General features: G+C 39.8%; 1 protein-coding gene and 1 pseudogene across 2 annotated transcripts; both read left to right on the forward strand.

Moving 5' to 3' along the window:
* The first annotated feature begins 13,426 nt into the window (after positions 1-13,426).
* On the forward strand, positions 13,427-22,703 carry AVPR1A (arginine vasopressin receptor 1A). Its single transcript, XM_081126023.1, has 2 exons — positions 13,427-14,836; positions 17,375-22,703. The coding sequence occupies exons 1-2, from the start codon at positions 13,861-13,863 to the stop codon at positions 17,659-17,661; spliced, it is 1,263 nt and encodes a 420-aa protein (XP_080982149.1). The 5' UTR covers positions 13,427-13,860; the 3' UTR covers positions 17,662-22,703.
* A 14,882-nt stretch (positions 22,704-37,585) lies between these two features.
* Positions 37,586-38,390, forward strand: LOC308553326 (non-selective voltage-gated ion channel VDAC3 pseudogene; annotated as a pseudogene). The gene has a single exon. The product of its transcript is annotated as a non-selective voltage-gated ion channel VDAC3 pseudogene (transcript).
* The last annotated feature ends 33,699 nt before the right edge of the window (positions 38,391-72,089 follow it).

Raw genomic sequence — 72,089 nt, forward strand, 5'->3', positions numbered from 1 at the left:
CAGTGATCGAATATTCAGCATTCAATACAGATATGGGTAATTTCCAGAAATATTTATTGGCTGTTAATGAGGCAAAATATCTACAATGTAGGAATTTCTTTCATTCAATTTAATTAACTAGCATGGTAAACATCACCATGAATAATTTTGAAAAAAGAAGTGAAGTCAGGGCCTCATTCCTCTCTTTCTCTTACACAAAGGTCGGCTGGATAAAATTCAGCCTTCTATTGTAACTCTGAGATCAACAGGTAGGTTTTAATTTGTGGCTTGAACACCTGTTATATTTACCATTTTAATATTCTACCCCTCTTTTCTGGAAACAGGACTACTATTTCCTAAGAGGGATCCATTTCATGTGGTTCACATAAGGCTGTTTTCATCCATTTCCCTGCCCAAAGGGATGGTTAGGTAACTGGGCCAAGCTAATCACAGAGCCCCATTCCATGGTCTACTATGATTGGTCTAAGGATGGGCATATAATCCAGCCTGAACCGAATTCTCCCTGGGAAATTTCTATTAGGTCTAGTGAGAAATATACTGTCTTTTTAATGCGGCTGCCAAGATATCAAGATATGAATCTTGGCCTTCTAAGACTATTTTGACCGAAATGTGAAAGAGTCTAAAAAATCAAAAAGGAGATGGAGGTTGTGACATTGTATACCCTTTGAATTCATCCTTGCATGAAGCTTTGTGCTTCTGCACTTCTCTTTTTTTCACTAAAGCACGTTAATGTGGAGTTTCTGCCCCTGGATAGACAAGAACTTATTAATACAATGGGGCTGCTAAAAAAATTCCATTATTGAATTAGATGAGATTTAGACTTGGTATAAACCCTCTTTACACTTATTCATCTAAGACACAAAACCTCATTGATGATTTGTTTTTATAGGACTCCAAGCAAAAAGGACATATGTAATGTCATAGAATCATAAAATATAATAAGTGAAAAGGAACTTGGAGGTCGGTAATTACTTTCTTTTCATTTCTATTACATGGAATATCTTTTTCCATCCCTTCCCTTTCAGTCTTTGCGTGTCTTTTGATCTGAAGTGATTCTCTTGTAAGCAGCATATATGTGGGTCATTTTTTCAATCTATTCTGCCACCCTTTGTCTTTGATTGGAGCATTTAGTCCATTTAAATTAGAGTAATTACCTTCACTGTTCCTTTCTTCTTTTCATGATCTCTTTCCTTTTGATTTGTTGGTTCTTTTTAGTGTTTTTATTGCGTTCCTTTTCTTTTTTCTTTTTTTATGTATATTTTGTGTCGTTTCCATTTATGGTGACCATGGTGTTCCTATATATTCACCTATATCTATAGCAGTCTATTTTAAGCTGATAGGCATTTAAGATCAATCACATTCTAAAAGCACTACATTTTGCCCTGCCGGGCGTGGCTCAGCAGTTGAGCATCAACCTGAGATCCAGGAGATCGGGGTCCGATTCCCAGTCAGGGCACATGCCCGGGTTGTGGGCTCCATCCCCAGTCGGGGGTGTGCAGGAGGCAGCCGATCAGTGACAACTGTCTCATCATTGATGTTTCTATCTCTCTCTTCCCCTCTCCCTTCCTCTCTCTGAAAATCAATAAAAATCTATTTAAAAAATAAAAAAATGGTCCTTTTAATTAAAAAAAATAAAAGCACTACATTTTTATTCCCCCCTCCACACTTTATATTTTGATGTCATATTTTATATCTTTTTGTTTTGTGTATCTCCTGATTATTTATTGCAGTTATAGTTAATTTTGCTACTGTTGTCTTTTAACCTTTCTAATAACTTTTTAAGTGGTTGATTCACTGTGATTATTCTATATCATCAGTCTGAGTAATACCTTTTAGATACATCCCCTTGAGCAAGGGATACAAAAACAAAAATAAACAAATGAGACTTTATAAAACTAAAAAGCTTCTGCACAGTGAAAAAAACCTTTGACAAAACAATAAAGACAACCTACTAAATGGAGAACATATTTGCAAATGATGTATTCAATAAGGAGTTGATCTCTGAAATATATAAGAAACATATACAACTCAATAACCAAAAATAAACAAACAGTCAATGGTAAAATGGGCAGAGGGCACCAAAAGACACTTCTCCAAAGAAGACAAACAGACGGCAAACAGACATATGAAAAGATGCTCAACACCAGGGATCCTCAGCGAAACGCGGATCAGAACCGCACTGAGCTACCACGTCACGTGAGCCAGGTGCGCGCCTCTGCCGGCTGTCGCGCTCTCCTGCTGTAGTTGAGCCTTGATTGCTGTTGGCGGCACTGGGAGGAACTGACCCCCTAGCTGACTGGCTGCAGGGACAGGCTGTGACTATCCGGAGGAGCTGTTACGCAGGAATGGACCCTACAGAGCAGGCCTTGTTTCAGTGGGGCTTTGCCCCTTGAGTGTGTCGCTCATGGAAGCGGTAGGGTTGTAATCTGGTTTGGTCTGAACTTGTCCGCTGGGTGCACTGGCTCTGGGGCCACCTGGGAGGCACAAGGTCAGCCACCCCCTATGCCCTACCTGGGGCTACTCGACATGAGCTACAAAGTAATCTGTGGATGGCTGCTACTTGTATTGGGTTTGGAGGCGCCCAGGAGAGCCCAAGTCAAGTGCTGCCCTATTTTGATTTCCTTGTTCTCCAGCCCCTTTCCTCTGAAAGAAGCACTTGCTCTGAGTAAGCAACCTAAATATCTAGAAGGTTATCTGCACAGACGAGTGACAGCTATCCACCTTGTATCCTCTCAAGTAATTTCAAGGAAGAAAATAAAAAGCAGAGTTAGGCACTCTGGCTCAATTTTATATAATTTATAAATCAAAACATCCATAGCATCAGGACTAGAAAAATAGCAGTAAGGGGAGATCCTACTTTTGAGCTCAGAAAGGAGAACAAGGAAATACTTGACAACAGACATTAATGCTGCCCCACAATATATGTGGTTCTCCCTTCCCTTCTCTGGGCACACAGGTCACTTCCCTGACCTCTTAAGTTAAGCATGGCTAACCATGTGGCTAGCCATTGTCAATAAAATATCAGTGAAAGTTATGTGTGTCACCTCTGGGCAAAATTGTTTAAGGCCTTTTGCATGATTCTCCATGTTTCCCTCTCTCTGCTGCAGTGGCTGGTGACATTGCTGATGACAGATTCCCCATCATCTGGGTCCCTGAATAAGGAACACATGGAGTAAAGCCCCAACTAGCCATGATAAACACTAGCATGAATGAGAAGTGAATCTTCTTTTAAGCCCCTAAGGTTTGGAGTTGTTTGTTGCTTTAGAATCTTTGCTATCCTGACTGAGACACACACCAAACAATGGTGATGGGAAGAGCGATGACCCCAATTGAAAGTAGGAAATTGGAAGGACACATCTTGTATTGAAAATACTTCCTGTACTTGGTATAACACTAGGTCTTTCTAGAATTATTACAAAATGGGTATTAGCATATCTATTTTTTAAAAGGGCTTAAGTCTTATTTAAAAATCATTCTTCCAGAAACAGGATTCAAGAGATCTCTCTAAATAAAAGACCAGGTATAATTTGCTAAATGGTTGGTGATGTCAAGAGAGGAGTAACGGAAAAGTTTAAACCTTTTTAGATATCTAGTAGTTCTAAAAAGGGTAGCTTATTCAGAATGAGCTAAAATTCAATTTCTTAAAAAAAGAAGTTTTTCCACTGAGTCAAGGAGGCCTCTAGAATAGAAGATAGGCAGGCAGTCAGGGAGCAGCACAGTAAATGAAATAATTCCATATGGGAAAATTCCAAAAAGAAATGTTAAAAATAAAGTTTCAATAATTTATTCAAAATAAAATCTCCTTCCTTCATAAGAACGACGTCAAATTATTTCCCAATTTAGGACAGCACCCTAACAAGACCAATAGGTTTGAAGACATGGGGAAAGGATGAGCAGCCCTCAAAGAGGACATTGAGTCATGACACCTTTTGTTGAAATCCTGCAGCAGAAAATCAATTCACTTACTGAGTAATCATTAGAGATGAGCCAGAAGTTCCCTAGCTACAAAGGAGATGGACATTAAAAGATAAAGCTGGCCAACTATTTAAGAAAGGGAGAAGGGACAGAAAATTTTTAGAATAATAATATTACAATAAGAAATGAGACTTTCCAATGTTTGATTAATAACCAGAAGGAAGAGAGACAGACATGATATAAGAAAGTTTAGATGGAGCAAATTAACTATTGCAGTGACCTAGACAAAATATTCACAGTACAAAACTCAGGAGACTGTTATAACCAAATAAACATACTGCTAAATTCTAAAAAATGTCACTGGAAACACCAGGAGAGAGGGATATGAAAGCAGTAAGAGCTATTCCAGCAATGGCAAAACTCTGAATCATAGAGTTTTCTTTTTTGAGTGCATGCTGTGAAGGGGGTTGGAGGTGGAATTTATACCTTCGTACCTTTGTTTCATTTGATCAGAACACTGTGACTTTTTTATTTTAATTTGAACGTTCTTAAGGGAGACATGAACTTAGTCATCTAAATACAATTCTGTTCTATACCTCAAATAGATATTACCTATCTTGCCTCTGAAGGGATTTTCTGCTTTACAAAAAAATTAAAGATACGTTTTATTAAAACAGAGTCTTAAATCAGAAGTACCTTCATAAGACACTAGCTATGGGGTACAGGGGAGTATAAAAATGAGGCGAGGGGGAGAAAGGGAAACAAAATGAATAGCAATACATTAATAAGATTCTGTACTTTATGCTATCTCATGAAATGTATTAAAATATCTAAAACACTTCTAAAAGGGAACACCTGTAGTTCTTAAACACTTGGAGAGTGTAACATCATTTATAAGAGTTTACACTTTTCATTCATTTTAGTATCTTAAAATAAGATTATTTCCAAATACTATCCTCTGAGAGAGTTCAATTTATTTATTTGCAATAAGAACATTAATACTCTCGGACATCTGGATCAAAACGCAAAGAAGAATGAGGGACCAGATAGAAGGCTTAATGGTTTGTTTTCTTATCTGACACATAACTCCTCAGGTGAAGTTCAAAAAGATGATTTCTGAGATGCATTTAGAAAAACAATGAGAAAAAAGTGCATTAATACCATTTCATATCTTGAAAACTAATAAAGCATGGAGAAATACTTAAAAATATCAACTGATACTTATTTATTCTCAGTAATTTCTAGTTGTTGCAAGTTGCCCAGCAGCATTGCTCACAGTGTAGAAAGCATCATTCGCTGCGCTGTGAGTGTACGTAAAAGGCAGCAAGGGGAGGAAAAGAGGGAGGTGTAAATCTATCCTGAAATCGAACAGTCATTGTTCACCTTTGAACTTTAAAATAGAGCTACGTCCATAGCAGATAACAAGTATAAAATCCAAAGAATGTTTGATTTGCAAATGCCAGGGTCTTGAAAAATCATTTTTTTAGATAGTTTTAAACCTGGGTTTGCCTTTCCAGAGAAAATCCTGGCTGATGTAGGGAACAGTGCTCCTCACGCCTTGGGTCACAGAGTGGGGAGAATGCTGCACGGTGAGGCTGAAGAAGCTTTCCCACCTAATAAGAACCTTTCGAGAAAGCAGCAAGGAGTTTGCAGAGGGTTGGGAGAACAGATTTTTAAAAGTTAGATCTTAAGGTGGGATCTAATGACATTTTAACTTTTTTGCCCACTACAATTTAACTTTGAAACCACAGGAAGGAAGAAATAGAAACTCCTACATATATTTGGAAACCCAGAAGTAGAAAAGGGTTGTATCCCATTTCCAGCTTGGAAGTCTGCAAGGAGAAGGCTTGATAGAGTGTCACTAGTCACACCCAGGGTGAAGTCAATAGAGTATATATGATATTTCAGGTGGTTTAAGCAGAGAGAATCTGAGGTAGTCCGTCCTGTTTGACTCCATACTGACATGGAGGAGATAAAACAATGTTTTATGTGCCCCAGGGGGAAAGAAGTAACAGATGACTTATAGAGGAGGCCAGGCAGCCCGTCTCCACGAAGGGTAGGGAGCCCTATAGTCAAGCTGAAGACAGATGGTGGATCTGAGTAAGTCTAAGAGGATGAGCAGTATTGGTGAGAGAGAAGAGGGCCCAAAGCAAGGGAAAACATTGGGTGTTCCTCCCTCAGCCCTACCCTGGAGCCATCGCCCACCTTGCCTGTGACAGGAGAACAGAAGACCAGCTAGAAAAGCCATGGACCTCAGCATGGGTCGTAGTGAAGACAGAGTCATATTCCCAAGACCACACAGGCTCCTAAAGTAAAAAATGTTTGAAGAAAATCAGGAGTGTCGTGCAAATGTAAAATGAACATGTGCTAAAGTTTTATTTAACTTATTAATTAAGGAGAGAACCAGGAAGATGTTAAAATCTGTTCAGGAGTGAATTTGAAGAAGCTTAATAGACAGCCAGGAATGCTGAACTGAATTTGCTAACAGATGCAAGCTCGTTTCCTATCCTACAGGATCATAAAACACAATGAATGGCATTACCTTTACTGTAGGGCAGAAATCAACCACATTTCTATTGGACTAAATTCATTCGCATTGTCACAGACAAGAATCACTTGCATTACTATCAGTTTCCTACAACTTACCTTCTCCAAGTTGTAAAATAGGCTAGTCAATAGAAAGTCAACTTGAGGTGCACACAATGACAATGCCTACCATTCTACTGAAAAACCACCCAGGAATTCCTTCTGCCTGTTTTTAAGTCTTGGACATTTTTTCCTGGCAGTTTGTTCCACTCGGTTGAACTCAGCAAGAACCCATAGCAGATGGTCTTCTGCTGATTCCAGGAAAGTACATAATCCCCCAGGACATTAGATTACCCCACGCAGAAGAATGTGGGGCACAAGAGGGGGGAAAGAGGCATTAGGCTAGGAAACTAAATTTTAAATTAGAATCAACTGTATTTCCCGGGATTAGTTGGATTAAGTCTCTCACCTCTCAGGTAGAGCCTTTTAGAGCTACGCAATATCCAGTTATCTGGGGATAAAGATGGTCACATTCCTCTGGTTTTGTGTTTCCATCTTGTGTAAGGTGTGCATGTGGCTGTTCCCTACACTTCGGCTCTTTCTGAAGAGAAGAGGAATATAAATTACTTGCCTCACTACTGGGACTTTTCAGTTTGGGATACGCCTCTCCTCAGACGGGGTGCGCTCTGACCTGCTCTGTGCCGCGCAGAGAGCTGCCTGCTGGTGTGGAGGTGCCTGTGGCTGCACAAGTCTGTCTGGTTTAAGCCCATCTGAGCCACACCCTCTAATCTAAGACATCAGTTATGAAACGAATATTTTGTTCCCCATATATCTGACTCATCCCTGTGTACCGAAAGGTCACTGGTTCAATTCCCGATCAGGACACATGCCCAGATTGAGGGTTTGTTCCCCCTCGGGGTATGTATGAGAGGCAACCAATTGATGTTTCTCTCATATAGATGTTTCTCTCTCCCTCTCCCTTCCTCTCTCTCTAAAAATCAATTAAAACATATTATTCAAAAGTGTAATTGTTTTGGTTTTTTAATACTTTTCTGCCTCCCTTGTCTTCAGAAGTAATTGAGACATAAATATGAGTCAGACATATGGAAAACAAAATTGTGGGAGGGAAAAAGGAAATATATAAAATAAATAAATTAGGTGCATCAATACCATGGAGAACGATGAAGCCATGAAATTGATCATATAGACTATTCAGTGACATGGAGAGAAGTTCATAATAGGATGTGAATTTGAAAAATCAGATTATAATATATAATATGGTCTAATTTTGGTTTTATATAAGATACACATACATTGAAAAAGAACCAGGCCTGGCTGGTATGGCTCAGTGGTTAAGTGTTGACCTATGATCCAGGAGATCATGGTTCGATTCCCGGTCGGGGTACATGACTGGTTGAGGGTTCAATCCCCAGTAGGGGGCGTGCAGGGGGCAGCAGATTGATGACTCTATCTCATCATTGATGTTTCTCTCTCTCTTTCTCTCTCCCTTCCCCACTCTGAAATCAATAAAAACATTTAAAAAAAAACCAAAAAAACAAAACCAGAAGGCACAAGTAAAAGATAATTGTTATTATCTTGGATACTGGGAGTAGTATGAAATATTTTTAATTTTCTTCAGATTGTTCTCTGTTTTCAAATTTTTATAAAATAATGTTTTTCTAAGCAAAAAATATAGCTATTATAAATGAATGCGTATAGCTTCTCTTTTTTTCTTCTCCCTACCCATAAGCACCGTAAAAGTAATGCTGAAAATATGTTCCAGATTTCTGTTTGAGCTCCAGTCTTCTGTGGCTGAGTACACCAAGTCATCATTCCATTATGATGAAAGACAGGATTTCTTTGGGTACAGCAGCTTCCCAAAGTGCTGCAGGGCGGCGAGAGATCCTCATTGAAATAATAGCTAAACTCTTGAGAAGATGGACTGGCTTTCCAAGCACAAAGTTAAACAGAGATTCTGGAAGACTGTAAGTCTCCTGTGAACATCAGTTACAAATGAGTCCTTTGTTTTTAATATTGTATCTCATGTTAGAAAGAATAAAGAGCATCCCATGTCCATTTAACACATTGTAACGATGTGTGTTTGCAGCTCTCATCCTACTGACTTCCCATGTAATCAGATAAAAGCCTCTTTGGGAACACTGAGGTATAGCTTTAAATATGTCAAGCGTATTCTATTTTACATCCGTATCATAAAAATATTTGGTGAAACTAAACCATAGAGATTCTCACATATACATTAAAGTGGCAGTTCAATGAATTTAACTTTTTCTCAGGCAACATGTCTGCTTTATCCACCAATAAACTAATTGTAAATATATTATCACCAGGGAAAATCCTAATAGAAAATAAGGTGCAACATATTCTATATTTATCACAGGCCTCCCTGCTGATAAGAAACGAAGCAGCTTTCAGAAAACTGAAGCATCCAGCAAGTGTGCGTGAGGGGTGGGGGTGAGGTGGCCCACCGAGTGGCAGGAGGAGTGGATGAAACATAGAAATAGAATGTATTTCTTCCAAACCAACCCGTCAAACCTCAAGAAGAAGAAAAGGAGAAGCAAAAAGTATAGAAACCCCAGTTTGTGTTAAAACATTTGTTCATTGTTTCTGCAAATATGTGTTAAGGGTTGTGATGTGTATGGGAGGCAGGGGGCTCGGAGGGTAGAACCCGGGCTTTGGCTGCACATGGGCCCAGGTGGGACTCAGCTCAGCCACTTGGAGCCTAGCTGCTTTGGTTTAGTTGCCTATCCTCACTGACCTTTGTTTATTCATAACAATAAGTGTATTCCTACCTACAGTTTATTTTAGATATTATTTGAAATATTAAATGAAATAATGAATTAAAACTCTTAGCTTATGGATTAAGAGCTTAATCGATGTTGGTAAATGTTAATATTATCTATTATTATTACAACAACTGCTACTACTAGTGCTACGATTGTCCTGTACTTGGTTTCCTAGAAAGGAAACCACAGACGTGGAATAATCAGTGCAGATCCCACAGACTGTCCTAGTCCTGAAGGAGAACAGATCACGTGCAGATGAAACGTTAAATAACCAACCAAGTACCCCGCAAGGCAGGAAGATCCAGGAACACGGGGCTCACGGGTGGCAGCACAGCGGGATGGTTAAGACTGCAAACTCCGCCGGAGTCCATTGCTTCTCTGTAAATCCTGGTTCTGCACCTACTGACCAGCTGTGTTACCTGAGGCTGGTTATTAATCCTCTCTGTGCTCTGTTTCCTCAAATGTAAAATGAAATGACCCTCAGGGGGTCATCGGGAGGATTATATGAATCACTTATGACAGTGCCTGGCACAGACAAAAGGTTTAATAAATGTTAGTGATCATTACATACTTCTTTGCATTCAGCTTAAGACCCAGTAACGTGCCACAGCTAATTGTTGATTTGCCAGAAGTAGTGGTAGGACTACCAGACCATAGCCTGTAACTGCAGTGTCATTAATTTATAATTGAAGGAGAAAGAGTGATTTCGGGCTATAGAAGTAAAATGAATGCTTCTGAAGATATCAAAATTGACAGTTTAAGAAAAGGAAGTAAGACGTATTGAATAGCAGCTATGGAGCAGCACATAACGTAATATGATGAACTAAATGCAGTCCATTTATACCGAGCATCCCTGCCCCTGGGAGAGTAGGTTATACTTGACTCACACCCTCAGCTTCTTGATTTGACTGAGCCCAGTGATAGCCCCCAAGCACTCTGTTCTTTAGTGTGTTCTTCAGACTGTATCCATTGTCTTGTGATATGTTCATCACCTTTCCATGGGGAAAGTAAAAGGATGGAGGTTTTCTGTAGTCCAAAAACTTTGGGAAACACTGATAAACAAAGTTAAGCAGGTTTCTCAGAGGTTTTTTATATATAAATCTTCAGGAGAGAATGGGACGCATACACAGGACTTCCCCCAATGTATTAGACCATGGAATCCTTTTCTCATAAAAATCCTATCAATGTCTTCTATTGCACAGAAAGGAGTTGAGCATATGCTGCTTTAATTGAAAGGAAAAACCTCCTTGGCAAAATAACAGGTAATATGGAGGATATTTACATATTTTTAAAAAGGGAGAATTAATGTTTTGAATCCTACGAAATGCCAGAAACTTAAACAACCAGTTGTATAATTAATGTAGCAACTGCATTGTGTTTTATCACTAAGGTCTTACAGATGAAGAATCTGAAGCTCAAAGTTTAAAACAATGTCACAAAGCTAGTAAGTAAAGAAGGTTGCAGCTTCCACTAATTGAAATGCTTCTTAAATATCTGGAATTGCAAACTGGGAGAAACAAAAACTGGCAAATGAAAGAGAAAGACAACTGAACATGTATGCACAACTTATATGTTTTTCTTTTTGTTATTTCACCACCCACCCCCCTCCAAAAAAGCATGTTAACTGAAATCCACTGAGTGTAAGAGGGAAAAAGTAGTAAGTCAATACAAGAAGAACAGAACAAATGCAAATTGCCCTAAGAAAAAGTACAAGATGCCACAGAAAATATTATGTTTTTTTCACATTTTAGGACCACAATTTCTTTACCCCCACTAATTTTCATAGCACATCCAGTGAGGTACATGAATACTGAGTCTGTATTTCAATGGCTCTGGATTTCTTTGAATATGGAACCAGTACAATGAAGACAGACACTTTTTTTAAAAGTATATCTTTATTGATTTCAGAGAGAGGAAGAGAAAGAGAGATAGAAACATCAATGATGAGAGAGAGTCATTGATCGGCCGCCTCCTGCACACCCCCTACTGGGGATCGAGCCCACAATCCGGCCATGTGCCCTGACCGGAAATCAAACCTCGATCTCTTCTGGATCATAGGTCAATGCTCAACCGCTGAGCCATGCCGGCCGGGCAAGAGAGACACATTTTTAAAACTATTTGGATTGAAAGAGGGAGTGGGATCTGGAATCAGCATTCAACATTTTTTCCTGATGAAATTTATATATTATATATTTCCACATATGTCAGATACAACACACACACACAATGCATATGAGTAACTAGTACTATTGTTCACTGAATATCTTCCAACTGTGACCACTTATGTAAACTAACAATTATTTTTATAAATTGGATATAGTTGATTATTGGATCAGAGGGCTTGACACAGATGAATGATTTTTTGAGAGGCCACCACTACCCTCTGGAATAAGAACACCCAAAGGAACTTTAGTGACACTGTACTGCATATTCCCTCCCCTTAGGAAATCTAAATACTCTAAGGCCTACGGCCAAAAGCAATGAAATTGCCAGGTTCTGGTCAATGAACCACTTTTGCAATACCCAGGGATACTAGGGTCAGACATTATTTCTCGTAAGGAGCACTAATGTAATTTATGACTTAACAGAAGATCACCTTTCTGAGTCAGTGACTACTACCTAATTGCTTGAAGGATTCTTCCAGGCAAGTGGTCTGGAAACCTTTTACTTATTGTGATCTCTAAACTTTTAAAAATCTTTTTCCTCTTACATATCTTGGAGAATGTGAAACAACACAACACAGCTTGTAGCTTTGAGAGCATTTCCCCACACAAAACATTGTCTTACTTCTCACAATAACCTTATAGTAGGTAAAGCGGGTACTTTTGTTCCCATTTTTAAGATGCACCAACTGAGGCCACAGTGAAGCAGGACTCCAAAGGTCAAGTCCAGCATCCTTAGTGCCACAATCTCAGGACGCTGCATGGAGAACTGGGAAGCAAAGTGGAACCACCACGGAGAACTGCGCCTCCGAAAATCTTTGGTTTCTGTTCCTACATTTCACAGATATTTTTCTGAGGCAGATTTATACCACGGCTACCATACACAAACATTCTGATCGAAAAGTCACCTTCGTGTATCTACAGAGCGGGTAACTTTATAAACTGTGTTTTTTTGTTTTCTTCTTTCGTGAAATAGCCTGAAAACAGCTCCCCCTTGCTGTCTTTCAAAACATATCTTCCCCAAAATGAAAGCGCAGAGCTCACTTAAGAGAGTCTTTCTGCCTCTCTGGGGCTGCAGCTGAGCTCCAGCGGTGCAGAGTGACTGCTAGGCAGGTAGGTGGTCTTCTCTCTCTTCTTGCAGAGCGCGTCCTTCCTGCCTGGACACTGCCTCTTTCTCACCCCCACCCGCCTCATACCCCCCAGGGCGGCAGCCTGGCAGTTTTTCCGCTAGGGTGCCCAGGACAGCGCTGCCTGGGTGGCCCATCTCCGGCAGCTGCTTTCTGTCCACTCGAAGTCCCCGCGATTTAGCAATAATCAGACGATGTCCCCACGGACTACTGTGGCCCAATTCCCGTCCATCCCCCATGTGAGAATCAGCACCCCCCCCCCCCGCCCCGAGAAAACCCCAGGAATCTAGTATAGCGAAAACTCCCTAAGTGTCCCCGCACCCCCACCCCGGACCCTGGGTGGGGGTGGGGTGGGGACTGGAAAACAGGGAGACGTTCCTTTTCCTGCAGATACACGCACGGCGGTCCTGCGGGCTGCAGCGAGACGAGCGAGCGCGCCTTCCTGCCCGCAAACGGGCAGAGTAACAAAGAGCCCGCAAAGAAGTTGCTGGGGAGAGCGCGCCCTCCAAGTCACCCAGCCGTTACCCAGAAGAGGAGAGTGGGGAGCCGCGAGGCGGGGAGAGATGGGATTCTGGTAGCCAAATTGCCGTGGGAATCAAATCAGCCAGGCTCACCGCCGAGGAGGAACCTGGGCTGGAGGAGGTGGAGCCCCGCGCCTAAGCAGGCGCCGGAGCGCGCACGCCGGGCGGTGGCCTCGGCGTTCCTAGGCAAGGTGTTGAACGCGACCGTGGAAGTCACACGCGGGGTGAAGGCGGCTGCTGAGGGAGGCTGGAGGACGTGGTGGTAAGCCCAGAAAAGGCATGACCCGTCCTGTTCAACAAGATTTTTGGAAGACGAGAAACGGGAAAGCGACAGGATCCCGCCTATTACGCTGAAGAGTAGGCAAGTCTCCCGGCCCCACCCCTGCAGCCGCGATGCGCAGGGGACAAATCACCAGCGAAAGGGAGGGAACATAAACAACCCCCGGGAAGGGGGTAGGGAGGTGGGGAGAGCAGGAACCGAGCAGTCTCCAGCCACTGGGGCGACAGGGAGCGCGTACCGGGGAGACAAACCCCGCCTCAGTGAGCGAGTTTGGAGCCCGCAGCTCTCAGAGGCTCCGCGCGCACCGCCCCGGCTCGGTGCGGTTGAGAAGGCGCAGGGCAGGAAAGGCGGCCCGCGAGGGAACCGAGGGCACTCAGCTCGCGGGTGGGACCCCGCGCGGGGCGACGCCGGGGGCGGGAGGAGCCGCGAGCGGCGAGTGCGGAAGGGAGGGCGCGGGGCAGGAGCGCACGCCCGCGGGCGCGGGAAGGCAGCGAGCCTCCGGGGAGGGAGGTCCGGGGGCGCTGCATGGACAGCATGCGTTTCGACAGAGGCCCCGGTGCGGGGCCCGCGGGCAACTCCAGCCCGTGGTGGCCGACCACCGGCGGCGCCAACACCACCGCGGAGACGGAGGCGCTCGCGGAAGGCGCGGGGTCCAAGAGGGACGCGCGCAACGAGGAGCTGGCCAAGCTGGAGATCGCGGTGCTAGCTGTGACGTTCGTGGTGGCCGTGCTGGGCAACAGCAGCGTGTTGCTGGCGCTGCACCGCACGCCCCGCAAGACGTCCCGCATGCACCTGTTCATCCGCCACCTCAGCCTGGCAGACCTGGCCGTGGCTTTCTTCCAGGTGCTGCCGCAGCTGTGCTGGGACATCACCTACCGCTTCCGGGGCCCCGACGGGCTGTGCCGCGTGGTGAAGCACCTGCAGGTGTTCGTCATGTTCGTGTCGGCCTACATGCTGGTGGTCATGACCGCCGACCGCTACATCGCCGTGTGCCACCCGATGAAGACGCTGCAGCAGCCCGCGCGCCGCTCGCGCCTCATGATCGCCGCCGCCTGGGCGCTGAGCTTCGTGCTGAGCACGCCGCAGTACTTCGTCTTCTCCGTGGTCGAGGTGGACAACGTCACCAAGGCCCACGACTGCTGGGCCACCTTCATCCAGCCCTGGGGCTCCCGCGCCTACGTGACCTGGATGACCGGCGGCGTCTTCGTGGCCCCGGTGGTCATCCTGGGCACCTGCTACGGCTTCATCTGCTACCACATCTGGCGCAACGTCCGCGGAAAGACGGCGTCGCGCGAGGGCAAGGGCGCGGCGGGCGCGGGCGGCGCCTTCCACAGCGGGCTCCTGCTCGAGCCCTGCGTCAGCAGCGTGAAGACCATCTCCCGCGCCAAGATCCGGACCGTGAAGATGACTTTCGTGATCGTGACGGCGTACATCGTCTGCTGGACGCCGTTCTTCATCGTCCAGATGTGGTCGGTCTGGGATGAGAACCTCCCCTGGGTCGGTAAGTGTCGGGGCGACCGAGGAAGGTGCTGGGATGGAGCCGTGGGGGCGGGGCGGGGAGTCCTTTTCATAACAGTCCCCCTAGGGCAGTTGTTCTTTAAATGTCTGTGTGCATGAGAATCCCACCTTGGCTGAAATGATCAAAAAGGCAGATTCCTGGGGCGCCACCGCAGACACTTTGAGGCGGTGGCTCTGGGATGGGGTCCTGGGATCCTCATGGGTAGCCTGCCCGTTCCCAGGACCACAAACCCAGAAACCGCGCCCCGAGGCAAGCCACACCGCTGCAAAGCAGAATGACTTTTCTCTCTCTCAATAAACTTTAATAACTTTTCTCCATAAAGGCCTTCATTAGGGTTATTTCTAGGAGTTTTCTATTTTTTAATGCTGTGGTAAGTTCATTTTGTAAATTACACTTTCTATTCTAACTGGTCGTTGCTGATTTTAGATATATTGTTGCTATGTGTTGATTTTGAATCCAGCAACCATGCTAAACTTTTATTAGTGTTTTTTTTATTGTTGACACTATTACAGACGTCCCCCATTTTCCTCCCTTTGCCCACCTCCCGTCTTTCACCACACTGTTGTTGGTGTCCGTGGGCTATGTCTATAGGAATGACTTTTTGCCATTCACTAACCTTTGTGTTAATTTCCCTGCTTTCAGATCTATTGGATTCAAGGAAATATTTTTACTGTCACAACTGCTTTTTGCTGGTTTGTGAAAAGTATCACAATTAATATAAAGATTTTGTAGAAATGCCCCAAGGGCAAGAGTAAAACATACATTTTTTTGTTGTTGTTCTGAAGAAAGATTCTTAAGAAGTCAGTAATTCTAATTTGGCATTTAGCTAGTGTTCCATTTCTTATAATTTTTTCTAACAACCACTTTACCACTCTTTTTTTGGTATTTCAAAGCAGGATTATTAATAAACTCTAAATTTGTTAGATTGATTAGTCTTTCAGCAGTAACTTGACCACATAGTTATACACCTCTTCGCACAACCCTGGCAATAGTTTATGGAGAATGTTTTTACACCTACTACCTTGTTTGATTTTAATTCCTTCACATACTAGAAAAACTAACTTCGCAAGCATTACCCCAAAAGGAATTATTTAATATTGTATCTTGAAAAAATATTTCCTTTTAGTAAGAAGAAAAACTTTCAAAAGAATTATATTACAGGAATGTTACCAACAACTATAGTTGGGAAATGGGTATCTGGGAAGAGCTGTCTTCTTGTTATTTGGGATTCAGTAGGGAGTATATGTGAAATACTTTGGAAGTTATATGTGTAAATAAAACATTTGAGAGTGAATTTAATTCAAACAAATGGGAAGTCTTGCATGGCTATAATATTACCAATGAAAAATACAACATAAACGCTATATTTTTGCTTACCATTTCCTGTCTTGCTTGGTCTTAGCAGCCTCTTAATTATTGACAATCAAATAAAAAAAAATCAGTCTAATAATCACTTTATCTGAATTTAGGCACGATTAGTAAAATGTTCTTCACTTATGTGTAGGTATATTGATGATTTCCATTATTTTTTAATAGTCATAGACATGGATCATGACCACCTTTAAAAGTATAGCATCTTAGCAGAAAGTATGATTAAATGCCTGTAATTTATTCTGGCATAGCATGAGTGAGAAGACCCAGGCTTGTATTTTATAATCAAGGAAAAGTCGATGCTTGCTAATTATTGTTACCTTCAGAAAAGGCATATTACCTATTGTTCTACAATGAAAGGTTATAATGCCTATGTAGTTTACCAGTGCAAACTAACATAAAATATTTCAAGAGCCTGCTAGAATTTCCTAATTTAGCTGCTCATAATAATAATATAATTTAATTTTTTAAACCACAATCAAAGATGGTTTTCTTTGAAAATTAGAAGAATTTTCTAATTAACCAAAGAAAAGCAACTAAATATTGCATCCTTCAGGGACCTATTTCAACTGTCCCCTTCTGTATCGTTTCATTATTACAATAATACACTTTAATATTAAAAAATTTAAAACCACTATTTCAACTATCCCCTTCTGTATAGTTTCATTATTACAAGAATATGCTCTAATATTAAAAAATTTTAAACCACTAAACATGGTCCATGATGTCAGACTTTTGCCTGAGTTACTGGGATGAATGCAGTTTGCTATATGTGGTTATAGACTTGAAATTTCATAAATGCTGTATCATTGAGCACATGCTGGTGCTGGTATAAGGACACAAAATTTTTAAAAATGGATTACTAATATTCTCAACCTCTTAAAAGTCCCACTTATTCTACTTAAATATTTTAATAGTGTTTTTAAATATTTGAATTAATTTCAAAGCATTTTGCTTACAAAAATATTTTATAAGCAAGCAATGTCCATCCACCACCTATTTCCTTGCTTGGTAAACAAAAGACTTTATTTTCTATATTAACCCATAAATTTTTCCCCACTTTCATTAGTTAGTAGAAAAATAAATTTATACAGTGCTCAGTTACTTGCATTTGACTATTTGAATAATATCCCCTTATGTTTTCCTTAGAGTCTGAAAACCCTGCCATCACCATCACTGCGCTGCTGGCTTCCTTGAATAGTTGCTGCAACCCCTGGATATACATGTTTTTTAGTGGCCATCTCCTGCAAGACTGTGTCCAAAGCTTCCTGTGCTGCCAAAACATGAAGCAAGCATTCAACAAAGAAGATTCTGACAGTATGAGCAGGAGACAGACTTCTTACACTAACAACCGAAGCCCGACAAACAGTCTGGGTCCTTGGAAGGACTCACCTAAATCTTCCAGGTTCATCAAATTTATCCCTGTTTCAACCTGAACCCCTCATTCACGCAGCTGACTCTTGGGACAGACTTTCTTGCCCATTGGCTGAATCCAGGTAGCAGAAATGAGAGCAAACGAACTATATGAGATAAGCATAAATCAGCCTGTTGGGTACAAGACTGTGTTTCTGGTCACATTTTCCCATTGCTATGACCAAACGCTATGAATTGTTTTATAGAGACTGGTAATGAAAACATGCTACACTAAAATTTCAGGCCTAATTCCCAGAAATGTAACAAATTTCTAAAGGAAATATAACAGATGCTTCTAAAGGAAAAATCATAACCATCCTGACTATATATTTTGTTGTTGGTTTCTTTCCTTTTGCTTTCTTTTCTGATATAACTAAGGTTTGATTGGTTTAGAGGTTATATAACGTAGGGGTTTTATTTCTGAGCAAAGTGAGCTCACCATCAATCAGTCTTAGTGCTTGAAAAGAATTAGAAGAGACTTCAAAGAAATTGTTTCCATCCAATAAAATCAATTTATACATCAGAAAATGCAGCCTCAAACGGTGGCCTGGAGATGGAATGTTGCCTCGGAGAGGCATGAGCGTGGGATGTCTGGTTCATAGTGGAACGAGGAAAGTTCTGTTAGAAGCTGTAAATCACCTAAATCCCAAAACAGGAACTTTGGAACTGGCAGTTCCCTGCCTTAGGTTCCTCATGTTTTATTGGTTGTGAAAAGCCAATGGACTAAGGTGCTGAAGGTGAGAAAAATGCATCAACTCACTGATAATATTTTTCTTCTCCCACGGCAAGATCATTTTAAAGTCAAATTTGTATCAGGAATAGTCAATCTTATTAGAAGAGTAAAAGTGGTCTGCCCAAGGTACTATGCAGACTTTCTCTCGAACCCTGTAAACATGTTTTAACCAGTGTCAAACTATAACACTGGTATCGGACGGTACCCTTAACAAAGCAGTATGCTGGATATTAACATGATCGTTGCTTTATGTTTGGGGAATTCAGATTCATAGATAAGAATCTGCTAAAGAGTGACTCGGGATATGCAATGTCCCTCACATTTAATTAAAAATAACTTGGTCTTTCCTTCGGATTTCCCACCCATTTAACACTGTCAGTAGAAGAGAGACAGGGTTTCGACTGGGATGCAGAGGGAGATGGAAAGAAAACTGCTCTGCACCTCATCTGGCTTTCTCCGTTATTAAATGCATGACTTTAGGCAAATTACTTCAAAATACATAAAGTCTGTATTTCCTTGGCTGTATAGTGGAGTTTATCACACCTCACAGGGTCCTTTTGAGGACTAAATGAAATCAATTGTGTGAAAGACTGTCATAAATAAACTGCCAAGTGCTATACAAATGCTAGCAGTTGTTTTTATTATAGTCTTGGGGCCTTCGGAATCACTCAGCCTTTTTCTGTTTACTTTTCATCAACCAGAATTTGTTGGTTTCGTGTCTGGGATATGAAATCCTAAAGCTTAAATATAGCTTCGCTGATTCACTGGAAAGCACTGCCAGCGGCCCTGAGCCTGGCTTCTGCCTAACTCCAGTTTCCCAGGTTAAAGATAGAGCTTGCCTTCCTTTGAATGCAGGTAAATCAAAGCCAGCTAAGAGCTCCAATTCCTTTCATTTGTAAACATAGATAAATCACAACACTATTTGGCTGTTGTTGCTGTATTTTTTATTAATGGAACTCAGTGGGTTTTTTCAAGCTATTTTGTCTGGCTCCTATTCCTTCTGAGAGACCATGCAATGATGTGAGGACACATCATAAATATTTTGCAGCTCTTAAAGGAAGTAATGGTAATTTTAATAGTATTGTTGGGGTTTGGGGGGTTGTTGTTTTTTTTAACTCTGTAGATAAGAACCTGGAACTGTCAACTTCATTCCTCTTCATTCTCTTGACTTCCCAAATTCTCAGGCCTTTTTACTCCCTGGATTGATATGCCTAAAAAAACTGTTTGCAAATGTTTTATAGAGATTAAGTCCTTAGGTCTTAAAATTCAGCTTTTTAAAAATCACAAATATATTTCTTAAAGGGTGCTGTCCAATGTGAGCCATAGATTAAATTAATCAATTCTTTATTATTGGAGGCATGGCCACATCTCAGCAACCCTGCCCTCGGTAACATTGTCAGCCCTTTTGACAACTTCTCTTTGACATTTCAAAAATGAAAGCCTTTGGGATCGGAACAAAGATCAGCCCACTTTTTTCTAAATCTAGTTGCAAAATAATAACCTCATGGCTCTTGTATAAATTGTCAAAATGCAATACAATTCAGTGTTAATCTTATTTCTAGGAACATCTGTCGGATGGGGTGCATATCAACCTACCTGGCTGTGTTTTCTCCTTTTGAATCATTAGAAGACAAGGTACAGAAAAAAGGGTGGGGGACGCCTGAAGATCTAGTGCTAGTTCTGCACTAAGCAACTATATGGGCTTATTCTCTGTGGTTTAGGCTGAGAAGCTTAACTTTTATAGTTGCTAAATTTTCTTAATGTTATGTACCAAGGAATGACATTCTTATGTCCCAAAACAGTATTCCAAATTGAAATAGTTCTGCCTGTCTATTTCAGAAGAAAGGAAAGCGTAGGTGGTAAGGAAAAAGAGCGTTGGGGGGAGATTTCCCTTTCTTGACCAATGAGAAGATCTGAGAGATTATGCCAAATGAAGGCTTGCAGTGAAGAATAAAGTTTATTTTATTTTATTTTATTTTGCAGTTATCTGTGGGAAGACCCTGCAAGCACATAATATCAATGTATCTATGTGGGTATGGGGAAGTGATTAATAAATAACCTGTAGGGAGAGACTGATAGTATTATCTGTTGGGCATTTGATAAGCATTAACTGATGATGAAAGAAACATTTTAAAGTACATAATGTGCTTAATGGGTTAATTTTTGGACATGTATTTTTAAGGTATAAAACTACTCAGCTTTTATACTAAAATATCATTAGGAACGTAACTGTGAAGAAAATTAGTGCAATTCCATAGTTAATTATATACTTGTCTTACATACAGAATTTCTATCATCATCAAAACAATCTTCAGCCATGATTGAGGGAAGGGTGTGTTTTTTAAAGAGAAAAAAAAAATCAAATAGTCCTAATAACAAGTAGTACCCTCCTAAACATATTATAATTCCCAGAATGGACAAACCATTGATGATTAAGAAACACAAATTTAATCTGTTATTACACAAGTAAAGCAATCCAATTATATTAAAGTTCTATGGTGGGGGTTTTTTTCAGATTCTAAAACCTACATTTTTGTAATGTAATTGGACACTCAGAGCTTTAAATTATAGCTTTAGAGTTTTCTCTACCACAAAAGCATAATTAGGAGCTATCTCGGGAGACATTGAGCCTTGCCTTCACCCCACATATCAGAGATTAGTCTCCTTTAGGTCCTCATAAACCGAGCCCTTATGGATTTTCATTCTGGAGGCAACAGCTTTATTTAGAGTAAGCCCAGGGCAGGGCCATCTGAAGCAGCCACTCTCCCTCTTCCTCTCTCTCCTTCCCTGTGACCCTTTTAGTAGACCCAGTGTCATTAGCAACACTTGGAACCATGAATAACACAGAACAATATTAGAGAATGATTTTTTATTACAATTTGACCTCGGCCAATTTGAGCAAAAATTTAAGAACTATTCATAAGAAGAGTTATGTCCTCAAGGCAACCTAAATAAGCTGAGTCACACAAATTGTGTGAGTCCATTGTATACATAGGCATTTAAAAAATATTGTTCTAACTCAATTTTTGGGGTATAGTAAATCATCATGAATAAAAAATATATTTGACCTATAGTATGTCAGTATTAAATATATACATATATTATGGCTAAAAATTAAATGCCTTTTTTATTTTATATGCTATAAAATCACATCATATCTTTTACATTGATTTGTATTCTAAATAAAAACAATGTGTCATAGAGTGAGTTAAATATTTTTGTGTCCCAGGATCAAATTAGCAAATACAGAAAAGAAAATATGAAAATAAATCTGATAGTAATATCAGAATAATTAATAATTATTATTAATATAAAAGAATTAGCATTTCCATGCATGAAGGTAGTTGTCTTTATATCACAGGATTTATGATATATTCTATGTTGTATTAGCTCATTAGTGTAACAAATTTATTAAGAATTCATGTTGTGAATTTAGTATTCCATTTTTTGAACTGTTTCTCAAATGTTCTATATCACCTAGCTTACTGTGCTCTACAGAAGAATTTCAATGTGTTTTCTTGGGGAAATTGTATGATTCTGATTTTGATGGATGTTGAAATATTTTGTGATTGTACCTAATATTTGGTCCTTTACAGAAAAAAAATTGCTTGTGTTATTATATTAAAATAACTGGTGGATTTATTTCTTAATTTTACTGTGTATTGCCTTGATTCTTTAAATAAAAATAAATCTCAAAGTTGTTTGAAATAATTTTTTACAATCTAGTTTAATGATGACATATATTTTAATTTAATTATGCTGATTTTGAAAAAACAAAGAAATGATTTACAGTTGGTAGCTACTGATACCTTTATAGTTGAGCACAAAGATGTTCATGTTTATACTCTGACTATAACAAGAACAGGTGAAACTTTATAACTGCCTTTTTAATAAATTACAATACTGAAAGCAAATTAATTTAATTTGGTCTGTAGTAAGACAACCAAAATAATCGGTTAGCTGAGGTCACGTGTGTCATCCTACCCTAAAAATGTCATCTCTGTCCATTTGCCTCCAGAAGTTGGTGAGACTGATTACTGGGCTCATAGATCAAGACTCTTCCCATTTCATAGTCTGCAAAATTGGAAATCTTTACCCTGTGGGCTAACAAATTCAAATGACATTAACTTTCAATTTACTTGTTTTTCTTTTACAAGTTAAACCCTGATAGCATGGACTAAAAGGCTTATTTGGGGTTTGGCTTAAACTCCAGAAACAGTGAATGCCCAGAACGGAAGAAAGCGAATCTGAAGTCTCTATTTTAAAATACTGTTATTTTGTAACTCACTGTTATTTTAAAAGACTTATAAATGCTTAAGAATAAACAGAATTTCTACCAAAACATATTTTTAAGTTTTATTTATTTTCTTTATTTTCCCCCATCACCATTTATCCCCCCTATACCTTCTCCCACCTCCACCCACACCACTATCAATCAGGTAAAATTGAACTAATAGTTCCATTGTATACCAGAAGACACTCACATAAAGAAATGTGCTAGTGTAGAATTTCATTCATTCATTCTCTATCTTTAACCCTTCATAATCTCTCAAGCATTTCTTCCTTTCATCTTTTCAAATGCCTTCTAAATGCCTTCACTATGACATATATCAAAATGATTGCAATGTTGGTTTATTGGTCTGCCTTCTCCGCAACAATCATAATAACCATGTTTATCTTAAAAATAGGAAGTGTTTCCTCTTCATCTTTGCATCTTCATATAGTAGTAGCAGTTTATAATATATGCTTAATTAATGAAATCAATGTAGATATTACACACACATATTTTATATATGTGTGTATATAGTATGTATAATATATATATGCAAATGACTAGCAGTTGCAAACACAAGGCAAAGTCTGTCTTTCTCTAGATTTAAGAGGAATCCTGAGGATTACTATGAATTCCTGCTTCTGGTGAACTCTGAATCCACAGCCCATTAGTTTACGTCTCATGACTACTTTTTCTACATTCATTCGCCTGCCATCTTTATTCCAACAATCCTGAGCACTTGGCTGCCCTGTGTGATGAGGTTCCCCTGAAGGCTGGGGGTCTGGTGAGAGTTTAGATTATGCCTCAGAGGGGATAGTGATTCATATGCATTCCCCAAAAGGTTCATGGCCATCCCTTCTAAGGGGCATTAGTCTCTAATTATTTTTCCCTTTAGGGCCTTGCTGGCTGCTATCTTGCTCAATCTTCTCACTACCAAGACCCAAAACCCTTGTTTTCCCAGCTGTCAGAAATTAACATTTCCTCTGCTTTGTTTTGTAGAACTATTTAATTTTTATTTGTCTAAAACACTCTCACTTAGACTATGCCTTTCAAAACAGCTCATTGTCTTTAAAGGTGTTTTCCCCAAGTATAAGAGCTATTCTCGTTCCAAAAGGAATGTTGTTTTTCCTAGATCAAAGAATTCAAGCTGCATTGAGCTTTTTAAATCACTTATTTTCTTCTCCATTTCTTTTATACTGGTTGTGAAACATAGGGTGCCTAAATAGTTCAGATTTTGCCCTTTTAATGCATTTGTGAAACTTTTGCACAATTGATATTTCTCCAGGTTGGATTGCCCTCTATTTCCAGAGGTGCGCAGTTACAAGATCATCTCAAAATACTCAAGCAGATAATCATCCCATAATACTCTTGGAGGAAAATTCTGTAACATTCCTTTCCATAGCAGTCAAGCATAAGCAAATGCACAAGTTATTGGGATAGACATAGAGATATAGATACAGATACTTCATAGACTTTATTTTTTAGAGCAGTTTTAGATCCACAGAATAATTAAGCGGAAGGCACAGAGATTTTCCATAGACCCCTCTCCTTATAAGAGTGGCACATTTATTACAATTGATGAACCTACATTGACACATCATAATCACCAAGAGTCCACACTTCACATTAGCGTTCACTCTTGGTGTTGAACTTCTATCTCTTTGGATAAATGTATCCACCACTGTAGTAACATACAGAGCATTTTCACTGCCAAAAAATCCTTTGTGCTTCACCCTTCTTTTCCCTAACCCCTGGAAACCACTGGCCTTTTTATTGTCTCTATAGTGTTGTGTGTTATATTTTAATATCCACTGTGTCCTTAATACCCTGGCCCAGATGTTTGCTCCAGCTTACCTAATTACTACTTTATTGTAAAAAATAAAAATAAAAAATAGCATATAAAATAGACCCAACTACAACTCTAAGATATTTTCAAATAAATGGAAACAAAAGGGAAAAAAATCCTGCCACAATAAGCCTTTCATTTGGGCCCAGACATTTGTCAAAATCTCTGCTAGAGGCACTTGTACCACTTCTTTCTCCTTTGCCTCCTCCTCAGACCAATTTAAAAGCATCCTCCATTAACCAGGCCCCACTTTCCAGCTGTGGCTCAATTTTTAGGTAATAGCACAAAATTTTTCAAAGGACCAGCACTTTTCCACAATCTGATTGTGAGTGATGCGTCCTGCTCCTCAAATCCTGTGGCTTGTCAGTGAGAACTCCAGGACCCAGAACATGCCAAAAACGCTCACTCCTAAGGAGCTTTTGAAAGCAGAACAGCATATAAACAGTGAGAGCCCTTAGAAAAGCCAAAGAACCCAAAGTCTATATTTGGAGATAACAAAGAGCTCAGATAGTACTCTTAGCTAACTTCAATTTTTCAAAAAAAAACAAAACACAAAATACGAACATTTTTGAGGTATTTCAACTGATAATTATCCTTCAATTATAAAACAAACCATTCATTGCCTTTTCTGTTTGTGTTATGGAGTATAAGTTTGATTTTCAAGGCCTATATTGACATTCCAGGAGATATAAAAAGTTCCGAATCTTTGGAAAATAAAATGCCAGTATGATTTATATCTTCATTAGAATAAAGAGCTACTACAATTAGTCTTTACCATTTCAAATCTTTTGATTAATGAATTTCTCTGTAGAAATTGAAAGTGTGTGACCAGCTCAGTAGTTCCATTGGTAAATGAGAGATTAAGGGACCCCTGTCATTAAGTTTTATGAATTCTCCTATTCTTCTGAATATTTTAGGCTTAATTAGGTGTTATTTTTCTCTCTTATTCAAATGCAGAATGTTTGTCTCTGCACATTTCAGGAAGAGGGGAGAAATGATTTCTCCTTAGCTATAATTTCTTTGACCTTGAAACAGGTCCCTATGTCTACCCGTCTTGTGCATGCCTTTCCAATTTGCCTGTCCAACTTTGGGTTGAGTGGAGGGCAGGGTGTGGAGCTAAAGACAAGTCTCTAAACTAAAATATTTCATTTCTTAATCTGAAAATTCTTTCCTCCTTTCCAGTAATTGGCGTCTGACATTGACGTCCCCACACTGTGCTAGCCCACGTAGCCCTGGAACACAGCCCTGCCCTGTGCTCACCAGCTGCTTCCACCCAGGCCGCCTTCAGCCCGCTTCCACCTGGAGACCAGCTTTCACCCCGGCCTTTCAGCACTTGCTCACACAGTTCTCTTCAGCCCACCCGATGGTCTCCGTATCCTGGTTCCTCGGACCAGTGCCAGGCGCAAACTTTAATTTACAAATAACCCAAGGATCTCATTCAAATGTATATGATCTGATCCAGCAGATTATGATTGCCTGGGGCTGATTATAAGATTCTGGATTTCCAACAGCCTCCCTGGTGATGACAGCCTGCTGATCCAGAGTAGCCAGGCCTTAGAGGGTCTTGGAGCTTTTTGCTATATGGTGATGAGAAGTATTGCCTAACCATTTTCAAAGTTTCATCCAAGATTGGTCCCATATCTGGCATAGGTAGCCTCAGAAATGGCAAGGTAACATCCAATTGTCCAGTGTGGTCACTTCCTGGGAAGCGGTCTCTGAGGTTCCTTACTCTGCTTCTTGCACCAGAATGTTGCCCTCAGAATTCCCTTTGCGGTTCCCAGATTCCAGACCTAGGCCACAGACTGGCCCTGGGAACTCAAAGGCTAAAGAAAGAGTAACTTTAGAAAGAGAGGCTATGTTCCTGATGAAACAAGGGGAACACTGCCCTCCAGTGCAGAATATTTTCCCTACCTAACTGCCCTAGGATCACAGTCTACCTCATAGAGGCCCATTCCTTAAGCCTCTTTTTTCTAAGAGGGACACTGGAGTGTTTCTTCCATATTAGATCTTTCCCCACAGGCAAGATAATTAAACTATATTCCCATAGCTCCTGGACATAGTCATCTCACAGTAGCATTATTAATCTATTGAAAATGTTCTATCTGATAACTGTATATCTTTACTATGTTTATACTGTTTAGTCTTTTTCATTGCAATTTTTTTCCTATTTTAACAATGTAATACATGCATATAATCTAAAAAATTAAATGGTACTAAGATAACGAAAAATAAGCGTTTTCCAGAGGTTAAGTACCATCATACTTCTTTTTTAACTTATTTTTATTGTTGAAAGTATTACAGATATCCCCCCTTTTTTCCCATTGATCTCCTCCACCCTGCATCTGCTCCCCCCCCGAAATGGGAGCCAAAATGGGAAGACAAAAAAACAAGCCCCAAATGAAAAAACAAGAGGTCTCCAGAAAGAGAGCTAAATGAAATGGAAATAAGCCATCTATCAGATCAGAATACTGATTGTAAGGATGCTCCACAGCATGAAAAAAGAGAAACTATGAAAAATGACCAGTCAGAAATGAAGAATGGCACAGCAGAAATAAAGAACACATTGGGAGGAATAAACAGCAGATTAGAGGAAGCTGAGGATCAGATCAGCGAATTAGATGACAAGCATACAATGAAAGCAGTCATAAGAGGGAAGTTCATAGCCCTACAGGCCTACCTTAAAAAGCAAGAAAAATTTTTAGTAAACTACCTAACCCTACAGCTTGAAGAATTAGAAAGCTCCCCTGGGAAGCTGTCTGGACCAGGGCTTTTGTTTGCTGGGAGTTTTTTTTATTACTGCTTCGATTTCATCGGTTGTTATTGGCCTATTCAGGTTTTCTGATTCTTTCTGATTCAGTTTTACATGGTCTCACTCATATGTAGAATCTAATGAATGAAATAAACTGATGAACGAAATAGATCCAGAGACACAGAAGCATGGAACAGACTAATATATCTCAGTGGGAAGGCGGGGGGGGGGGGGGGGGGATTAATCAAAGAACTTAAATGCATAACCCATGGATACAGACAATAGTATGGTGAAGGCCTGGGGGGGGCAGATGTGGGGTGGAGGGATCAATGGGAGAAAAAGGGGGATATCTGTAATACTTTCAACAATAAAGATAAATTTTTTTAAAAAAGAAACAGAAAGGCAACATCATATATATGGCCCATTGATCTGCTCAGAAAAACATAATGTCAAAAAAATACAGATTTGCAGACATTTAAAATGTTCCTTTAGGCTATATCTAAGTTGCTAAGAAGATGAAGAAGAACAGTCAGTCCAGGGAAAGATAAAAACACCTTCCCACGCTTGATCTTTAGTCAGTAACTACATCTCACAAGATTCTCTTGACCTTGGACATGATTGGAAAGCCAATACTTATTTTTCCTGTGACCTCATCTGGGCATGTAGTTTAAAAGGTGCAAATCATGTGGGTATTTGGAAAAACAGCTATTCGAACACAAAAAAGAAATTTTACTTTTAAGTACTGTTTTAGTCTGTTTGAGCTCCTATAACAAACTACCATAGATTGGGTGGTTTATAAACAACAGAAATTTCTTTTCCATAATTCTAGATAGAGGCACCAGCAGACTGAGTGTGTGGTGATCGCCTGCTTCCTGGTTCAAAGACTGCTGTCTTCTTGATGTCACCTCACATGGGGGATGGGGTGAGTGATCTCTCTGGGGCCTCTTTTATTTATTTATTTTTAAAATTTTTATTGTTAAAAGTATTACAGATGTTCCCCTTTTTTCCTCCATTGACCCCCTCCACTCCACTCCTGACACCTACTGCCCCCCCCCCCCATTCTCCATCTCCCACTAGGCTCTGGGGCCTCTTTTATTTTATTTATTTATTTATTTATTTATTTATTTATTTATTTATTTAAATTTATCTTTATTGTTGATAGTATTGCAGATGTTCCCTTTTTCCGCCCATTGATCCCCTCTACCTGGAATCTGTCCCCGCCCACCCTGAGGCCTTCTCCACACTAATGCCTGTATCCATAGGTTATGCATATATGCCTATAAGTTCTTTAATTAATCTCTCCCCACACTCTTCCACCTCTGCTTTCCCTCTGAAATTCTTCAGACTGTTCCATGCTTCTGTGTCTCTGGATCTATTTTGTTCATCAGTTTATTTTGTTCATTAGATTCCACATGTGAGTGAGATCATGTAATACTTGCTTTCTCTGACTAGCTTATTTTGCTTAGCATAATACTTCTCCAGGTCCATCCATGCTGTCCCAAAGGATAAGAGATCCTTCTTTTTTACAGCTGCATAGTATTCCATGGTGTAAATATATCACAGCTTTTTTCTGGGGCCTCTTTTAAAAGAGCACTAATCCCATTCATGGGGGCTCCATTCAGAACTTGATCACCTCTCAAAGGTCTCACCCTCCAAATATAATCACATTAGGAATTAGGTTTCAACATATGAATTCTGGGGGGACAAACATTCAGCCACTGACAGGGAGTCTATAAAATTCTTTTTTTTTTTTTGGTGAGTTTTTCTCCAAATGTTAAGAGTTAAAAAAACAAACACATTCTGTTAAAATGTATCTCTAAAATTGTATTTAGCTGTTTTATATTTATCTGCTGCCATCTGCTAAAATTTGATGGGCTCTGAAGCTGAACTATACTCTGAATGACAGCTTTTTACTCTGTATATCTTATTAAGCACTGCCAGCTTCCTGGGATGGGCACTTGCATACATGATCTTATTTATTCCATATAACCAAACCCATTGAACAAGTATTAATACCTTCATTTCGCAAATATGGAAAGTGAAACTCAAGTAGACTAAGCAGTTTTTTTAGGTTACACGTATTTTAGGTTTGGGAGCAGGAGGGTATCTCAGCACCTGGCAGATAGTAGGCATTCAATAAATGTTTGTTGATTGAATAAAGTGTGAATGAATGAATGCCTCTAAATCCCATCCCTCTTGCACTACAGCATGCTGCTTCTCTGGCCTTATCTCCGGAGAAACTGAGCCACATCCTTTGAGATCCATGTAAGGTGCCTGTAAATCACTGCTTTTCCATGGCATCTGAAGCCTTCAGTTCAGTGAACTGGAATTAATGTGGATAGATAAATAAAGCATTGGCTCTCGCCTTAAAAATAGTGTAATACATGGACATACAAGCAGGGAGAGGGATGTCCATGTAATATGGTAAATTATAAGAGAGAATATAGAGGAAGCCTAGGAAGCACCAAGAGTGGGCATGAAATCAATTGCATGCAGATAGTTTCCTATACCAACTATTTGATTTGTGGCAGGCATCTATATGAATGTTATCAAGACCTGTTCATTTTCTTGACAACCAAGCTAACTCTGATCCCCACTTCCATCCTAAAAAAGTGGGGGTTACATATTATAGTAATAGAGTGGAAAGAGCCAATAATGTGACAATATTCCACCTTAATCTTTTTGTCTAGTCCAGGATGAACATGAAGACTTCAGTATTAAATTGACAAAAGAAAAGCATCTGGCCAAACATTTTTTCTCTCTATTCAACCCTGACCCGACACGTCCACTGAGGATGATTTTTCAAGTTTAGTGGAGGCTATCACCAGCTGTTACAGCAGGAACTGGAGCAGTAGATAAACTCTGGGGATCAGCAAAGAAGAGAAGAGCTTGTACCAGAGAGAACCCAGGGAGGAAATAGACAGTCAATGGAATTCAATTTCCCCAACCAACTGTATTTATGACTTTCTTCACACACCCTCCAAAATGCATTTCAGGTGAGAGCTTTGTAAAGAGAGTTTGAAAATGAGCCCAGTTCTCCCAGGGCATCTGTTTTTTATCACTCCTAAGACTTAGCAAGTCAATGTAAAGGAAATAGCTATCTTTCCTGGGTTGTATCTAAGCACTCAAACTAGATTTCTCTTGCCTTAGCCATAGTGATCGCAAAGTCCTCCTTGTTTCTGTTCTTTGACATCAGATTTTTTTTAAACAACAAATATTCAATTTATTCAAAGGAACTCGGTTTCAAAAGCTTTAAGGTATAGCATTTACATCAGATATTGAACTCTCCCATTTATTTAAGGTCTCTTGTCTTCTTACCTTTATCATCTTTTCCTTCCTAATCCATGCTGTCCACTACTCAAACACATCCTCAAAAGTACACTTGAAGTCGAATATTTACAATTCCCTTTTTGCTCTCAAATTAAGCTGAAACAACCCTCCTGGTATCCACTGCTCCTGGATTCAAAGAACTGAAATTAACACAGAAGAATAACACACTGACCATGACCTTAAAGATCGTCCAGCGGAATCTTAGAGGAAAGCTTTCCATCTCTACCCTTCAGGAAGGAATATTGGCAATTCTGTCCTCTACACAAAAGGTAAGATCAAAAACAGCTGCTCCCGGCTGGGTGTGGCTCAGCAGTTGAGCCTTGACCTAGGATCCAGGCGATTGGGGTTCGATTCCCGGTCAGGGCACATGCCCGGGTTGCGGGCTCGATTCCCAGTTGGGGGCATGCAGGAGGCAGCCGATCAATGACTCTCTCATCAATGATGTTTCTATCTCTCTCTCCCTCTCCCTTCCTCTCTCTGAAATCAATAAAGATATATTTTTAAAAAAACCAAAACAGTTGCTTGGGCCATTTAAAAAGTCTATTATAGATGAAAAACCTACTTAGGAGTCAGTTTGTTTGAAATGCACTATGGGTATCATTATGTTTGACTCTGATCCTGCAGATTCATAGTAAGTGACAAAAACAAATTTTCAGTGTTTTTATCACAAAGTACTACTCACACCTAGGAAAGCTTTGCCTGTGCACGACCCCGTAAGCACACGTTATCATTTATGTAACAGGGTCCCCAGAGCTGCATTCCAGGCAGCATCTTTGACTTCACCTCTTTCTTTACACTCCATCTAAGTGGAGTGTAACCTGCAACCAGTAATCTAGTTCTGCAGTCTCATGGTTTGGCAGGTGTTTTCCTTTGTCCCTGTATTACTGCTAACACTTAGATAAAGCCTTCTGTTACCTTCTCTCTATAGAACACAAAGAATCCTAAACTCAGACTTAAAGAAGCTTCAATTCCTGTCTCTTTTCTCTATGTGATGTGGGCCAAGTCACTATCCTCTCCAAGATCCTTCATCCTTAAGATAAGACTAATAATATCCTAGAAGTAAATGCTTAGATTTCTAAGAAATCACACAGAAAGCATCTTTCACAAAATAATTATGTATATATAAAGCATTATTATTAGTGTGTTGTGTTAGCTTTTTGGTCTTTCTATTTCTACTATCTTCCCTTCCTAATCCAGACTTCCCACTGCTCAAAATCTAATATTCCAGAAATACTTCTATAACCATATTGCTTTTTAGCTCAAGAATTTACAATGACTCCTTTTGACTCTCAAATTAAGCTCAACTTATTTCTGTAGTATTTAAAGCCCTTCAAGTCAGTGAACTGGAACTAGCATAGATGAATAAACCATTGACTGTAGCTTTAAAAATACTGGAATACATGGACATGCAAGCACAGGCACTGTGATATACATTTAATATGGTAAATTGTAAGAGAAAGGACTATAGAGGGAGCCCAAAGAGTAGGCATGAAGTCAAATATTGGAGATCAAAGAAAGCACCCTGGAAGCTGTAAGGACTGAACTGAGTTTTAAAGGATAAGCAGGTAAGGACATTCAAACACTCACAGTCTATTCAAACTTAGTTCTAGCTCTCAATAGGAGAAAATATGCACTGATTATATCTTACATTCCTAGAACGCTCTAACTAATGTTCTTTCCTATTTAAATTCTATGTTTGCTCATTGAAGGCCAAGGATCACCTCACTGTAGTTTTCCCAGGCTAACCCTTCCTTGCCCTGACCTTCCTTTATTCTGAGTGCCACCAGTTCTTAGGGATGGGGTACGTTTATGGTGCCTTAGGTTTGTCTATATATGGTCCTAAACTAACTTTCCAGTTGTTTTACATTATTAAAATGAAAGCCTCTTTTATGTGTTGTTTTAGTTTAAGTCATTGATTTATTAAGTGTGTTTTTGACCACATAGGAAAAAGATAGATAGGAAGTTTTTGAGGTTCTTGTGCAGAAGAAAAAGGTGAAAACTTCATATAACTGAAAATTATATAAACACCGATTTGAATGCTGTTACCCATAACAACCAATTAGCGTACAATGTTTTGGAATTACAAGTTACATTCCACAGGAGATAACATTAAAGGTTAGAAGTTCTCATATTTTCAAACATTTTGTTTTATAGATGGCCTTGTAAGGAAACTTTTATTATTGGTGATAAAGCAAATAACTTTATTTTTGGAATAAAAATAAATAGTTTTACTACTCAGAAAATCTTCCATTTGCCCCAGTAGTCTCTTTTTCCCATCTTACCTGTCTGGAGTTCCCTTTACTAACTAATTAGGTAGTCATAGTTCTGAGCCAGAAAATTCTGGGCCTGAAGAAAGCTATCACTTAATAAAGATAAATAAAATAACAAAAACCAATTAATTATAAAGCAGGGACTATGTGAGGGTCCCATGTGCAGCTTCCTGCTAAAGAGGAGATGTGACCAATTACAAGATTCACAGTGCTCATAAGCTGAAACCAAACCAGCCGTTCCAGAGAATGGCTTGTCCTGACCCTGAGAAGCAAGAAAAATTTCTTCCACTGTCTTCCAAAAGGGGAATAGTGTATCCAAAAACTGGGGGAGAAAGTGAATGTATTTGAATATCCCAATGTTTTCTTCTTGGGTACTGTTTTTAAAGAAAATTACATGCAATCTAAAATAACTACTAAAGATTTGCCTTTGTAAACTATTTCACTAGTTTTAGAATTATTCTGACAGGAATATTGGAGCATTTTTCACTTACAGGATATAATCTCAATCACTGATATATTTATATTTGGAGGGCATAAGTTTAGATTAAATTTAGATATGCTACATTATGGAGTATGCAGAAAAATCTTACAGAGAAATAAATCACTGGACTAGATGTTAGGAGATATTACTTTAGAGGAAATAACGATGCGAGGTTTCAGAGCTCAGTTTGAGATTCAGACAGAGATGGGTTGGAATCAGACATCTGCCATTTACTAACAGTATATTTGGATGCATTATTTCATTTTCCCAAATTTAGCTTCTTTATTTGTAAAATGGGATGATATTAACTGCCTTTGGGTGTTATCTTTAAAATTAACTAATTATCCCATCAATAATTGACAGCAATGCCAAGCTACGCTAACCAGGTGTATGAAGGTCAGCGTTTCTGGGCCTTGGTTTCCTATTTATAAAATGAGGGCATTGGACTAGATGGCCTCTAATTCCTTGTCCAGATCTTAAATCCTATGAAACCTCTGATTCATTATTATTTCATTTTTTGTGTCTTCACAGCATATTGACATATTATTGTGCTTGATACCAGGTATTATCATTTTTTGGCATTTCCCCATGGCTGTTTTGGTGCCATGCCTGGAATATAAAGAGTTGTTAATAAATGTTTACCTGTAAATGTGTAAATGAATGACTAGATGGATGAATGAGTGGATGAATAACAATGTCGTATGATCCATGACAATAAAGAAAAATTTAAAAGAGGCAGGAAAGAGCTATTCATTTTAAACTATATTCTAGGGTGTATTTTTAAGGAGTCTTGACAAAAGTAGAAAATAATAATTTTTATTCTTATCTAAATGTAATCCCATGTCACTTGAGATGATTTTAAATTATTTAGCCACAAATTCTGGAAAATTTAGAGTAATCTTCTATGGTGCCCTCAGTTTAAATACCTACTTTAAACAATTTTTTCTTTTCTTTTTAAAAAAATATGTTTTTATTTATTTCAGAGAGAAGAAAGGGAAGATAGAGAGCTAGAAACATCAATGATGAGAGAGTCATTGATCGGCTGCCTCCTGCACGCCCCCTACTAAGGATCAAGCCCGCAACCCCAGCATGTGCCCTGGCCGGGAATGGAACCGTGATCGAGTGGTTCATGGGTCGATACTCGACCACTGACCCACGCTGGCTGGGCTTTTTTCTTTCTTTCTTGACTAAGCCAGCAGTCCGTATCTCATCAGGTGAATGGAATAGTTATCAGAGTTACCAGAGTTTCAGCAAGAAACTAGAGGAAATTCCAAAGATATAGAAGTCAGTTTCCTTTTTAAGATATTTATTTCTTGTGCTGCTTTATTTTTAGAACATTCCTGGGTAATCTGAGTTTAAAGGTGTATTGAATGAGGTAATTGATAGCATTGGACGATGGAGACTTTCTTAAACCATAGTTGTTGATACAATTGTAGAAAAGTTGATAGAGTTGTGTTTTTTAAGTTGATAGGCTATAGAAGTTGATACAATTGACAGCTTTTTTAATGCAAACTTCAAATGATATAATTCTTTCCATAAAGACAAGAAAATGTGTGTGTATGAGAAAGAGAGAGGGGGAGAGAAAGAGGGACAGAGAATGCAAGGGCACAAAGCACTTAGATGCCTTTGTTGGTGAGGTCGGGAGATCACGCCTAGCCATACTCCCTCTTTTCTTTCTTTCTCCTTTCTTTCTTTTTAATTTTTTGTTAATTCTCACCCAAGGATATTTTCCCATTGATTTTTAGAGAGAGTGGAAGAGAGGGAGGGAGGGGGAGAGAGAGAGAAACATCAATGTAAGAGAGACACATCAATTGGTTGCCCCCACACTCGCCCCAACCTGGGCCGGGGATCGAATCTGTAACCCAGGTACCGCCCTTGACTGGCAATCAAACTCCTGGCCCTGTGGTGAGTAGGCCTACACTCTAACCACTGAGCCACACTGGCCAGGGGTGCTCCCTCTTTTCTGAAACCTCAACAGACAGGAAGAAATGGGAGATGTGGCTAGCTTAGAAACATTTTTAAGAAAGTCTTTAAAATCTACCACTAAATCCCAATCTGCTAATTAGAAACTTCTCTCTTCGTGCTATGGGTGGAAGTGGGGTTCTGGGGGTACCACGGAATAAGCATTTCCGGAGGCCCCCACAAGAGGATGAGGTAAGTTAGAAAGCTTTACTTCCATGGAATTATATCCCTGGGTGTCTACAGTCCCATTTTCCTTAGTCCAGTCATAGAAGTATAGCTGGGGTTTCAGTAAAGCCAGAAGCAAAGCCAGTGTCCAGAGTTTCCTTTCCATGTTGGAGCCGGGTCCAGTTCGGCATCAGGCTAGTTACAGTCGACTAGTCCACTGTATGAAGGGGTCCGCATGGCCGCGGGCCACACAGGAGAATGCAGGAGAGTGTGCCCCAAGCAACAAGAGTCCCAAGTGTCCCAAAAGCGCAAGAGGGTGAATTCCTTTGTTCAGGGGATTAAACATCCCAAATCTTCACTTCCTTGCAGTGGCCACACCCATTCTGGCCAACTATCTCTGTCCCCAGGTATGAGTGACAGGCAAGTGTTAGGGTTTGGCCGGTGACTCGGCCTGTGAAAGAATTCACAGCTAAAGTAAGAGATGCAGCTGGAGATGGAGGAGAAGGTGGAGCAGAAGAAACATTAACTCCCTGTACAGGCCACCAAAATGTTAGGGTTTGGCTGGTGATGAGGGCTGTGAAAGAATTCACAATTAAAAGGAGAAATGCAGAGAGGAAGTTTCTTTTACTTTCCACGAGGGGAAAGCATTGCTAATCAATACAGGAGCAGAAGACGAAAGGTGGCTTCTACTTTGAAGCCCTGGCTGTTGCTAAGTGACAAGGAAGGGAGGCTGGTTTGGGGGCTGAAGTTGAGCAGATACCAGGGGGTGTCTTGAAAAGGTATAGTTTGGACCTAGCTGGTTTGGCTCAGTGGTTAGAGCGCCGGCCTGTGGACTGAAGGGTCTCGGCTTTGATTCCGACCAAGGGCACATACCTTGCTTGGCTGCAGGCTCGATCCCCAGCCCCAGTTGGGGTGCGTGCCGAAGGCAACTAATCTGTGCGTCTCTCTCACCGATGTCCCCCCCCACTCTCACTCTCACTCTCTTTCTCTCTCTCTCTCTCTCCTCTCCACTCCCTTTGAAAAGCACTGAAAAAAATATCTTCTGGTGAGGATTTAAAAAAAAAGTTATAGTTTGTTTGCTTTCCAGGAGACAGTCCGGCGGATGTCCTAGGGAGGTGTCTTATCAGTATTTTTCCCAAGCCTATAAAACATGCTTAGAGCAAAAGTTTTGGAGTTCAAAAGAGGCTTGTTTGAAGGGGCGGGGGGGGGGGGGGAGAGGAGGGAACTTTCTACTAACCAGAGACTCCTTGTTTCGAATTATCCCTGAGTTGTGAAAACATCAGGGAGGAGGGGGCATGTAAGAATGTAGCCTTGAGAGTAGCTTATTTTGTCTCTGCCCCCTCCCACACTCCCCCCCCCAGCTGTTTGAATCAGAGAAATTAATGATCTTGGGGTTTAATTTCCAGGTGCTTCTCCTAAACTGTGGAAGGCCACAGCAAAGGAAAAGAGAGGCCTTTTTCCTGTTATTACAGCAAGTATCTTCCCTATGTTACGCCAACTTCACTGGGCATGTGTCCATCTTCCCGTTGTCTAGTCCCCTTACACCAAAGTTTTGCAGGGAACATGCCTATATCTGGCCTTTCCCTTGCTCCCCTGTGTTATCAATAATTAGGTTAATTACAATGGTATCATTAGGGCTTCTCCAGTAATAAGCAGCTTCTGTTTAGCTAAGCACTTGCTGACTTATTCAGTTATTGTCTTGACGTCCTGTTGGAGTAGCTGAGGAGCTATTTCCAAATCTGTGCTATGACTCAAGAAAAGAGTTTAAGAAAGAGAATTTATCATGCCTTTAATTCTTCAGTTTGCCTCCAAATTATTCCCAGAAATGTTTTAAAGGCAAAAAAAAAATTCTTAGGAAAAAATCAAAGGGATGCTGTCACAATATGTTAAATAACAAAGAAAACTTTGAAATAATATGGACATTATATTCCCTCTTTTATATTGTTCCTACTTTCTACACTCATGCGCACACACCCACAAAACAAAACAAAATTTGTTCCATGAAAAACCAATCCTTTAAGATGCTAAATAGTGGCGGATGGCGCCAAAGAAGACCTTCAGCGTTGTCCTGCAGAGCAGAGACCCGGAGATAGTGTGTAACACACCAACTTACTGTGACCTAGGAAAGGCTGCCAAGGATGTCGTCAACAAAGGATATGGGTTTGGCATGCCCAAAACAGATCTGAGAACCAAGTCGTGTAGTGGAGTGGAGTTTTCTACTTCTGGTCATGCTTATACTGACACAGGGAAAGCATCAGGCAACCTAGAGACCAAATATAAGGTCTGTAACTATGGACTTACCTTCACCCAAAAATGGAACACAGACAGTACTCTTGGAACAGAAAACTCTTTGGAGAATAAGCTGGCTGAAGGGTTGAAACTGACTCTTGATACTATGTTTGTACCGAACACAGGAAAGAAGAGTGGGAAACTGAAGACCTCCTATAAACGGATTGTTTCCGTCTTGGCGGTAATGTTGATATAGATTTTGCTGGCCCAGTCATCCATGGCTGGGCTGTGTTAGCCTTTGAAGGTTGGCTTGCTGGCTATCGGATGAGTTTTGACACAGCCAAATCCAAACTGTCGCAGAATAATTTCGCCCTGGGTTACAAGGGTGCAGACTTCCAGCTGCACACTCATGTGAATGATGGCACTGAATTTGGAGGGTCTATCTACCAGAAGGTTAATGAGAAGACTGAGACGTCAATAAACCTCACTTGGACAGCTGGCAATAACAACACCCGTTTTGGCATCGCTGCTAAATACAAGTTGGATCATAGAACTTCTCAATCTGCTAAAGTAAATAATGCCAGCCTGATTGCACTGGGTCATACTCAGGCTCTTCTACCAGGAGTCAAACTGACCCTCTCAGCTTTAATTGATGGAAGGAACTTCAGTGCAGGAGGTCACAAGGTTGGGCTGGGATTTGAACTAGAGGCTTAATGCAGTTTGAATAAAGCATCACATTTCTCCCTGGAGGTGAAGAGATATGAAGCCACTATGTTTTGGCCTTAAAATTCTTCTCTGAAATTTCAAAAGTGTGAACTCTTTATTCTTCCAAAGAATGTCAATCCTCCCCAAACCGAAGTCTAAAGATCACAAGTGCATCCTAAGGGAGGTGCTTGGAGGCATGCCTGGAAGTTGTCATGTGTGCACCACATTTCAGTTCCTCAGTATTATTTTAAATGTGCTCCTCAGCAACAGTGTAGTGTCATGTTATAAAGAAAATGGCCCAACCCTCCAGTTTGTACATCACGTCCTGCATGTCCCACACCATTTTTCCATGACCTTTTAATATATTCGTCTTTGTGCTGTAGTGGAATGTTTGGTTTTGCATCAGAGTAAAAAAAAAATAAACCCATCACATTTTAAAATAAAAAATAAATAAAGATGCTAAATGGTGCTATATTTTTAAAAGTGATTTTAAGATTATGAAATGCTCACATTAAAGAAGTTAAACGTGTTTCTTTTCTGCAAGGCTGTAATATGTAACTCTCAATCTGTAATGTGATGATTGTGAAACTCATATAATAAAACATATAGTTGTGTTGGGGGCAGAGACGTTGATCACACTCTGTTAACCGTGATTGTGAAAGGGGGAGGGCACCTAAGAGGAACAGGACCACAGTTGTTTAATAATTACTCACCTTACTAACTATAGATAAGAAGTTTTCCTACAGACCCTGGGAAACGGGAGAATGTTCTGCAAGAAGAAAAACAGAGCAGTAAAAGGATGAGACACCTTAGGGCCTGAATGGGTCCATTGCTCAGAAAAGAAAATGCATTTTGAGAACAGACAAGGACAGGATGTACTTTGATTTGGTTGCTGTGCCTGGAGCCTGAACCCCCTCCGGGAGTTTGCCTCAGGAACTCCGACTAGTCTCAGATCCCAGGAAGTGGAGTTCTAACATGACTGAAAATTAACTACCTTGTTATCGGGCTTCCAAGTTCCTGGAAGGAGACACACGGACCACAGACCCTGCAGCCAATCCCCCCACCCCTTCTCCCTTGCATGCAGCCCTATATAACCAGCCAGGTAATAAGGGAAGGGCAGAGCAGATTTTACGTGGACAAACCCCACTACTCTCCCATTTTGCTGGCAATAATGGAATAAATGCTCAAATATGATTCAACCTTGTCTCTGCTTAATTGGTTGAAGTAGTGACAGGCAGCCTGGACCCACTGTGTCTGGTTTCAGTTGTAATGGGATAGCTCCCATTACAAAAAGAATTCTCTAGGACATAGCTTAAAGTATGACACCAAATTTCCACTCTGAAAATCTAAAGGGGAAAGCATACTCTCATTCCAGTTTTTCCCGGGAATTGTCCCTACTCCCTGGAGCTGGGATATAGTTTTGGAATCTCAGGCAATGTTAAGGCCTGTGGAGGTGGAGTCAGGGATATTGGGGGAGGGGAGGTTGTGCTAGATGCAAATCTAGCCTCCTAGCCCCAGGTCATCAGTATATCAATACATACCAGTTGATGTTGAATTATAAATCACTCTTTTCTCTTGCTCCTTAGGAAATTCTTGCAGGGCCCAGTTGAGACCCAGAAACATTTCATAAAGCTATGCAAGGTCCTTTCTACCTAGACATGCCAAGAATGACTTCTCAGGTCTTCCTACGCACTTTCCTTTTCTTCTGCCCAGTTTAGGTAAATCCCTTTCTTACTGGGCTAGAGGGAAAGGGCTGAGCATGAGAAGGGGAGACCTACTCTCGGTGGTATCCTGGAATCAGACCACTCCTGAGAGCCAATTGTTAAATATTCTGGAATTGTGTAAGCACTCAGACTTGATCTTGAATAGCTCGATGTTGGTTATGTTGGAAGTAGTTGCACCATGATGCAAGTATTTAAACCACAAGAATCAACAGATGTCACAAGTCAGAGTTTCCTGCCCTCCCTCTATAGAGGTCTGGTTGTTAAACATTTGTCTGCACCCCACAGCACTCTTCCCCTCTCTCCAGCCCCCTTTTACCTTCTGGCCAAACGCTTTTAAAAAATTAGACTATTTCTATTTTCTGTCCCACTACATGTCTCATCTCCCACCCAAACCAGTAAAATACAAAGTTGACTATTTTTTGAAGGAACAAGAGAAGGGAGAAAGATAGGAAAAACAATGATATATTTAAGATAATGCTTCCAGCTACAGAGTAATTCCCAAATTTATTTGATAAAGGAGTCTAAATCTCTCAGAAAATGCTGATATACTTTAGTTACAGGGGAAAAGGCTTAATTTAGAAAAAAAATTTACACTGTGCATACCCACAGATAGTTCAAGATTATAAAAATAATTTAATGAGTCTATTCAATTGGTGAAAAAATTCTGCAAATCTACACTTTACTCAGTCCAATTTTTTATTGGAATGAAACAAACAGAAACCAATAAAAGTAACATTGGAAAGAATATATGCACCCCTATGTTCATAGCAGCACAGTTTACAATAGCTAAGATGTGGAAACAGCCCAAGTGCCCATCAGTAGATGAGTGGATAAAAAAGCTGTGGGACATTTACACCATGGAGTACTATGCAGCTGTAAAGAGGAAGAATCTCGTACCCTTTGGGACAGTATGGATGGACCTGGAGAATATTATGCTAAGCAAAATAAGCCAGGCAGAGAAAGACAAATATCACATGATCTCGCTTATATGTGGAATCTAAAGAACTTAATAAACTGATGAACAGAATAGATTCAATGACATGGAAGCATAGATGAGACTGACGAATGTCAGAGGGATGGAGGAGGGTGGGTGGGTGGAGGGGGAGAGAGTAACCAAAGAATTTATATGCATATATGCACAACCCAAGGACATGGACAATGGTGGGGAGAGGGACTGGGGAGGGGGATGGGACTGGGTGAAATGGGTCATTGGAAAGAAAAAGGGACATCTGTAATATTTTAAACAAAAATAAAATTTAAAAATTAAAAAAAAAAGTAACATTGCACTTAAGTTTTTATTAACACCACAACTCAGTGAGGGTAGTAACTTATTATACAACAAATAAACATTAAGTGCTACTATAGTCCAGGCATTGTTCTAAATACTGAGACTACAACAAGAATAGAACTGATAAAATTCCCAAAGAGATGTTCTTTCTACAGGACTAAAAATGTTTGCAACTCCTCCTCTCCTCTTCTGAGTTTCTCTTTACAAAGACTCATGGGGTGGGAGGGGGAGGGGAGTGCAGCAGGTCCTCGAATAACATCCTTTTGTTCAACCTTGTTTTGTTGATAATATTGATGAGATGCTGTGGGAACTTAACTCCTCTTTATATCAATTAGCTTATGGCAAAATTGGTTTTATTATATGTTATTTTGCCACACTTCCAAGAACCTATTGAGGACATACAAGCTTTCTAGCCAATACATATTTTACATAGTACTTATTTTATTAATGGTACTCCCAACACTAACCCGCCAATGTCTAAAAGATATGGATGAATCTTAAGTGCATAAGGCTATGTGGGAAATGCCAGTTGGAACAGAGGATACTGTATAATTTCAATTATATGGCATTCTGGAAACGGCAAAACTATAGCAATCATAAAAATATCAGTGCTTGCCAGGGACTTAGGGGTGGGGAGGAGTGAATAGGTGAAGCACAGGGGATGTTTTTAGGTAGTGAAAATGCTCTGTATGATATTATAATGTTGGATATGTGGCATTATACACTTGTCAAAACCCATAGAACTTCATAGCACAAAGATTGGAACCTCAGTACATAATTTAAAAAGAAAAATCATTTGGAAGGTTGCTGGAACCCAGGATGGAATGCAGATGTGACAAAATAATCTAATTGTATTACAGATGTATGGAACACCTTCACTGAAAGGGGTGGCGGTGGGGGGAGATGCTGACCTAAGTAACTTGGGAGATGAATGGAGTCTAATACTAAAGGCAAATGAAAATGCACATGAGAGTATACGCTAATTGACAAAGTTGTTTCCCATGAGAGTATGAGTTAACAAATCTGATACTGCTATAGACATATTCTGAGACTGAACAATTAAGTAAATGGGTGGCAGATTGGGGGAGCCTGGCTTCTCATTGTTGGAGTGGGAATTTACAGATAAGCAAGTAGAGGAAGCTAATCTATGTGGTAACAGATTAGAATAGCCAAAATTGGTAGGAAATTTTGTTTAGCTAAATATCAATACAGATATTTATGTATAGAAATGTGTAAACACATCGGTTAGTATATACACATATATTTATTGCTCTGTCAGATGAGAAGACCCAGAAGCAATGACATCCCAGGAGCAGCAAGTTTGCCTAGCATTCAGATCTTTGTCTCTAATACCATTCTTCAAAAAATGCAACAAGTGCTTCTTGGAAAAATGTTTAAAGATTGGGGCAAGAAATACAGAAGATGAGCCTGGAGCATCTTGCAGTGCCAGGAAGTAAGGAAGTGCTAAAAAATTAAAATTAAAATAAAGAACTATAACCATACCTAAAAAAAGAAAAAGATTTTATTTTCACAAATGCCCAGGCAGAAAAATAACCCATCAAGCATAGTGAATCACCAAGGTAACAAGAGATTCCAGAAAGAAAATGATAAATCTCCAGAAAATCAACTTAGAGACATGGAAGACTGTGGTTTAAATTACAGAGAATTCAGGATTGCAGTTCTGAGAAAAAACTCAACAAGATGCAAGAAATCTCATAAAAGCAGTTCAACAAGCTCAGAAATAAAACTAATGAACCAAAGGAGTACTTTACCAAAGAGATTGAAACTATAAAAAATGACCAAACAGAAATTCTGGAGCTGAAGAATTCAATAAATGAGATAAAGGATGAACTAGCAAGCTTAGGAAACAAAGCAGACCAAATGGAGGAAAGAATTAGTGATACTGAAGCAAAGTTATCCTTTAGATATGAAGGAGAAATAAAGGCTTTTCCAGACAAATAAAAGCTGAGGAAATTTACTACCACAAGAAATACTGAAAGATGCTCTTCGACCTGAAAAAAGAATACAAAGACACAAAACTGTAAGGTGACTAACAGACAGACAAAAGCAGAAATTTGCAACTCTTATTCAGAATAGAGTATTAAGCACTTAAATATAACATAAAGATTAAAGGAGGTAAAAGCATTAAAAAAGAAGACAATAGCGACTGCAATTTAGAATGAGCACACAGCATAAAAAGGCATAATTTGAGGTAGGCCTGCAACATAAGAGGGGAGGGGAAAGGACTGAACTTGCCCAGGTGAATGAAAATAAAATGCAACTAGAAAAAAAGGACCACTGTACATATGAAACTTTTTGCATAAACCTAATGGTAACAAAACAAAATTCTGGAACTAAGACACATAACATAAAAAAGAGGAAATGGATGGGGAAAACGATAGAATATCATCAAACTAAAATAACAGGAACACAAGGGAACGAAACAATGAAGATGCAGAGTTACCAGAAGACGAAAGATAAAATGGCTATAGGAAGTCCTTATGTATCAATGAGCACCCTAAATAGAAACTAACTAAACTGACCGACTGATTAGCAGGATGAATTAAAACACACAACCAACTATATGCTCCCCTCAGGAGACCCATCTCAGCTGCAAAGACAAACATAGCCTCAAAGTGAAGGGGTGGAAGATGATACTCCAAGCAAATTATATCCGGAGAAAAGTAGGAATAGCTGCACTTATATCAAACAAAATAGATTTCAAGATAATAAAAGTAACAAGAGACAAAGATGAACACTTTATAATGATAAAAGGAACAATACAAGAAGACATACACACTAATATATATGCACCCAACCTGTGAGTACCAAAATATATAAAACAATTACTAATCGAATTAAAGGGAGAAACTGACAAAAATGGGCTGATCATCCAAACAGAAAATCAATAAGGAAATATCAGCCTTAAATGAATCATTAGTCCAAATGGACATAATCAATATTTATAGAGCTTTTCACCCCAAAACACTAAAATATATATTCTTCTCTAGTGCACATAGAATAGTCTCAAGGATAGACCGTATGTTGGGGCACAGAACTAGTCTCAACAAACATAAGACTTAAGTCATACCACGCATATTCTCTACCTCAATGCTTTGAAACTGAAAATCAACTGCAAAAAGAAAACTAGAAAAACACAAGTATGCTACTGAACAATGACTGAGACAAAGAAGTATTCAAAGAAGAAATCAAAGATACATAGAGACAAATGAGGATGACAATACGACATATCAAAATTTGAGGAATGCAGCAAAAATAGTAATAAGAGGGAAATTTATAGCATTACAGGCTTACCTCAAGAAACAAGAAAAATCTCAAACCACCTAACATTTCACCTTATCGAGAACCAGAAAAAGAACAAATGAAACCCAAAGTCAATAGAAGTTAAGAAAATTAAAAATTAGGCAGAATTAATTGAAATAGAAAACAAAAAGACAATAGAAAAATTATTGCAACAAAAAGCTGTTGTTTGAAAAGATTAATAAAATTGACAAACCTCTGGCTAGATTTACTAAGGAAAAAAGTGAAAAGACTCAAATAAATAAAATTAGAGATGAAAGAGGAGAAGTTACAATGGACACCACAGAAACACAAAGGGCTATACAAGAATACTATAAAAGACTCTATGTCACCAATTTTATAACCCAGAAAAAATGGACACGTTCTTAGAAATGTATAACCTTCCTACACTGGATCATGAAGAATTGGAAAAGCTAAACAGACTACTTAACACTAAGGAAATGGAAAGACACATCAAAACCTCCCAAAAAGCAAAAGTCCGGGACCAGATGGCTTCATGAGTGAATTCTACCAAATATTCAGAGATTTCATACCTATTCTTCTCAAACTCTTCCAAAAAATTGAAGAAGAGGCAACACTTCCTAACTCATTTTATGAGGCCAACATAGCCATGATATGAAAACCTGGCAAAAAACAGCACTCATGCAAAAATTACAGATCAATATCTCTGATGAAAATAGATGTAAAGCCCTAGCTGTTTGGCTCAGTGGTTAGAGCATTGGAGTGCAGACTGAAGGGTCCCGGGTTCGATCGCCGCCAAGGGCACATACCTCGGTTGCAGGCTTGATCCTTGGCCCCAGTCAGGGCACATGCGGGAGGCAACCAATCAATGTGTCCCTTTCACATCAATGTTTCTCTCTCTCTCTCTCTCTCCCTCCACTGTCTCTGAAAAGCAATGGAAAAAATATCCTTGGGTAAAGGTTAAAAAAAAGAAAATAAATGTAAAAATCCTCAACAAAGTATTAGCAAATCAAACCAATACATTAAAAAGATAATACATCATACTCAACTAGGGCTCATTCTAGAGGCACAAGGATGGTTAAATGCATGCAAATCAATCAATGGGATACACTACATTAACAAAATAAAGAATAAAATCACAGGATCCTATCAAAAGATGAAGAAAAAACATTTGACAAAATCTAACACCCATCAAATTTGTATGGAACCATAAAAGACCTTGAATAGCAAAAGCAATCCTGAGAAAAAAGAACAAAGCCGGAGGTATCACACTCCCTGACTCCAAATTATACTGCAAAGCTACAATAATCACAGCAATATGGTATTGACAGAAAAACAGACACACGCCAATAGAACAGAACTGAATGCCCAGAGAAAACCCCGCATATATACAGGCAAGTAATTTTCAACAAAGGAGCCAAAAACATACAGTGGAGAAAAGAAAACCTCTTCGCTAAATGGTGGTGGGAAAATTGAAAAGCAGTCTGAAGGCAAATTAAGCTCTGTTATAAGTTTTAAAACAGAAAAATAAAAGCTAAGATATAGTTACTGAAGCCTTTGGGAAGTGCTCATCAGCCACTTCTCCTACCCATGTTCTAACCCTGGGAGCAACATCCCCACGCTCTGCACTGTGCACTGGGGGATCATTTCCCCTTGGATCTGTACCAGACTGAAGGAGTGTGAGAGCCTGAAGGTGGCCAACTTCCTATAGCTTCTCAAATACCAAATTGCTGCAATTTCCTCTGATAGCACCGTGGTGGGTAGGATGCAAGGCTTCTTACCATGTATTTCTTGGCCCAACATTATACATAGTGAAATCAGGCTCAAGGGATGGTCAGAGCATCTTCGTACATGAAAAATAGTCTTAGGGTATGGAAGAGAGGAGATATATTTCTCTTTCTGCATTGGAAAGCAGAGAAGCTGACTATCAGTATACGCATGGGCTTCACATGGTTGAACTCCCTGAATAAAAAGAACTACCCATGCTGCCAGGCCCAGGGCAATCCCTCAGTTGGCTGAGTCCTGGGGATGGAGGTTTTGGCTGGCTACAGACATCCCATCCAGCCTCTGGAGCAATTTCAACAGCACTGCTTAGAAATTATGCTTAATAGGATATGGCACGGAAGGATTTGTACCAGTCAGAGCTCTGGCTGCAGTCAGGCACCGCACCCTGAGGCCATGCCATTCACTACACACAACTCTGCAGAGCTGTTGCTCTGAGGAGTAACAGCAGGAACCCAAAAAACTGTGCAGTATAATCCCAAGTGTGGGGACTGGAAGCAGAAGATTGGTTAAAGACCTACGAATAAGCAATGTATATGCCGTCCTTCCCCAGAACAAGGGCAAATGAGATCTTCTTTTTGGGCAAAGTGGTCAGACACTGGTTAGTGTCAACATTGTTAGGTACCATGTCCCATGCCTGACTTTGCTGTCCTCTCTCATAGGTACTCATTTCTATTCAAGAAACATTTATTTAATACCAACTATGTCCTAAGCACTGTGCTGGTGTGGTGAATAGAACATGCTCCCTGACAACTGGAGCCTATAATCCATCACTTCCCTGCTTCTACTTTAAAAATGCCATATTCTAAGACTGGTCTCTGTCCTAGAAAGATGTTCATGACAGTTTCCTCACTGGGCAGTCTAAGGTTGTCTCTGATATAAGCTTTTTCTTCTCTTGCCTATTTTTTCTGCCCAACCATTTCTGTGTGTGTGTGTGTTTTTCTGCCCAACTGGAATTCTGACCACAAAGTTTGCCTCAACTCTTAGAATTTATGTCCTGATTCATGTTGGCTCAGCTGTTTTCATTGTTATTTTTTAAATTTTACTTAGATCATTATTTCAAATAATAAAGGTGTCCATAGAATGGACACATGTGCTATCAAAAACAAAAATTAAAATTAAAAAATGATGCTGAGAAAATTGAAAAGCCACACGCAAAAGAATGAAACTAGACTGCTATTTGACACCATATGCAAAAATTAACTCAAAATGAATCAAAGACCTGAATATAAGATGTGAAACAATTAAATACATACAAGAAAACATAGGTACTAAACTTACAGACCTGGGTCTCGGAAAGGATTCTGTGAACTTGACCCTAAAGGCAAGGAAAGTAAAAGAAAATAAATGAACGGGACTGTAGCAAACCAAAAAGCTTCTACACAGCATAAGAAACCATCAACAAAACAAAAAGGCAGCCAACCAAATGGGAGAAGATATTTGTAAACAATACCTCTGGATAAGGAGCTAATATCCAAAATATATAAAGAACTTACACATTCAAAACAACAACAAAAGCAATCCAGTTTAAAAATGGGCACAGGACCTGGGCAGACATGTTTCCCAAGAAGACAGGCAAACAGTCAAAAGATACATGAAAAGATGCTCAACTTCACTAGCTATAAGGGAAATGCAAATTCAAAACCACCCTGAGATGTCACCTCACGCTTGTTAGAATGGCTACTATCCACAAGACAAGAAATAAGTGTCAGAGAGGACACGGGGAAAAAGGAACCCTCATTCACTGGTGGGAATGCAGACTGGTACAGCCACTATGGAAAACAGTACAGAGGGTCCTCAAAAAATTAAGAACAGAGCTACCATGTGACCCAGCAATCCCTCTTCGGGGTATCTACCTGAAAAACTTGAAAACATTTATTTGTAAAGATATATGCACCCCTATGTCCATTACACATGGTAACCAAGACATGGAAGCAAGCCAAGTGTCTTTCCTTGGCTGGCCGGAGAAAGAAGCGGAGCCGCAAGCGGTGGAAACCCGCGCAGCCATAAGAAAGGGTGAAGTGCCACCCTTGGCGACAGCATGGGGGGACCTGAGGGTCTCAGGCTCGGCGAGATGAGCCAGGTGGAAAAGGTCAACAACCATATGATTTCACTGACATGTGGGATATAAAACAGAAAGCAACAAATGAACTAACAGAACAAACGAACAGACTCATAGACGCAGATAACATTTGAAGGTTACCATGGGGGAAGGGGGTGGGCAGAGGACGAGGGGGTCAACTACGTGGCGAGGAAGGGCACTAGCTTTGGGTGGTGAGCACACCACGCGGGATACAGATGATGCCTTATGCAGCTGTACGCTTGAAACTTATATAATGTTATTAAACAATGTCACCCCAATAAATTTAATTTTTTTAAAAAGAAAAAGTTGTGTTTTAGGGATAAGGCATTAGTTTAAACTTACTAAGCAAATCAATACTCATTGGTACAGGCAAGAATTTGGAGGTGACTTGGAGGAGGCAGGGACTTTTGCCTCTCGGTTTTGACTCAGTCCCCAGCATCTAGAGTGACATCCAGCATACTGTATAATCTGTTTGAAACCAAATAAATACATGTAGACAAATATTACAATAAAAAAGATTAAATTGTTTTCAAAATTTTATAAGAGAACAAAGATCTTATTTATTTTAGACTAACACAGATGATCACAAAATGTAGTAAGGCATATGATATTTAAAATAATCTTAAGAGCTATACAAGAGATTATAGTTTAACTAAAAGAATACAAATGAAGTCATTTCTTCTGTCCTGCTTAGTGATAATATTGTTTTGAGAAGATGTAAATGAGATGTAAAGGATATTAAAATAGGCTGTGTAATGAATAGCAATTGGGCAGAGCTGATTTACAAATGATAAAGTAAGATGAAGTTTATTGCTTGTATATATAAGGATCATAAGGAATAAAATGTCAGGGAGAAAATGTCAATTTCAAAATTATGAACCCTAGTTACAAAGGAGTTGTCAATATTAAAACAAAATTATTTCATGGAAATTTTCTCTTTTTTCAGCTTTGTTACTTGTGTAAAATGATGCATAACACTAGCTGGTTGACCTTGTAGGTTTCAACCTTAACAAAAAGTGGCACCAAGTATTTTAGAGTTTAATTACATATTCATCAACACAGCTTAGTCAGCAAGAATCTTTGTGAATGACTTCACAAATGAAAGAATGTTGTTATATGAAGAGTAATGCCTTGAATAATAGATTATTTTATATACTGAATGTTAGCAACAAAGAAGAGTTTTAATATTATTATTCTACACATGGAAATAAAATGGTTTTACCTAGCAAATTGTGTAATAAAATTTTCTTCATTTTCAGATACTATCATAATTTTTAGTTCAAAGGATCAAAAATTAAACATTAAATTTAAATACTACTACATGATGGCATTTTTAAGATATATTTGAAATGGAAGAAAATTAGAACAAAATAAAGGATTATCATGAGATTTATCAACAACATTATTTAAAAATAATGTTGATCACTAATTATTTTCAGTTCTGACTGTGCAACAGTTGGGGAAAATCAGGCCTAAAGATATTGATTCAGAAATATTGCTCTTAGTTAGATACTAATTTTAAAGAATAATAATTAGATTTAAAGATTCCTGTGAACTCTCAACCCCCACTGATTCAATTCCTTTGAAAAGGATTCAGAACAACTTAGAAAACCTTATGTACATCCTTTTGGGGCGAAATAGGCTGAAATATTTATTTTAGCATTTCATAGTTTATATTTTGTGTAGCTACTTCAAAGGCTTGTAAATGCAACCATTTACAAATATGTAACATGCCATATTGCTGAGCATTTAAAATGCATGCCCAGCTGGGCGTGGCTCAGCGGTTGAGTGTCGACCTAGGATCCAGGAGATCGGGGTTCGATTCCCGGTCAGGGCACATGCCCGGGTTGCAGGCTAGGCAGCCGATCAATGACTCTCTCATCATTGATGTTTCTATGTCTCTCTCTCCCTCTCCTTTCCTATCTCTGAAATCAATAAAAAGATATAAAAAATAAATAAATAAAATAAATATATATATTTCTAAAATGCAGAGATCTCCTATAATTTTATTAATTAAAATTGTTTTTAAATACTTCATTTTATAAAATGAAAATATGGGTAAAATGCTACCCTGCAGGGAATGATTGATTCTGACTGAAATTTAGAAAAATCTTTAGTAAAATAGATATCATTTGAGGTAAGTCTAAACAAATAAGCCAGATTTCATACAGAGAGAAATTGGGGCTAGATACGATTCAAATTAACACATGTTGAAAAATCTTGACACTAGCTATTAAAAGTAGATGACAGAAGGAGTAAGCTTAATTTTGAAAGAAATAGTAGTAAAATTGTTAAATTATCTCAATAGTATTTTTCCTAAAAAGTTAATATTTCACTTTAGTTTTTGGAATTTTTATAAAACAATAATAAAAATATTATGTTGTAAAATTTCTACATTGAAATTATTTATTAGGTTTTGGAATTGGCTACTGTTTTTGTTTTGTTTTTTATCTTATTCTATTGGACTACTCTGCAAATTTTCTATACTCTCATTACTATACTTTTTCCCAAGCCAATCTTTGTGAGCCATTACCTTTTGAAGGATTTGGTCTCTGAGATTTTTATTTAAATATGCTTTTATTGATTTTAGAGAGAGAGGAAAGGAGAGGGGGAGAGAGAGAAACACAAATTGGCTGCCTTCTTCCTGCCCCCTACTGGGGAGCCAAGCCCACAACCAGGCATGTGCCCTGACCGGGAATCAAACCAGCGATCTATCAGTACATGGGACGTTGCTCAACCAACTGAGCCACACCGGCCAGGGCTGAGAATTTTTTAAAGACTAGAGACTGACTAACCAAAATTTTTGATGCTGCATTTGATTGTAGGTCTTGACCCCCTCCAAACCAGCTGTGGTAATTTATGTCCACTCCCTCAATCCCAACCCACCCTGCGCACAATCATAAACACTTCTCAGTGTCTCCCCTGGATGTAAGAAAATAGCCTGAAAGAGAACGGTGAACGAAAGAGAGACAAATGAAGTGGAGTTGCTAACAGTGTTAAGGGCCAACTTGAAGTTAGTGCAATAAAATGAAGACGACACCATTCTCACAATTAGGTGCTTTTCCCACCCATAACCATCTGCTTAGGTCTCGGCACAGTCATTGTAAGTAACACAGAGTTGTATTTAACCAGAGTTTGGATTTGACCAAAGTATATAACCTTGCAATAGTTGGTCAAAAGAACTGAGGCTGAGCACAAGATTATAGTGAATGAAATAACTGTAATCACTGTTTTACAAATTATGACATCACTGTCCTTGCCCCAGAATCAACCTCAATTTCAGAGGATTTGCGTCTATGCCCCCAAAACAGAAGTCGTCTTTTTTTACTTTCAAAATTAAGTATTTCTTTTTGTAGAAAGTGAGGAAGAAAGTGGTATTAGTGTTTTAGAAGAGCATGAAATTTGTTTGTATTCTTTATGTATATAACCCACACTGATAAATTTTTACCAACAAAATCCCATATTTTCACATAAAAAATAAAAAGAACCTTAGTGTAAAGGACTGTTCAGTAAGGATTTGGACACATAAAGCAATCTCCTCTTTAGTCAAGATGACTATACTCTAGCAAGCTTCTCCGAAGAGAATGGAAAGTGGTCAGTGCTTGAAATCAATGGAAATCCCAATCCTATCCTTTATTTCACAAAAAAACAGATTTCTTTTCATTTCAAAGCAAATAAGCAAGTCAAATAAACAGGCCAAGACAATGTCACCTTTTATGTTTGAGGACAATGCTGCTCTAAATGATTTAGCTTAAGGTCATCCCAATGATTAGATCACCTCCAAGGTTTTATTTCGAGTCCCAGCGGCCTCTCATTGGGGTTTACAGTAATAAGCCATGGCATTTGCTCTCTTAGTCAAACAGCTATTGGCTTTAGCTCCCCAAAAGCAGCACTAGCCCATCCAGTAACAAAATAAGCACACAATGAAAACAAAACATGTTTAATCCATCAAATGGTGGAGGGTAAGAGTTGATTTTATTACTCAAAAGTAATTTTAGTTTTCAGATTAAATCTACTAATGCAACAAGAAGCAAGAAAAAGATTCTGAAAACAGGACAACCTATGGACTGATCTATCTTTTAACCACTGAAAGAGAGATGGCTTGAGGGAAGGAGATCAGTAGCAACAGGAAAAAAGGATGTTTTATAGCATGCCTCAGAAAACTTCAACATAGAGATGGCGCATTTGTCAAAAAGGAAAATTTATCCTAGAAAGAAATTATATTATTTCAGAACAAAATATTCAGGTGGTACCTACAAGTGGTTATTAGGTCAACCATTTAAAATTAAACTTTCTAGTCACTTCAAACACCTAGTCAAATACTTTTACTTTTTTTTCCATTTAACCATGAGTAGTTTGTTTTGATGTGTGACATGAGGGAAAAATTGCTATTTGGGGATCTGGGGAAAGAAAAATTACAGCCAACTTCTAAATATAGTCTCCCAGATGAATGGCCTTTTTAGTTATGCAAAGTATGGCCAAAGGCCCATAAAGGGAGCAGTGAGGCAAAAAGAATTAAACATCTCTGTATATTAAAGTGTTCTGATGTCTATAATTTAAAATAGCTCAGTACAGTGTGATATTATATATTAGTTAAGCTAAAATACAACCCTGGTGCATTCAGATGTTCTAATAGGGATTTCTTTCTTTTTTTAAAAAAATATATCTTTATTGATTCAGAGAGAGGAAAGGAGAGGGAAAGAGAGAGAAACAGCAATGATGAGAGTCATTGATTGGCTGCCCCCTGCATCCCCCCTACTGGGGATCGAGCCCGCAACCTGGGCATGTGCCCTGACCGGGAATCGAACCCTGATCGCCTGGATCCCAGGTCGACTCTCAACTGCTGAGCCACGCCTGGCCGGGCTCTAATAGGGATTTCACACTGAAATGGTAGGAGGGAATGGGGAAATCAGCTAGAATTATCAAAAAAGCCCCACACTCCAGAAATAACTGCTATGAGCACTTTGGTGACCTTCTTCTCTGATCAACAGCAGACATTTTGTTACTTAACATAATGGCGAAATTTGTAATTATAAGTATGAATGAAATTACACATAGACTCTCATCAGTGAAAATAGAACTATTCAAAATATGTGAATTCGCTAAAATACTTTAGAACAAGGATTAGCAAACTATGACCCACAGGCCAAATCTAGCCAACCTCAGTTTTAGTATAACCTGTAAGCTAAGAATATTTTTTTTACGGTTTTAAATGATTGAAAAAAATTTTTAAAGAATATTTTCAGATGTAAAAATTATATAAAATTAGATTTTGGTGTCCATAAATAAAGTCTTATTAGAATACAGCCACAATCATTTGTTTATACATTTTCTATGGCAGGGATCAGCAAACGTTCTCTGTAAAGGGTAAGATGGTAAATAGTTTAGGTTTTACGGGGCTTACCATCCCTGTCACATGTACTCACCTCTGTTGTTAAAGGCAGAAATCTACAAGCAAATAGGAATGAATGAGTGTGGCTGTGTTCCAATATAACTGTATTTATAAAAGTAGATGGTGGGCAAGATTTGGCCAACGGGCCGTAGTTTGCCAATTCTTGACCTATGGATACTTTTGCAAAACAATGGCAGAGCTCAGTAGTTGCAACAATGACCTTGTGGACTCCAAAGCCTAAAATGTTTTTTATCTGGCCCTTTACAGAAAAAGTTTGTCAGCCCAATACTGTAATATAAATTCCATGAGATCAAAGACCTTGTCTTTCTTGTCTGTGACTATATTCCCAAAATTTAGATCAGTGGCTGGCACATAGTAGTCACTTGTAATTATTTGTTGAATGAATGAATGAATGAATGAATGAATGAATGAATGAATGAATGAATGAATACTTGCTCTACCTGAAAACTCACTATTCTATCATGCAGCCCACTCTATTTTTGGAACAGCCTCCTGTTCTGCTTTCTAGTGACATTAAAATCTGTCTCCATGTAACTTCCACCCAACATCCCAATTATTTACTCTTCCCTGCTTATAAAACTTAATTAATGTCTTTCACCTGAAACCTATTCAAATATTTGAAGGTGATTCTCATGTTCCTTGAATTGACTCTTCTGACTGAGTCATCTAAAGAGTATCTTTAATGCTTCATCCCACGATGTGATTTTTGAGTTCCTTAGAAAACCAGTGGCCCCTCCTGAAAGTTAGTAATCCACAAATTCCTTGTTTGTTTAAAAAAAAACACAAAAAACTAACCATGAGATTAGGAACAAAAGGTCAGTGTTGTTAGAATCTGTTAATGTGCTACTTTGTCACTGGAACATGTGTGGCAATACAGAACATTATTCTTTAAATTTTCAATAAATGAAATGATTTGCCAAATGCTGAAAACTATTCTTATTACATGGGAATTTATCATCCATAATTAGAGTTCTACTCACCTCAGCTTTGTTCTTTTTATCCTGACTAAAAAGTTATCTGTAGATCTCTCTAAACTTTGAAAAGATATAGTTATTCTTAAATAACTGGTTTTATTCAGCAAATTTGCTTCATTGACAGTTCATGCTCAATTAATAAAGGACAACTAGCAATGTTTAGTTACCTTTAATTTTCTCATTGGCATCTGTACAAGTGCCACTCCTAGAAAAGCATTGTGCAACCCTGTGGTTGCCTTGATTTCAGTTCCAGTTTAGAAACATTCAGCCTATTTTTAGTTGCATTCCAGACCCTATAAGCTACATTCAGTGATTTACTTAGCCATTTATGTCATTCTCCCAAGACTGAAGGACAATTTTAAGCTACTTTGCTCTGCCCTATTCCAGTGAACTGAGACATATAATAGCACTTATAATAAGATATCTCTAATTTAATTTTGCTGTTAATCAATGTATCTTTTACAGCAGATGAGCCATTGTGCAATATAATTAACCAATATATTGAAAAACCCACCTGGAGAGCTAGATGGAATTGCAGATTGTTTGAATTTAGTGGACTCCAACAGTAGTCTCTGGGCCTCTAGTGAATATGGATTCTTATAGGAGCCTTGCGTTAGGTTCTGCTTCCAGGACAGGATGCTCTATTGTTTTGTAGGTTTTCTTTCTGTACTGGGAGACAAGCAAGAAGGTGGAGGGAGTTTACTCCAAATGACTCTAATCTTGGAAACTTACTAACCAGAGCTCAAATGTGATAGACTGTTCAGCTAAAAATTATGTTCCCACTTCCCCTATTTAGAAGCACTTTTCAAAGACCCTAGAAAATCAAACTGCATCTTAAGGGTTCAGAAATAATCAAGACTAGTAGTAAGAGTGGAGTGGTGGCAAGAATGCAGGCATTCGATCAGGAAACACCTGGAGCAGAACACTCCTTCTGCATTTGCTAGCTCTGTGATAATAGGAAAATTTCTCATTCCTCTGGGTGTTAGCTTCTTCATCTGTGATATGAGATCAGCCACCTTGCAGGGTAACTGTGAAGATGATGTGATGCAAACATGTAAGATATCTAACTAATACAAACAGACACCCAACAAATGTCAGTTCCCTTCATTGCCAACAAATGCAGAATGATCCCTTTCTCTGGGTTCTATAGAAAACAAAAATAAAAAGTGAGGGAAGGGGTTCCTAGAAGTTAGGACTTTCAATGCTAACATCCTGGGCAAACCAGGATATGTTGTTCAAAGGACAGCATTTAATAAACTAGTCCAAGTACTAAACAGGATTGTTAGTTCCTTCTTAAAGTTGCAAATAGTGTGTGTTATTGTTTTGTGGAGTAGAGTTGAAAAAATAGGTGCTCATTAAGTTGACGACTTATTTTCAATTACTTAATTGAAGACTGTAACTGCTTTTACAATAGTGATTCTTAATGGGACATTTGGTAATTCTAGAAACCTTTCTGGTTATCATAACTGGGGATTGTGAGAGGGTGCTCCTGGCATTTAGAGGGTAGAGGCCAGGGATGCTGCTACAGATTTTACATGCACATGAAAACACCAAACATTCACAGAAAAATTAATACCTACCCTCCTCAAACTATTCCAAAACATGAAGACGAGGGAAGGCTCCCAAACTCATTTTACAAGGCCAGCATTACCCTGATATTAAAGCCAGCAAAGACCCTACAAAAAAAGAGAAAAGTATAAGATATCACTGATGAACACAGATGCAAAAACTCTCAACAAAATATTAGCAAACCTAAGTCAGCAATATATTCAAAAGAACATACATCATGATCAAGTGGAATTTATTCCTGGGATGCAAGGGTGGTTCAATATCCACAAAACCATTAACATGATACACCACATAAACAAAATGAAGGATGAAAATTGTATGATCATATCAATAGATGCAGAAAAAGCATTTGGCAAAATTCAATATCCATTAATGATAAGAAAATTCTCAGCAAAATGGTAATAGAGAGAACAGACCTTAACAATCCCATTTGCAATTGCATCAAAAAGAATAAAATACCCAGAAATAAATTTAAACAAGCAGGTAAAAGACATATTGCAAAAACTATAAGATACTGAAGGAAGAAATTAAAGAAGATATAAATAAATGGAAGGATATATTATGCTCATGAATAGGAAGAATTAACATTGTTAAAATAGCTATACTACCCAAAGCAATCTACAAACTCAATGCAATAGCCATCGAAATACTAATGGCACTTTTCACAGAACAAGAACAAATAATTCTAAAATTTATATAAACCCACAAAAGATCCCAAATAGCCAAAACAATCTTGAGAAAGAAGGACAAAGTTGGAGGTATCATGCTACCTGGCATCAATCCATACTACAAGGTTATCGTAATCAAAACAGCATGGTACTAGCATAAAAACAGACACATCAATCAACGGGACAGAATAGAGAGCCCAGAAGTAAACCCATGAATATATGGTCAACTAATCCATGACAAAAGAGGCAAGAGATATACAATGGGGTAAAGACAGTGTCTTCAACAAATGGTGTTAAAAAAATTGGACAGACCAGCAGCAGCAGCAATGGGGAACTTCTAAGAAATGCATTATTTCCGGGACTATTTCAGGCATACTGAATCAGAAACTCTGCGGGTGGCACCCCGCAATCTGTTTTTAAAAGCCCTTCAAGTAATCTTCATTGGATATAGTACGGTAAAGTTGTTACAGCCCAAAAAGGAGAAGAGAATGAGGTTTGGAAGAAGGTCATTAAACTCACAGGTCCTAGAGAGAGAGTCACCGCATGCCATGCAGCACACAGGCAGAAACACTAGGTGGTCAGGAGGCAGAAGACAAAGTGAGGGGAAGGTTTAAGATAGAGCCTTTGTTGGGGTTTCCAGGGAAAGTCAAGACTGCAGAGCAAACAGTTTAGGATTGGCTTATTGAATAATTCTGGTGGACTTTGGGCTAAAAGTATGGCCTCTAGTCACCTGGTACCTGGCCCTGGGATAATTTAGGGCAGGGGAAATACTGGCTTGGTGGGTGAGAGTTAGATAAGGAGGTAGTTGGGGGTATAAACTCTAGATTGATTGATTTGCATATGAAGTTAGTGTTAGGCATTAGCTGGCTCTGGGAATGTCAGTCTCTCCCCAGCCAGAGGCTTTTAAAATGTCAAAATATCAAAATATACAGAAAACAGAAAATGCATATATTTACAATATATTCTAATGCATGCAAAAGTTTTAAAATTACTTCTCTGAAGCAGAAGCTATCAACCCTGGCTCATATTGAAATAATTTGGGGAGCTTTTGGCAGATACCAACACCTGTGCCCTCCCCCAGATTTTTGAAGAAACACATTGCTGGTGACTCTCATATGCCATCAAGGTTCATAACTGAGGCTGTGAATAAAGGCAAGTGTGGTTGATAAAGTATTACAGATCAGTGTTTTTCAGCCCTGATTGATTAGGGAGAAAAAGAAAAGAAATCTTGGCATCAGCCTCCCCACCCCTAATTTGTTTAAGGTGGTTGTGAGGGGTTATATTTTTTTCAGTGCTTCTCCAGTGATTCTAATGTGCAGCCAGGATAGAAAAGTACTGGTTAAATTTAACTGTCATTTTATAGACAAGAAAAGATTAAAACAGCCTAGAGATTAAGTGGTTTATTTAAATTTATAAGAAGGACCTCCAGAGTGTGGGAATTAGAACTCCCAACTCCTAATCCTTAACCCAATACCCTTTCCCCATATACGTAGCTCCATTGTCCTCTGTGTGCACATACTTTGGCCTCTGCCTTCAACTGAATTTCATTTCCCAATTTTTTTAAGGTCTCTAAGAAATCTGACCTTTATCATCCAAGGGCCTAGGCACTTTGATCAGGAAATTTTTAGGATAAAAGATATGACTCATGGTTTTTTAAAGAATAAAGATGGATTTGGCAGAATAGATTTTCCAAAATACCTCCCATGACACATTCTTCTAGAAGTCTGTCACTGCCCTCATCAAAACATCATGTCTAATTACCCTTCTCTGGAATCAGGGCTGGACTTGGTGAGTTATTTGGCCAGTAGACCATGGTGGGTGTAACATTCTTGAACTTGCAAGGCTAGTTCATTAAAAAGCCTTGGAGCTTCTGCCTGGGCTTTATAAAATGCATGGTCTTGAGACACTTCCCTCTTGAGTTCCAGACGCCATGCAGGGAGAAGCCCACGCTACATGGAGAGGCTAAGTGTAGGCACTCTAGTCCACAGCCTAGGCTGAGCTCCCAACTAGCAACTAGCATTGGTCTTCTCCACCATGGGAGGGAGCCACCTGAGACCACCAGCCCAGAAGTTTCTGATTACTGCAGCTCCCCTCTGAAATCTGACTACAACTGTATGTAAAATTCTAAGCAAAAACTTTTCAGCTCAGCCCAGTCCATCTATAGAACTAAGAGAGTTTAGCCCCTAGCTTTTGAGGTGTTTGTTGAACAGCAAAAAATACCTGGAACAACAGCATACAAGTAGAAAAAATATGATATTAGTGAGTTAATAGTGTATAAAAGTTGAGAGAGTGCAGGGTAGGGGGAGGGCAAGGAAGATCAGGAGCACAAAAAATATGTATTTAAGAAATGTCAAAACAGGAATATATTAGCCCCTCAGAGAGTCAAAGACACATCATCATTATACTTCTCAAGTAATGCTTGAAAATACAAAAAATATATAAATATGTCTGTAAAATAGCTTCGCTAATGGTAAATTTTCTGAAATTACCAAAAAATAACAAAACCCGGAAATTTAAAGATTAAAGAAATGTTAAGAATGAGGTTGAAAAAGAAAATATTTCCTGAGTGAAATTATAAGTAAACAAATTAATAATTTCTATTCCTACTTACTTTGGAATCTTGGGCATGAATCTTTATTGTGACCGTAAGCATTACATCAGAAAATTGGTGAAGACTGTATGGCCCCTTTGGCAATGATTTCTAGAGGACAGTTTCTAGGTGGACAGGTAAACAAGTAAACAAGAGCATTTCCAAATGTCAGTTCTTTGCTTGGCTGGTTAAATCTGGCACAATATCAGAAACTCAAGCTGTGACCCCTCCTTTTCATATTTAGTATTCTTTCAACAAAAATAATGATTCTGAAATTGGATTTGGATGACAATTGCTTTTGAATCAAAACACAAAAAAAGAATACTGCACTGTTTATTCTTGTCCCAATTTTTATTATAATACACTGATTCTGCAGTGTTTTTCACCATCAAAATATATTTGTGTTGACATTAGAGCTGACACACGGAGTACACGTGAATGCAGTTTCAAGGCACCGTTTTGTGACCCAACTTTCCTCCTTCACTTCTTAAATGATCTCCTTTGCTAGTCTCTAACCAGTTGAGTTCAGGTAGTTAAGTTCAGTCACAACGAAACTAAGGTCAGGAGTTGATACTCTGGGTGTGTGTCTGTTACCTTTCGCTCTCTTTGGTAGCCACACTTGAGTCATCTTGTAGGCATAGCCTATTTACCAAGAAAGGAAAAGTAGGAAAGACCATGAACAAGGGAAAAGCTATTTCCCTAGAAATAACTTTTAGTTATTTCTTCGCCGGGAAATAACTGAAAACGCTGGTCTGGGTATAACAGTTACTTAGCACACCTCCTGCCATTCCACCTCCTACATGTGCTAGGAACCATTAGTAGACTGCGGCTTTCCTTCTCTCTGAGGCAGGGCACAGCCTCGGAATTCTTCTCCATGCAATGGCCCAGATCACCACCACTCAGTCAGAGAAAAACTTTTTGGTATCCTGTACTTCCCATCGTGATGGTGCATCCAGAAAATCATCTCTATATCACTAGCTTTATCTTTATTACCGGCTTTCTAAATCTGGTGGACAGAAGGAAGAGAATCCTCTTGCTGACTACACTGTGTTAGATATTTTATAGAAAGTATTTTTATTTTGCACAACTAATTTTCCCTAAAAAAAAAAAAAATTGCAGATACTCATGGTGTTATATATTGCATGATCTGGATCTTAGGGTGGTAGTTCAGATTAAAAGGTCACTTCTCATAACAAGCATCACAAGTGTCCCTAATTTTTATAATTTTTTTTCAATTCATGAAAAAAGGATTACTAGAGAATTTCCATTAAAAAAATAAACGTTACTTCTTAGAAACATTCATTAACTGGCACTAGAACTTCCATGGCAATAATCTGGGATGATTTCTTAAACCACACAGAACCTTCGGAGGACTTCACTGATCTAGCATGAGGGTCAACCCATGACCCCAGTCGAGTACACAAGTATCTTCAAAGTGGATCTGGGCAAATACATCAATGCAGGGCAAAAAGTAGCAAATACTTTTTCCTTTTTTTTTTAATCGTTGTAAGTTTTACAGATGCCCCCCCCACTGACCCCTCCATTCTCCTGCAGCCCCCTCCCCAGGCTTTCACCATACTATTATTGTCTGTGTCCATGGGACTTTTTCTATTAGTTTCAAGGTAATTTGCTAGTCATTATGGAGAATGTGAGGTAATAAAGTGAGCCCTTCCCTGCAGAAGTTTGTAACAACCTGAGGGAATTATGCCTTGAAAAGTGAAACAATTGTCTAAGGCAGCATGGTGTTAAATTAATGAGTCAGGAAGTTTCAATTATTGTTCACAAAGGAATAAATTTTTACCTTCCCACCATCTCAAGAGAAGCCAAGAGTGATGAAAGAACCCTAGTGGCCTGGTACAAAGGCAAGTTACTTTCAAATCCAGACTCTCTCAATTACTAGCTATGTGCACTTGGGTAAGCGCGAGGTCACTGAACGTCTCTAAGCACTGGCTTCCTCACCTGTAAAACAGGGGTAATAATATCTCACAGGACTGCAGTACAGATGAAATGACATATAGAAAGAGCCGAGTGTGATGCCTGTCATGGAGTCGGTGCTCAAAAAATGCTACGTTATTATGTGATCACTGTATTGCTAGGTACTCCAGAAAATTATAGACGCTAACATGGGAAGGTCATGGAGGATGGTATCCTTAAAATTGTGGCCAATTTGAAGGTTCCCCAGACATTAGGTCTCTCCACTCTTTGTTAATCATATGTGGATACTGAATTCCATAATTTCAGACCAAAAAAAAAAACACTAAAAATGAGCTGAGGCAATCCAGAACAGCTCTATGCTAGAAGTAGCACTTACATTGTGCCTTGACTAATGTGTAGACGTTGGATAGATGAAGAAAATACAAGCAAGAGCACCTTGAGGCAGAATGTGTCTGGGAACGAACAATGGTGGGGAGAAGAACTGGGGAGAGGGATGGGACGGGGTTGAACGGGTCATTGGAGAGAAAAAGGGACATCTGTAATATTTTAAACAAAAATAAAATTTAAAAATTAAAAAAAAAAAAAAGCTGATGAGAGTGGGCCACGCTAGGGAGCTGCCAGAAGACATATCGCACCGGGCCCTGGATGAGCAGCTCAACATCGCGAATCCTCTATTTCAAACAAATTGGATTGTACATTTCCCCTCACCCCTGGCCATTTAGAAAACGAGGCTCTAATAGATTTGTAAAGGAAGAAAAGTTTTATATAGTTAACACTTCCTATTATTCTCTGCACAGGAGTGTCATGTGCTTGGATCAGAAGTAATTTCTTTAAAACAACGTGAGAAGAAAATGTCCGTATCTTTTAAATTCGAAAAACTTGAAATACTTTTCTCTCCACATGCAGTGTGAAGAAAAACCAGGCTCCGCAACTTCATTTTACTTTCATAGTTCATTATATAGTCTTCTGATTGAACCTGCTCACTGCATTCTATCCATAAAAGCCCATTCATAGGGCCTCACCAGTCTGATACCACGCATTACCGCACAAATAGACATTATGTATAGCTGAGTAAACCGATACTCTCGAAGCTTAGGTTGCTTTTTCAATATCTAGTAGAATAGACCCTGTACCCAGGGCCTGGACCTACTTTAGTCTGAATCCAAAATCTGTGGACTTTCCACTAGGACACACTGCCGCCTGCCTCCTCTCCAGGTACTGAAAATCAAACAGGTGATTAGACATGATTCTGAAAAAATTAAGGAGTCAATAAAGTTCTAACATAAAAAGGTGGCATATGGAAATCAGTGTTCTAAGAAAATTTTTATTGCTTGCTTTACATTTGATAGCTCCTTCAGTCCTCACTGCAACACGGATAGGTAGGAAGTATTCTGTTTCCACAAATAAGGGAACAGAGGGTCAGAGAAGTTAAAGCCAGCATGCAAAGCTAGTTCTGCCTGAGTCCAAAAGCCAATGCACTTTCCTAACCGTGGTGCTGCCTTCCTTTGGAGGTTTGGAAAATGCGATGGCCCTGTCAAAGGGGAGAGAGGTTGATTGGGTTGGTTTGGAACATGCCGAATTTGAGATTAGCAGAACAGCGGCTACAGGGAGATGCTTGATATTAACTAATTGACTTCATGTTTTTATTAAATCTTCTAGTTTGACATTATTAATGCATATCTTTGGGGCAAATTCTTTTTTATTATTTAAAATTTCTTTAAACATGCTTAAATATCAAGGACTAATGTGCAGACAAAATTAATGTATTTTAAATTTGATTAAAAATAATTATATTCCTTTAAACAGCATTTGGCCTACATTTTGGGCCTCAGAAGATTGGCTGCTTATAAGGCAGCAGAACTCAATAAAGACAGTCTAATTTGGGCAAAAAAACAACACACACACACACACACACACACACACACACACAAAATAACCACCAAAATCTACTCAAAGAATCTAAACACACTAAAGTTCATTCTGTGAAGAAGAAAAAAGAAAGACATTTGGCTTCTTCCTCAGTCCCAAAGATAAAAGGAGCACTGGAAGAAGGGTGTCGTTTCCGTCGGAAAAGAACATGTTCTAATTCACAGCAACCCTAAAGCCCAGCACAGAAAATAAAGTCCCCCTCGGGATGCTGTGCATCTATTATTCTAAAATTATATGCTGTCCTCATGAGTCTCAGACAGGGTCCAGTCTCTTAACCTGAAGGCAGATGTAGGTAGCCAGTAGGTACCACCCAGCCACTTTTGCTAGGTGAGTAATTATTTTGTTTTGAAGTACATCATACAGTATTCTGAGGAACCGAAGTTATTCTGAAATAAAAAGTAAAACCTTTGACCATGTCTGTTTATGCTGGAGGACAGGGCTGCAGCCAGGAAACACCACCTCTTAGAGTCCCTGGCCTCCTCTGCCAGGCTCGGCATTACCTTGCCTGGGTCCACGCTGCATGGTGCTCTCAGGGCTCACATTGAAGAAAAACTCGGAGGAAAATCTTTGACTCATAAATCTGTAACTATGTGACCAGAAAGTTTATCATATTCAGGAAATGTCCTGAGAGTAGTTATTACAGGAACTCTTGGCCCTCTGGGAAACGGCAGGATTTCTCAGATTCAGTTTTTGAGTATGAGTCAGAGGCAGGTCCAAACCAAGAAATATGGACTGATGACTAGAGAAGGACTTACTAACCTTTCTTCTCTTAAGAATATTCCCACCAAAAGCCCCAATGATTTTGATGATTTGTCTTACTGTTTATGCTTCAGCTTCTTAAACATGGAACAGCTAATCACCCTGTTCTATCTAATCTCTTAATGAGAGTGGGTCAGAATTCCACTTTCTTCTGCGATATCCCCTTCAAAATAAAACTGAAACTTTAACATGGCCCATCCCTGCTACCTCATTCCTGGTCCTACCCTCTGCTGCAGCACAAAATCAAGCCACAGCAAACTCAGTGGTCTCATTTGAGTCTTTGCACAAGTTGTTCCCACTGCCTAGAGCGGCCTAGCAGGCCTCAAGCTTATTTGAGAGGTTAATTCTTACCCATCCTTCAAAATTCAGCTCAGAGTCAGTGCTCCAGGCTGCCTTCTCTGGGCTCCCCTGACTCCCATCTAAGAGGTAAGTCCCCTCCTGGGCTCCATAAGCAGTCTGTGCTCACCCCTCCAACAGCACTGACGCTGAATCACATTTTTCCACTCGGGTGTCCAGTACCACCACAAGGCCACAAGTTCTCTGAGGCCAAGCATGGTGTCTGCTACTCTGGGATCCCCAAGATACCATGTATATATAATATTGGCACCTGATAGTCACTAATAAGGGTTATGGAATGAATACATGAACCAATACAATTCAATACATACTTTAAAGCAATGATCTGTTATTGGAAAGTTAGTACAGCCCAAGTAGACAAGTTATAATGAGGTGTGACTTAAATGACAAATTTGCTTCTATAAAAGACGCCTCTGCTTCCAGTCTTGCCCCCATCATCATTTTTCACTCTGCCACATAAAATGCTCTTCTTTCTGCACAAAAGCCATCATGAGCACAGCCCTTCATGATCTGGCCTGGATTACTTCTCAGTTTTGTCCCTCCCATTCCCCTCCCCCCACACCCCACTAGGGCCATAGTAATTGGCTTGCCGTTCCCAGGGCATGTTGTGATTATGCCTTCACAGAGCCCCCACACAGGAAGCACTCCGTCAATGTTTGTTTAATAAGAGGAAGAGGCCAAGCATCTTATGACGTAGTAGAGATTGTAGATTGCAACTGAGTGGGGAAATCTTAGCTATGTTTAGATTCAATAGCCTACTATATGCCAGGCACTGAGTTAGGTACAAAGAGAACAAAGATGAGTAAAGCATGGTCCCTCACAGAACTTCCTGTATAACGGGGTAAAGGACACATAAGTAGATAATTTATTTTTAAAGTGAATGCAGTAAAAGAAATGGAATAAAGTAAAATAAAAGTTTGCATAGTTCAGAAAAAGACTTCCTATATCTAGAAGATGATTCTTGAGCAAGTCATGAAGGATGAATCAATCTATCAGTTTAAGAAAGGACAAAGGGCAACTAAAGGCATGGAGGCACAAAACAGGATGGCACAGGCCTAAAGCTATACATGATATAAGCAAGGGTGGTGGTGGCCTGAACTAGAGGAATCGTCATAGAGATGAAGGGAAGGGGGTCAATTCAGGAGATAAACAGACATGGGATCAGCATCCTTGATGATGATGGAATCGGTAGGGAAGAGGAGCGAGAAGGAGAGCAATGAGTTGATGGAGAAGGAGCAGGTGTGGGGTGGGGTGGAGAAGAAAATGAGTTTCAGTTTTAACACGTAGAGCTTTGATATCTCAGGGACATCAAGTCACTATTATAAGCAGTAGTCAGTCTGACGTACAAGCAAATATCCGCAGCTGGCAATGTGATATGCAACCCAGACTCTTATCATCAGAGTGGGACCGGAAGAGCCAATGAGATTGCTTGAGGACCATCTATGAAAGAAGAAGCAAAGAACCAAGAACAGAGCTCAGGGTCACAGAGAAGAGGCAGGGGAGGAATAGCCCAGGAAAGTGATGAAAGGAAGCAGGAAGTAATTACAAAACCAGCAGTGAGTAGTTCATCAAAGTCAAGGGCATGGAGTTTGAAAGAAAAAGAAATCAAGAGTGAGAGTGATCATTGCAGTAGAATGGTCCAAATAAGAAGAGAAGAGATAAGAAGAGAAAAATAATCATTGGCTTTGGCAAGACACATGCCATTGGGCTGATGCCCTTGTTGGCAGGGAGCGTTCAGTGGAATGATGGGGGCTGACGCCAAATTGCAGAGACTTGGTAAGTGAAAGGCAGGCGGGAAAGAGGAGGCAGTGAGTGCAGGGTGACCCCTAAAGAAGCCTGATTGAGAAGGAAGAAAAGAAATAGGGTAACAGCGGAGGTGGGCAGGGAAGGGAAATAGTGGTTCCAGGGTCACAGGTAAAGTTATGTTAGGGTAGGAGAGTTATAAGGGTGTTGGGAACTGGGAGAAGCCACTGAAAACGAAAAGGTGGAAGACAAAGGAAGCTCACTAAACGTGGCTTCCTTGTTGCCTTGCATTGCGGCTACTTCATTGTGGCTATTTCATTGTGGCTACTTCATTGTGTCTGTTTCATTGTGGCTACTTCATTGTGTCTGTTTCATTGTGGCTACTTCATTGTGTCTATTTCATTGTGTCTGTTTCATTGTGGCTATTTCATTAGGTCTATTTCATTGTGGCTATTTCTTTGTGTCTATTTCATTGTGTCTATTTCTTTTCTTCTCCCTGAGTCTCAGCACAGTGCCTGACAGAGGCATCCAATGTCTGCCAATTGAATGAACAAGTGAGTAAATGATGAAGCAACACCCCAGAGGAAACCAGCAGAGAGTGGTCAAGGGCCTCTGGTGAGAGGCTGACCTCCAACAAAGAAAAGAACACTTCATTCTCTGAAACAGAAAGATATGAGGGAAAAATGGATTTTCAGGTCAGAGCGTTCTCATATGGGTAGATTAATTTTGCAGACTGGTGAATGCAAGCATTTTAAATCTAATTAATTATTAGGAGTTATTGTTTTAATTACTGTTTCAACACTTCTTGAATGGACATTTTCAGGAAGGTAAAATATATTCTTTCTGTCCTCTGGTCTATGTTTATATCATATCATTCCTTAAAATACATAAGCCCCTTAAGAACATGAACACTCACTTTTTTCCCCCCCACTTAATTTTTTTAGAGAAGTTTTAGGCTTACAACAAAACTGAGAAAAAGGTAGAGAGGTTTCCTATATACCAAATGCTCCCACACATGCATAGACTCCCCCATTATCAATATCTTTCACCAGAATGGTGTGTTTTTAAACCAAGAATGACACATCCTAATCATCCAAAGTCCACAGTTTATCTTAGGATTCACTCTTGGTGTTGTACATTGTGTGGGTGTGGACAAGAATATTTTGACATGTATTTATCATTATAGTACACAGAGTATTTTCACTGTCCTAAAAATCCTCTACTATTTCCCTATTCATCTCTCCTTTTCCGCACTCCTGACAACCACTGATCTTTTTGTTGCCCCTATAGTTTCGCCTGTTCCAGAATGTCATGTAGTTGGAATCGTATGCTTTGTAGCCTTCTGAGATTGACTTCTTTTACTTAGTAGCATGAATTCAAGGTTCCTCCATGCCTTTTCATGCCTTGATAGCTTGACTTTTTTTTTTTATTCAACACTTTGCACAGTTTGGGGTATATTAAAGGTATTCAATAAAGGCTTGTTAAATTTATTAACACAAAACTACTAGGGTCAAAGGCAATATGACGATATCTGTTTCAAACCTCTGGGTAACATGGACTGTATTATATAGGGTTTCGAGAACTTCACACATTAGCATTACTTATAGGTTTGACAGAGTCAGGGAGTTATTCATCAGGATATTATATATGTGACTCTATAACACATGTTTAACCCAAATTTGCCTTCACTGTGGTCATTGAGTGAACTGAAATGCTTCTTGAAAACATCTGCACCCTGGTTCTCTTTCAACTGCTCCACCATGAGCATTTAGGGCACGGCACCAAGGAAACGTTTTCAACTTTCTCAAGCCCTTGACCATTCCCAGATCACATCACACCTCCGTGCCCTGCCCTCTGTGCTTGAAACTCTCTTCTACTTGTATTCATCTGGCCAACTTCCACTCATCCTTCAAGATCCAGTTCAAATGCCAATTTACTTACAAAGCTTTTTCCAACTCCATGTCTCACCCTACAGTAATTAATCCTTTATTATGACACTAATCTGCTGCATTATAATTATCGATCAGATGAGTTCAACCAAGCATGCCATTTCATGTTTGTATCCCCAATACCTACTGCACACAGAGGCTTGGTTGCAGGGTGGAGGCTGTGGAGGTGGTGAAAAGTGTTTGAGTTCAGGTTATATTTTGAAGATAGAGCCGATGGGATGTGGTAATATCAACTGGATGTGCATTGTATTTGAAAGAGAGGAGCCAAGGCTGACACTAGTTTTTGCTCTGAGCAGCTACAAGTAGAGTCTCTGTTAACAGATATGGGGAAGATTGTGGGAGGAGCAAAGTGGGCACTCAGCTTGTGTGTGTGTGTGTGGTGTTGTTGTGTTAACCTTCACCTGAGGATAATTTCCCATTGATTTTAGATAGATTGGAAGGGAGGGAGGGAGAGAGAAAGAGAGAGAGAGAAACATCGATGTGAGAGAGGCACATCGAATGGTTGCCTCCAGCACTTGCCCTGACCCAGGTTGGGGATGGAACCTGCAACCCAGGTACATGCCTTTGGCCAGAAATAGAACCCAAGATCCTTCGGTGGGTGGGCTGATGCTTTAACCACTGAGCACATCAGCCAGGGTGGCATTCAGTTTTAATTTGAGATGCTTATTAAGCACCCAAGTGGTGAGGTTGAGGAGGCAATTATATATTAGCAAGTTTCAGGGAAAAGGTCTGTATTCTATACATTTGGAAATCATTAGTATATATGTGCTATTTAAAGCCATGAGACTAGATGAAATCTCCAAGGGATATGTATAAATAAACAAGAGAAGAGGTTTGAGACCTTGGGCACTCCAACTGCAACATGGGCAACTCCAGCATTCACAAGGCACAATGTGTGAAGTAGGAGGCAAGCTCTGGGGGAAACCAGGAATGCAGCACTTGGTGTCCTTGACAGTTAAGAGGAAAAAATGTTTGAAAGAGGAGATAGTGATCTCTCTCAGGAAAGTTCACTGGATTTAGGAAAGAAGGGGTCACTGATAACCTTATTAAAAGGTTTTGGCAGAATAGTGAGAGTAAAAGTCTCACTGTAATAGGAACAAATGACGATGGGAGAAGAGACCTCAGGGACAGCGTGTGTAGACAACTCTTTAAAGGAGTTTTGCTGTAAAGAGGAATAGAGAAATGACACAGTAGCTAGACGGGAGCCATCAAAGGCTTCTTTGGGCTTTGATGTTTGCTTTTAAGATGGGAGCTATTGTAGAATGTTCCATATTATTAAGAATGATCTAGTGGAGAGGAGGGAATTAATGATGCAAGACAAAGAACCAGACTGAGGTTATGACTAAATCATTAATAAGCAATGTCTTTAAGAAATTTAGGGGGAGGAAACAAGAGGGCAGCATGGGTAACAGCTGTACCCACCGTCTCCCACAACCACATCAAAATTACAACTAAAATACAGAACCACCATCCCTCAGAGCCTCCTGAAACCGGGCTGCACAGAAGCCCCACAACCAGGGAACTGAAGGAGCATCGAGACCTGGAGGAGGGGCGGAGACGCGGGCCGATCCGGGCTGCATCACGGAGACCGGCCTTGGGCCCACACCCAGTGCCGCGGTTTAAACCTGGGAGGGAATCTCCGCAGTGGGAGTTTCCCCGGAGAAGCGAGGGGTCCCAGCCCCACAGCAGGGCCCCAGCCCAGGGCTCCAGGGCCGGGAAGAGACGTCCCCACAACTCTGGACTGTGAAACCAGCAGGGACTGTAACTAAAGGTCCCGGAGGCTGCGGGAGCCCCAGCAGCTCCTCTAAAGGGCCCGGCACGGACTCACTCGGACGCTCCCTCTGAGCCCAGCGCCGGGCAGCAGCCTGAAAGGACCTGGGACACTCGGGGGGGAACTAACCTGCCTGAGATCCGGGCGAGAGGCGGAGGGCGGCTTCCTCCCAGGCAGAAGGGCTGGCGGAGGCCATGGCTCCTTTGGAGAGTCTCCGCACACAGCCGGCAGGCAGGCGCCATGTTTGAGTCGCCAGCACCTGACTCTCACCTTTGGCCCCGCCCCGTGATTCCCGGAGGCCCCGCCCCTCCCCACCTGCAGCTCATCCAGGCCATTTCCAGGGGCTTTTCTGCGCAAGTGGCCTCTCGAGCCTCATGCTTAGGACTTTCCTACAATGTCTCAAACAAGCAGCAGCGGGCTCCATACGGCTTGATAAGCGGCCCCAGGCCTGGCACTAGCGGCAGCCTGCATTGGCTCAGAGCTTGGCCTCTCCTGGACACCTCCAAGCCCAGCACAAGTAGCAGCCAACTACGGTTTGCTGTGTAGCTCATGCTGGGTGGCCCTGGGAAAGGCACTGGCACAGGCTGACTTTGCACCTCCCGGGAGGCCCCAGAGACAGTGCACTTGGTGGTCAGACTCGACCACACTGGATTACAACCCTACCACATCCATGAGTGACACACTCAAGGGGAGCACTTGGTGAACACAAAAGCCCCACTGAAGTAAATCCTGCTCCATAGGGGTGTCTCCAGCACAGCAACTCTCTGGCTGTAGTTGCAGCTGGTCCTCACAGCTGTTTGGTCTGGGGGTCAGTTCCTCCCAGTGACGCCAACAGCAACCAAGGCTCAGCTACAACAGGATAGTGCACACAGCCCACACAGGGGAACACCTAGAAGGCCCAGCTCAGGTGACTGGAGAGGCTGAGCCACTGGACTCCACAGGACACCTGCTACACAAAGCCACTCTACAAATTCCAGGAGACACAGCAGCTCTACCTAATACATAGAAACAAACACCTGGAAGCAGCCAAAATGCAGAGGCAAAGAAACATGTCACAAAGGAAAGAACAGAAGAAATCTCTAGAAGAGGAACTAAATGAAATAGATCCAAGCAAGCTAACAGATACAGAGTTCAGAATTTTGTTTATAAGGATGCTCAAGCATATTATTACGAAAACAACTGATAATATAATGTTATCGAAAAATCGATAACATAATAAAGCACCAATTTGAAATGAAGACTACATGAACTGAAGTGAAGAATAATTTACATGGAATCAACAGTAGAGTAGAGGACACTGAGAATCAAATCAGCAATTTGGAACATGAGGAAACAAAAAACACCCAACCAGAAGAGCAAAAAGAAAAAAGAATCCAGAAATATGAAGATAGCATAAGGAGCCTCTGGGACAACTTCTAGAGGCCCAACAGTCATATTATTGGGGTGACAGAAGGGGAAGAAAGAGACCAAGAAACTTAAAACCTATTTGAAAAAATAATTACGGAAACTTCTCCTTCCTGGGGAAAGAGATAGACTTACAAGTCCAGGAAGCACAGAGGGTCCCAAACAAGAGGAACCCAAAGAGGCCCACAGCAAGACACATCATCATTAAGATGCCAAAGGTTAAAGACAAAGAGAGAATCTTAAAAGCAGCAAGAGTAAAGCAGTTAGTTGCCTACAAGGGAGCACCCATACGACTGTCAGCTGATTTCTCAACAGAAACCTTGCAGGCCAGAAGGGAGTGGCAAGAAGTATTCAAAGTGATGAAAAACAAGGAACTACAACCAAGATTGCTCTACCCAGCGAAGCTACCATTTAGAATGGAAGGTCAGATAAAGAGCTTCACAGATAAGAAATGGCTAAAGGAGTTCATCACCACCAGACCAATACTA

This window comes from Miniopterus schreibersii, assembly GCF_964146895.1.
Source record: "Miniopterus schreibersii genome assembly, chromosome: 2".
Lineage (NCBI taxonomy): Eukaryota > Metazoa > Chordata > Mammalia > Chiroptera > Miniopteridae > Miniopterus > Miniopterus schreibersii.

What these genes read in the sequence shown, in the direction of transcription:
- AVPR1A (XM_081126023.1), top strand. Translation starts at nt 13,861, where the DNA reads ATGGACAGCATGCGTTTCGACAGAGGCCCCGGTGCGGGGCCCGCGGGC. An exon ending in TGAGAACCTCCCCTGGGTCG is followed by an intron (nt 14,837 to 17,374) that starts GTAAGTGTCGGG and finishes TGTTTTCCTTAG; the next exon opens with AGTCTGAAAACCCTGCCATC.